The sequence below is a fragment of the Pipra filicauda genome, unplaced genomic scaffold, assembly GCF_003945595.2.
Source record: "Pipra filicauda isolate LSUMZ 115617 unplaced genomic scaffold, ASM394559v2 scaffold11_size5308982_pilon, whole genome shotgun sequence".
Lineage (NCBI taxonomy): Eukaryota > Metazoa > Chordata > Aves > Passeriformes > Pipridae > Pipra > Pipra filicauda.
This window is the reverse complement of record NW_024103652.1, coordinates 9,778-81,866: the sequence shown is the minus strand read 5'-3', so window position 1 is coordinate 81,866 and position 72,089 is coordinate 9,778. Positions and strand designations below refer to the sequence as shown.

The 72,089-nt window shown below is 36.1% G+C and overlaps 1 long non-coding RNA gene across 3 annotated transcripts; it reads right to left on the bottom strand.

The window, feature by feature from the left end:
- Positions 1 to 43,401: 43,401 nt before the first annotated feature.
- On the bottom strand, positions 43,402 to 66,824 carry LOC120324283. Of its 3 annotated transcripts, XR_005565454.1 has the most exons (6): positions 66,673 to 66,824; positions 65,945 to 66,024; positions 61,956 to 62,024; positions 56,097 to 56,236; positions 51,480 to 51,778; positions 43,402 to 45,606 (listed from the first exon to the last, which is right to left on the bottom strand). It is a non-coding gene; the product is annotated as an uncharacterized LOC120324283 (long non-coding RNA). The 3 variants fall into 3 exon arrangements; XR_005565450.1 differs by lacking the exon at positions 43,402 to 45,606 and having other exon boundaries at positions 50,710 to 51,778; XR_005565451.1 differs by lacking the exons at positions 43,402 to 45,606; positions 61,956 to 62,024 and having other exon boundaries at positions 50,710 to 51,778.
- Positions 66,825 to 72,089: the final 5,265 nt, after the last annotated feature.

The following is a 72,089-nucleotide window of genomic DNA, read 5'->3' as shown; positions in this document are numbered from 1 at the left end:
AGTTTGTGAGGGTACACAACCAGAAAGATAACCCAAACAAACCAAAGAGGTGTTACTTGCCATATAACGTCATTCTCACCAATAAAAAGGAAGAAGAGGGGGTTTTAGAAGGGTTAACCATCTTTTGATTGGGAACTGGCAGAGCATTAGTCTACCCATGAGAGGTGGTGACTCCCTTTGCATGACTGGTTTTGTTTTCTTTTCTTTCTTCCTTCTTCCACTTCCTTTCTTATTACATAATTTTTGGCTGGACACACAAGTTTATTTGTTTTCACTTTTCTATTCCTCTTATACTGTCCTGCTGGGAGTGGGGGAGCAAGTGAGCAGCTGCATGGTGCTGAGTTGCCTCAGCAACTGTTGTAGGCTAAACCTACAACAGCTTAGTTATTAATCAATACTTTTATTTTGGATATTGTTACTTTTAGAAAAAGTCTCTCATGCCTTATTAATTATATTAAATGTAATTTCAGGACATTTTTTCTTCTGGTCCACATTGTGTTCAACTCACAACTAGGTATGGCTACAGTCAAAAAACTGGCCACCATTTAGGAATAGAGATAGGAACTTCCAAAACAAAAAGATGGTCCAATATAATCAAAATTTCTCTTCTCTACCTTTCACTGGAGAAGAATCATGGTACTAGATGGTTAAGGTTTATGATACCAGAGCTGGCATGAGATTTCCTAGCAATTTCACATTAAGCAGCAGCAAAGTATTTATGGAGGTAGGTGGAGCAAAGGAATTGGGAAGGTACACAGAAGTTCTGTGGAGATGGACGGGAAAAAAGCAGTGAAGCTTTGAGACAAGGACAAATCTTGGATTTAAGAGAAAGAAGAGTCCATAGGATTTCAAGCAACTGCATAAACACTCAGAGGACTACAATGGTTTCCTCTAATAAGTCTAATGCCTTGATATGAGTCCATTTTATCTTGCACCTTATCACATGATGTAAGCTGTCATTGCTCTACTGATTTCACAGTAAATGTTACTCCCAGAAGGAAGTAGATCTTCAATTGCATACTTTTCTGAGGTCAATATATGTACTGAAGGTAGTGACTGTAGAGTTAATACTTTAAAAATATAGTTTCAACTTTTTCTGATGAAATACAAGTGACATTTAAGTATTTCAAACCAGCATTTTGGTTTGAACAGTGTCATAGTTTGAAATTGGCCCCCCTGTGAGGCTGGGGGGGGCTCAGAGGTGATTGGGTGCCAGGACAGTGTTCCCTGGAGAGCCAGCCACCACTCATGTTGTTCGCTTCTGCTCAAAATCATATATCACAGTACCGGAAGCTGTTGGCAGTTCAGTCTTGGTTGTTTTGCTGTTGGTGTCTGCTGCATGTAGGTGGACAAGGCCAGGGGGTGGCTGGGTTCCCTCCGGGGGGAAGAGGGGAGCCCTGTGGCCCCCAACTCTGCCCGAGCCAGAGTTGGAGGCAGCATTCGGAATGTGTGCTGTGAAGGAAGAGATTCACAGCACCTGAGGTAAGAGGAGAGAGGCAGGCTTTGCAGCCAAGCCCTCTTCCCTCTTCTTTTCTGCAGTGAAGCTGCAGTGAAGCCCTCTTCCCCCCTCCTTTTCTTTCCCTCCACTGTAAGTGGAGGAGAGGCTCAACACTGAAGCTGAGCCAAGAGACGGGCCGTGGAAGTAGGCTCAGTGCTCGGGAGAAGAATCCCAGGCTAAATTAGAGGCGAGCCAAGAGCTCGGGAGTTGCCTGCCGAAGCTGACCAGGGGCAACCGAGAACTGACGTGGAGGAATGAAGATTCCAGGATGCAGACACTTGATAAGCTACACTGCAGCAGCCTACGAACCGAGGTGAGACACCGAGAGGGAGAAATCACCAGCAGCAGAAGAGCAAGGACTCAGAGCTATCTTCTTGGACTTTGTGAGGAGAGAAACTGCAACAAACAACTGGAACTTGGTGAGGGGGGAGCGTTCAGGAGCCCAGAACACTCCCACAGCAAAAGACTGTGTTATGTATCAGCCTTGAAAAGCTACTCCTGGACTAAAGTTAAAGGAGGGGCTTGAAAGGACTGACTGATAGAAATGTAATATATATATATAGTTGCCTTTAGTTTGTATAGTATTTATTTGTGTAAATAAATGTATATACTTCCCCCTTCCCCTACAGAAGCCTCTGGCCTGAAAGTTTCTCTCCGGTGTTAGGATAAATTGTGGGAAGGGGTGGGGAGAAGCCTGAAAATTGGATTTTAGATTTCTAATGTGGCTCAAACTGCCACAAACAGGAAGAACAGATTTAGATTATCTTCAAATTTTTTTCAAAATCACACCATGTTTCAGATCCTCTTTCTCATTTATTTGTACAGTTGTTTGAATTTGTTGGTAATACAGTAGATATTCTTCACTTTAAACAAAGTAACTGCTGAACAAACACACCAGAGAGTCACAAACTTCAATGCTCATACTAGGTTTTCACTTATTCTTCCAATCATTGCAGCTGGATATTGATGCATATGCTCTTAAATCTTTGAAATACAGAACCTGTATTCATGAGCAATGAATGGTCTGAGTTTATGCAGATGGAAATAATTCAACTCTTTTCAAGAATATTTCACAGTAAAGATTAATTTATAAATCGATTTGTGTTGAGTTTGGATTCTTGTATTTCTTGTCATAATATAAAATGCTTCTGAACTAGAGGTTTATAACTGCAGTTCACTTGAAAGTCTTATGAAACACTAATTTAATGTTAATGATGCAAGATATTTACATATTCACACACATGTAAGCATTAAGGCTATATACAGAATTTTTTTACAGGCCTAAATATCCAAATGTAAATTTTGAATAGTTGGCAGAGATATTTTCCTATGTCTGGTATTTCCAATGCCAGTTAAATAGAAACATTTCATTTGAAAAAGCAGAAATATTGGTAGTAATTCCTTTTCCAAAACAAAATTAAATTGTATTTCTTTTGAATATTAAGCATTATTTTGTTATGTTTATGCAAGTAGATAATTATGCAATAATTCCATACTAATTTCTAAGTATATGTATATATAAATTACTGTCAACATCAAGAGAAGTGAAATATGTACGTTAGTGTAAGTAACAGGATAAAGTGGAAGGTTAATTGAATCTATCACTTCAGTCAACAGTCTCATATTTTAGAGAAAAAAGACAGGAAAGACAGATTGGTATTGCCATTCTGTTTTCATCCCTGCACTTACTACTCTTCTTCTCTGCTGTCCTTATTCATTTTTGATGATCTGGATATTAGTCCTTTTTATCTATTTGTACTTTTTCCCCCCTTCTTTCCCTGGCACTACTGTTAGAAGAACCAAACCCCCTCACAATTTATTTTCCCTTTGTATTACCATTTACCAACAGGGAAGGTAAGAAGAAGGCACCTTAAGTCCAGTCTAGATTTAAGAAGCACTTAAGTCAGCCTGGCAAGTATGAGAGAATGTTTATAGTTCTTGCATACCAGAAAAAAAGACTGTATGCCATTCTGTTTACAGTGGATAATCTTCAAAATACCTTTCAAATGTGATTACTTCTCCATTGCTAGACATCCCAGCTTGGGGTTCTCTCTTGGATCAGTGACAAAAAAGACTGTGAAAGTTTCCCTTGACATTAATTTTCCTCTTTTTGATTACATTATTTTTTCAGATCCATTCAGATCATTTATGTACTTAATAATGCTGCAGACTTTTTTTCAGTGGAGTAGGACTAGGACTGTAAAACCTATAAAGTTGCCTAATAAAGCCGTGTAAAAGTTTCCAAACTTCTTTCCTGATATTTCTGAGTAGCTATTCAACTGGGTTTGAATTGTTTCATAATGAGGTAAAAGTCTGTTTTCAGGAAATATTTTCACAAGATTTCCTTGTAAAAGATGATATAATGTTTGATTAGGTCTTGGATGATTACAGCTTATAATTCTTTCTTGCTTTTTCTCTCCTTCCTCTTCCTCCAAGCCTATGTCTTTTGTGTTGTCCATATCCACCACCCATCTCCCTACCTTCCCATTATGCCTTTCCTTGCCAAGTACATGAAAGACTTGGAGATGAACTGTAAGAGCTGAACCCACCAGTAGAGAATGACTTGCTGCAATGTTTACTTCACCCTTCCTGCTGGCTTTATTTATACCTCAAGTTACATAAAGGAATAGCATGGAATACTTCCATGATCACCTTCCTAGTTCCTTCCTGGTTACAAGCTGGTCTCCAGGAAGGCCTGAGTGAAACCATCACAGTTGTCCAAACAGATGAAAATCATCAGTAACCAAAAAATCACAGGTTACACAGGACACTTTGATGCTATAGGAAGGAATATACTCAACCTAAAATATAGACACACCAAAAAATCAACCAACCAAAAAAAAAAAACAAAAAAACCAACCAAGCAAACAAAAAAAACCCCCAACCCCCCCCCCAACCAAACAAAAAAAAAACCAAACACTAAAATATATTGGAACTGTACACTTTGGGAGGGGAAAATAGTTAATTAGTGTCACAGCCTCATTTTTGCTATATCACAGAGGCTGACATTCAGAAGGCATTTAAAAGTCCTGATAATTCAAAAATAAATACTCTCTCTGAAGGCTTCTATTATGTTGACATATAAAGGCATTTATACCATACGGTGCAAGTCAAAGCATTTTGGGAAGTACTGTGTAAATTACATATCTGGATAGAGTGACTTTGACAGTCATACAAAGCCACTAATATTATATATGCTTTGAATTATGTGTCATTCAAGCATGACCACTGGTCCTTTGCCACTTAATGTATGACATTAGTTTTATATCTCCTCTCAGTAACTGACCTCCAGTGATGCAGCATCTTCCAGTAATGAAATTTACCAGCTATTTTAGTCTGAATCTAAATTATACTTTTGAACATTTAACCTGCAGGAATTTGGTCTGGAACTGTACAGCTGCACCACATCTATAAATAGCTCAAATATACCTAAAAGCAGTGGAACAAAAGACCGAATGTGTTTGAATACAGCAATTCTAATAGAACAGCTGGTGAAACTCAGTGTTTTTGGGACTCAGTCCAAAGCCTACAGAGCCTAGTGGAAAGACTCTGAAATGTCTCAAAGATCTAATCTCATTGACCTGATTTCTACCATAATTGTATAAGCTGCTCATGATTCACTCAGAATTCGTTACAGGTTTACTTGAAATCTGACCTCGACTTACATGGATCCTTTCAGGAAAATTGACCAGTCTTGAGTTAGGCAGGGTATCTGTGTCATGCTGTATAGACTTGTTTTGTTCCTCTATATGGGTCTACATAACACCCAGGGCCAGAGCACAACTATCAGAGGCAGCCAGTAGATATAGCAGTTTGCAAAGCAGTTTCTGGGTGCCACATCTATGACGTGTTCTTGAGTTTCTGTGCACTTTGTCAGAAAGATGGGAACTCCTGAGAACCTTCAGAAGATACTAACCTGCAAAGAGAAAGAAAGGAATGAGTCCTCACCACAATGTTCCTTTCCTCAAGGTTGTTCCCAGCTGTCCTGAGGGGATTTCTTTTAATATTTTATATTTATTTTTTTTATTGAGAGATAAGTTTGAGACCATATAATGATAATTTGGCATCTGTTCTCATGATTTTCATATGTGATATCTAAGAGCCATGTAGCGAAGCAAAAAATAAAAACCAATAAAATAAAATAAACAATAATAAATAAAAAAAAGGTGAAGAAATAGTGAATTACTTAAAGCCATTGCTCTGGTGTACAGATTTTTGCAGTGATAAAACTAGAAGAATAAAACTTAAATTCTCATTTCCCAATCTCATACCTTAGCTTTACAAAAATCAGATTTTATAAGACAAAATATTTCAAGTGTCATGAGAATGAAGGAGTAGATAATTCCACATGCTGAGGAATGTAGTTTTGAATTTCTAAAAAATACTTACAAATTTCTTTTTGAACATGGACCCTGCTCTATCCACAAGACTCCTGTAGCTTCTGCAGTTTTCAGCATAACTTTGTCAAGAGAGTTCTTGTTTGACTTTTTTAATCTGTTTAGCTTCTTTTCCTTAGTTGTGTTACTAACAAACTCTTTTATTAGGGACATTGCCTACTTTTGGCTGTTACAGGGATGCTGAACATTCTACATCATGACTTCAATAAAAGAATAAGTAGGAGGATGAAATACACTATAAAGGCAAAAAACCCAAACAAACAAAAAACCCAAACCAAACTAAAACCAAAAGAAAATAACATCCCAAAAACAAATGAGCAGCAACAACAACAAAAATAAAACAACACAAAAATTTAAATCCTCAAGTAATTTGGTGACACTCCTGGACAGATTCACAGAGAATGTTTGTTTTTTAACTATCATGTTCTTCAGGACAAAATAGAACAACCTTTCCTCTAGTTCATTATGTCCTTCCTTTCCATGATAAATTCTGTCTAATTTTTGAATCTGCAGATCCTACCACAAATTTAATTGTAAATATTCATAAATAAAAATTAAATCTTCTCCTCAGCATTGGTTCTTTCCTTTCAGTAGGCAAGAGAGAGAGAAGGTGGAGAATGCACTCTCAAATATGACAGGATGGAAATTCAAATTATAGAGAGAAAAAAGAACAATATGAAGGAAGAGGATACCTTTTGCATCTTTTTATTATTTCGTTTATATTTTCACTTGAACAGTAACTTTGTATTTTACTTTTTCTACCTTTTATCTGAATTGAATATGTGATAGCAGCAAAGCTAAATGAGTTACGCTCTTATCAAGAATATAAGGATAACAGAGAATTAGAAGAATAGAATAAAATAAAACGCTGATAAAATAGAAGATTGTGAGTTTGGAAACGAGAGTGGTTTCTCTCCTTACAGATAGGGTGCTGTCTAAAATAACATTCAAAGAACTAGTATTTTCTTGAATTAGTGCAAATTAGCATCCTTGACTACCAACATGCTTGTTGGGGTTTTTTTTGTGTTTTGGTTTTGGTTTTTTTTACAATGGAGGCATGAAAAATATAGATGAGAAATTGCCTAATTGAAGCATGTGTGGGGAAGGTCTGGGAAAGGTCTGTTAATAAGCCTGATACGGGTATGCATCGTTTATGAGTCTGTCCTTAAAGAAGTATGACACTAAAAATATTAGGGGTGATGACAGTTTGAGAAGTGTCAGATGATAAAATGGAGATAAAAAAAAAGATAGCAAAGCTAATTGCCACCAGCAAATCTACAGTGGCTATACCTCCTTGTGCAGGAGTTCATTAAGGCTGCAAACTGCCATTTTGAGACTCTCAATGTATTTAGTGTACCGTAGACTTTAATGAGCATGTTAAAACTATGGTGAAAATAAAACCTGATTTTTTTTTGTTTTTCTAAATGGATGTTTTCTCCTGAACAGCAGCTAAAGGAGCATAAACGGAGGAGAGATGGATAAAAAAGACATCTGCAAAGTCACTAAAACGGAGCTCTGTGTTGCAGTCTCTCAGTAGTTCAATAAAAACCTGTTCTCCACTATGCTTCATTTAAGATAGGTAAACTGAAAATGTTGCCTACTGAATGAGCTACGTTGTTTGGACTGGTTAAATAAAAAATTATATATGATAAAAAAGCAAAGATATCTTTTTGACAGGCAAATGCATATGAGAAACCATATGTGATTATATAACTTAGGTAGGCTCCTTTGAGCTTGTTTGCTAATGAAAATTCTAATTATTTTTTTCACATTCAAGCAGGGAATATCCATTCTGGTCTAATTTTCCTTCTTTGAGTTGCAAACCCCTGGAGTATTCTAGCTTTAACACAGACTTAATTCATTCCAAAGTGCATATTTTATTTGGATATTGTGTATTTAATCAACTTCTGCAGTAGCCTGTATTTGAACAGATTGCAGGGGGGGAAAAAGCAAATCTCCTCGTAATTTTTTAAGTCTCTGAAATGGTTTTTGTTCAGTGTCTGACCTATACAACACATCAAAACTGAATAATTTATGTAACAAAACAAAGACAACAAGGTCAGAAAAGATGTATGATTTTTACAATAGAGAACGTTCAGGGACATGATAGTATGTAAGACATGTTCCTGAATGTTAAGGAGGATTTTTTTTTTCCTTCTTATTTTTCTTTGCAAGTAAATGAACTCAAAGATGCAAGAAAAGGAATTAGATTCTAGAAAAAAATGAACTTTGAGTGCATGGTAAGTAGGCATTAACTGCTTTCTTTGCTTCTTAGGATTTTCTGTGTACCTCGGGGAAGGAATGTTCTAGGAGATTTCCTTAGCAACTCTGTAATTTAATAATTGCATTACCCAGAAACTGAAAAACCCTCGAAATACTACAGAAAATCACAGAGTGTCCACAGAAGCCAACTTTATCACCTGTAGAAAGGCCTCTTTTTACTACATCTTGGGTCTTCTACTCAAAGAGCCTTTGGTAGATGCCTATTACTTCTACAGAAGTTCCACAGCTGGGGAAGGTGGAGCATTCCCTATTAATACATCCTCTATCTGACCTCATTCTTGAGTAGATATGGCACAGAATTCAGGGACTAAGTTCTGTTTCTTCAGTCTTACCTCCATAGGTACTACAAGGAAAATGTGACAGCACAGTAGTGCAGAAATGGCTTTTTCGTTACTCATGGAAGAAGATAGGAATCCAAAGGGAAAAACAAACTCTGCTTGTGTAGAGGAAAGGGAATCAGAGGAACATTACAATCACCTTTAGACTCTGATATTTAAAATGTTCCCTTGAGATAGCATTAAAGAAAGATATCTCAGAAATATTGTCATGGTGACCCTCAGTTGATGATGCAGGTGTGTGATACCAGATTGACCTATGGGCTCAGGATAACTGACCCTGGAACGACGTCAGTAATTTTTTCACAGAAATCAGTGCAAGATATTAATTTTGGATGTTTCATTCCATGTAAATTGTATGCTCATATGTACACAACTATCACTTTCAGTTAAAAATATGGTTCATATGTGTCTATTACTTTGCTGCAAGATTAAGGTAGAATTAGAAATGTTTGCTTATAGATTTGATTTTTATTAGTCCAACCACACTGTCAACACTGAAAGCTTTCCCTCATTTCTTCTTTTCATTCTATCTTTTGGAATCTTTCCATGAAAAAGAAGCACAGCTTTTTATTCCACACTAGTTTTGTTGTCTTCCATTTTCCAAAATTGATTTTGTCATTCTCCTCTCTCTTTGTTGTGGAGCACGGACTGCAGGTAATGGAATATTTACTCACTGGCTTTGTAAAAGCATAATCAGTGATGTCAGCAATGATGAAAATTACACTCTGGAAACAGTTTGTTAGACTCCCCTTCACCATCAGCTACAAACCTTTCTTTTTCTCATTATAAAAAAGAAATAAAAATACTGCCATGCTGTATGTTTATTCAAGAATAGTTTAGAGCCTTGCTATTGTGGGCTAAGGCTGTGGTTATATAACACAGATTTTCATGAAATATAGATTATACTGATTGAAATTGTTTTTCAGGTGCTAGGATCAGAGGCTAAAATATTTGATAGCTAGTTTTGCTGGCCTTTTTGATTTGTTAAGAAGATAAATGTTATGACAGCTCAGGAAGATGTGTGAATATTAATATTCACAAGCAGGCAAGCAGCATAATTTTAAAATAAAAGCTTGGTTAAATGCTGCACATCAGTGTTTGTGAACATCCACTTGAATTTTCCATCCTAACAAATTACTACTCAATTTTAGTTTTTCTACTGACCAGTCATAAATATGTTTGTTTGTTCATTGTTATCTTCCAAAAATATCTGCTACACACACTGCAACATTTTACCTTCAAATATAACATATAAATTGTGTATATGTATATGAATAAGTGTTCATAGGTCAGAATCAAACAATTCTTTGTCATGCAAGGCAACATTAGGAGTTTAAGAAATAAAGACTTCTTGTAACTGCAGAAGATTTGGAATCAGGAATCCAGACAGGCTTAGAGAAAACAGCATTTGAATGTTTTCTAAAAGGTCATCTGTTTAATCCTGTTATTTCATGTATATTTAAATTTTATCTACTTCTTTATAAGAGTTACTTAAGATCTCCAGGTTATGTAAGAACCACAGGACAATAAAATCTAAAATATCTAAATGTATTAACTAAAAGTTATATTTTATATATAAAATAAAATTATATATCTTTTATATCAAAATATGATATAGGTGTTTTATTTATTTTTCCTCAGGTGGAGAACTACAAATAGAAATCCTTTTAATTTTATAAGTATTCACACATATTTGTTTTTTCTGAAGTAGGGATATCCTCACTATGGCATCTTCAGTTTTCAAATCCCACTTTTTTATCATCCAGAGAGAAACCATTTGAAGTCCTGCTTTACTGTTCCCTGAATTTTCCAGTGATATTGCCATTTATTCAAATAAAAGTAATCTAGAGAATCCCAGTCTAACTTTTCATTCTGAAAACCTGCATTGTCATTAGCATTGTAATCAATATACTAGCTCCTCTCTAGGGGAACTTTATAGAAAGAAATAATCTATGGGCATAGATATAATTATCCCAGTCTCTGCTGATACCCAGAATCCTTAACCTTAATCAGCACATATGGCAGGAGAACGGCAATGTTTTATTGCCTGCTTATCTCCTCTTGGCAATGGCAGTGAGTTAAGTCTTCAAACTGATTTGTCTGGATTTTGCAACTTCCTTTGATACAATTAGCCACGGAGCGTTACTGATACAGTTTTGTAAAATATACCAAGAACAGAAAAAATGGTGCTCTGTTTTTCCATTCTGAGACGATAAGTGAGAAGAGTTGACCAGAGAGACATCTACATTAACCTCACTCTTTAATGTGGAATGGTAATACCACTGTAGATCTGTACTTTTGGTATTTGTTTTCATCATATATCTGATGAAAAAAACAGTAAAACTAAGATCATATTTTATGGAATTGAATTGATATTGAGAAATGTTGATAAACAAGGTAGAACAAGTGTGAGATTATATTGGAGGTCTATCTGTCTGAACTGCCAGTTTCATGGGAGTTTTAGTTGTGGTGTCATATAACTTCTTTTTTTATTCTGAGTCTATGAATTTTGGTTCTTTGCTACACAGCTGACTACAGAGGTAAAAGAGGAAGATGAGCAACATAACATTGTATCAAAAGCTGCAGAACACTTTAGATTTGGTATCAAACTATCTTGAATGGAAATATTTCCATTTAATATACAGTAACATTTTAATTCTAGATTTTTCTGCTCTAGATAAAGAAAATTACCAAACACAAATATATCATGAATAATTAGAGTTTTGGTTCAACTGTATATATCCTTAAAAACAAATTAAAACAGAAAGGGGCAGGAAATTTCCAAATAGACACATTTTTATTACTTCAACTATGTGGCACATGTGCAAGAATATTGCAGAAGAAAACAAATGAATATGTAATAGGATATTTGCACTTTGTAGATGGTATTTGTCTCAGTTTCTTCATTTTATTTAGTTTTGTTTATGCTTGATTGACAGCATCTTACTGAAATTGGACGAATGAGATGACAGAATGACTTTAAAAGAATGGGCAAGTGCAAGAAAGAGCAGTGTAGCTCATTCACCTATTGGAAGATATTTTGTAGTGTGTAGGCACTAAGATTTCTATTTGGTCTTGTATGTCACACAGAAAGCAATGACAGTGTCTGATTTTTATTAATTAAGGTTGGCAATTTCCTTCTTTCTGTGAGGACCTTTCCCATAGTGCAGTCCTCAACTGCAATAAAACACCTTCTCCATAGAGCTAAGAGAAAATTCTGGAGTCCAAACACTTGGACTCTAATAAATACATTAGATCTGGTTACCTTAGGGGCTGCTGCTTTTCTCCAAGCAGATGAGATCATTTGAAACATTGAAGTTAAAACATGCTGATAAAATTCTAAAGAAATTAGAAGTGATAAAGTCAATACATTATTAAATGCATTTTGCAACATTCTCTAGAATAAAAACATAGAAATACAGAGTTAAAAATTATAGAAAACTCTTCTTTAAAAATCCTTAGAACATTTTATGTTGGGAAGTCATGTATCTGTATAGTTTTACAGAATTCCTATTAAGTAGGATGGCAGAAGGATATTTGCTGCATGAGGTCTTTGTTTCCTTTATCAACAAGCTTCTGATATTAAAAACAAATCACACTTAAATACCTAGTTTCTCAAGCTTATTTTATTTGGAAATAAGTGAAATGAATATAGGTGTTGACGTAGGATAATTCTGAGTTTAAAGGAATTTGGAAGACCCTTTTAAAAGGAGTGATTTTGAACATTTGTTTTAACAGTTGTTAACATATCGTGTAGAGAGTACACTTTGCAGCTCAGTAGCAGATTAATGAAAGAAGATCTTTCTGAGCTGATCTATGTTGGTATGAGTTTCCGAGACCAATACTATGTATCTATCAGAATTGCTAATTTGTGTTAACAAAAGAAAAAACTCTTTAGTCATAAATCAAAATCTATTAGATTGTCTCTAAGTTTCAAAATGGCATATCCTGTCTCAGGCTAACCAAATAAAACTTTACTGTGTTTGCTTTAAGTCTTTCTTCGAATGGCTACATTCTTTCTGTCTTTGTTTTCTTTGACATTCGGAGTCTATTATATCATCACTGGAATGATAGACAGCAGGAGTATAGGTCTACAGAAAAGGTGGAAAATTGCTTAGCTGTTGGTCACAATAGGAAAAAAGAGTTTTTCAAGTCAATTCTGAGAACACCTTGCTTTTAAATGAGAAAGACATTGATTAAAAGGAGAGCAAATACCAACAGAGCAACACAGACATACTGGGATGGATTCAAAAGAGTTAGCAGTCAAATGGAGGAAACAAAGGAAACTACAGCTGGGAACCTGTTGGACTAGAGATAATAGAAACAGCAGGAGAAGAGAAGGAAAACATATAAGAAGAAAATAAACATTAAAAAGGAGAAACATAAAAGCAAATATGAAACCAATAGATGATGTCAGAATATCTGACACTGAGGGGCAGGATCTGAAAGGACTTCTGAAAGGTTAGGCTTTATTCCCTTCCAAGACTCAGTTTGCTATGGCAAGATACTAAACAAGAGGGATGTCTAGGCAACTCCAAATCCAAATGAAAAACAAATAAACAAACACAACAAAAAATAGACTAGAACTGAAATGTAGTGCTTCTAGAAGCTTCTTATCACATGGAAGATGTAGGGGATACAAGCTTCCTGTTTGACCAGTTATGCATCATTCACTACTTGTGAATTCACTCCCTGACTATCTTGTCAGGGAGCTTGTGAGTCAAACACCTATTTAAAAAGGAGGCAGACAATTTAATTTCAACAAGAAAGTGAAAAAATAAACAAGCAAAATATCCAAACAAATATTAATGCCAAATTTGCATACAGGCACAGTTTGTAATAAACTTACTAAATTATGCTGCAATGGCAAAAAGTTGACACTACTGTGGGACTATATATTCTGTAGGAAAATAGACTTTTCCATGTCAAAAGGTATGAGCAGCAGCAAGTAAATCAAATAAACCCCCTTCTCTCCATCAGTACAAACAACAGTAAAGAGTGTCTTCTCAGACAGTGTTTTCAAGTGTTTTTCAGTAAAGCCTTAGAGCTTCTGCATTTCACTATTTGCACAGAGATAGTGGTGGCTATGAATGTTTTAAAGGTAGTTTGCTTGCTACAGCTTAATTCCACTTTGAGAAAAGTGCACAGTCTGAGATTATACATATTTCTTCTCCTATCACTAACTTGCACCTTTATAATCCAACATTGTAAGAAAATTTCAATTCCCCTTTTGTTAGTTTTAAAAGTTCTTGTTTATAATAGTAGTTACACTCTACTACATATATATATATTTGAAACCTAAAAAGACACATAGCTTTCCATGTTAAATTGATTAGAGTGTATTGATTTAAATATAATAATTCTTTACAGATTATAAATCTTTCATTTTGAAATGTGCTTCTCTGTATGAGATGCAGTATTTCTCACTTTATATGACCTAAACCCAGGAAGCATCAAGCACTTCAAACACAGTACTTTGCTTTGCTGTGTTCTCTGAGTGTTAGCTATGCTTATAATTTTGGAAGAAAACTATATAGGCAGCAAAGCCAGGAGTACTGAAACAGAAGAAAATATAAGCTTATATCTGTGCAAATTAAAACTGCCAAGTCAAGATTTAGGAAGGATCTTTTCTACCTTACTGCTTACTCATTGATTTTTTTTTACCATTAATCTTTTTAGTTATTAGGCAAAATTACGTGCTTAAACTGAGTGTCAAAAGTCCGGTTTCCTCTCTTAATTTCAGTCATTCTAATCTGTCAGGTTTACAGGTTACAGACTAATAGACACTCCTCAGAAGAATGTTGCTTTTCCCTTCTTATCTGGAGAAAAGAGAGGTCTCTGTCTCAGTTTCCATATTTCCAGGTTTTCAAAAATCTCTGTTCATTCTGAGATAATCTAACTAATCTAACATTTTCAGAAATCTAACTTTTTGATTAATTTGAAGGATACGGTCTTATAGGTGCTACTCCATTACAGTGCCTGTCATTTCTTGCTTTACACCAAATCTAAACTAAAGATGTAATGGTGGCTAAAGTAAATTAGCTTGTGAGAGGTAATGGTTTGATTGGGGCTGCTTCTGAGAGTGTACTTTGCCTATGTCTATCCTCTTTGGCTATCCTCTACTAGATAGTCAAAATTTTAGCTTTATAGAAAGCTCTGTGAAATGACAGAAGTTGGTCAAAGTGGTAAAGATGAGAACCACCTCCAACAAATGAAGAAAAGCCTTACAAGTGTCTTAGCAATGAAACAGCAAATAAAGTTCATTGTAGAGAAGTATAAAGTGATACCAAGGGAACCAATTCACCTGTAAAGTAGGTGGATCTGAGTTCATCACAAAAGATATAAAACTTAGGGATTATGACACATATTTCATGGAAGTATAGCCTTAGTACTTGGTAGTGGACCCAAACCGAACTCAAACGTTTAAAAATATTAGGAAGTACAGGGAGAGAAAGAAAAATAGTGAAATCACTGTATAAATCTGTAGTTTTCCCAAATCTTGATACTATGTGCAGGTATGGTCTTATTCCCAAAAAGTATTCAATAGAATTGAGAAAGATTCAGACAAAGAAAAAGCACGTTTAAAAGCATGGGACATTTTACATATAAATGAGAAAACATTCTCTGTAGCCTGGAGAGGAGACCACATAAAGGAAATGCCAGAAGACTTCAAAGTGATCATGGGCAGTGTGAATAGGAAATTATTGTTCACTGTCTCTCCTGTTACAAAAATAAGAGATTGTTAAATGGAGGTAATAAGAGCCAAGCTCAAACCAAATAAAATGACCTAATTTTCTTAACAGGAAAAATAACAGACCTTTTGAATTTCTGACCTTCAGTTATTCTGCATGTAAAAGCATCTGTGACCATAAAAAAAAGAGATACAAAGAGGTTATAGAAGTCGCATTAGATTTAGGAAAAAGCAGAGTATAATTTCATAACAGGACAGTGACAGAGGGAGCAATAATTTGTTTGACTTGTTCTTATTCTTCCCTCATTGTTTGTGACCACTGCCTAAGACAGGGTTTTGGTCTGAGCCACTACATCTTTCCTATTGAAATCCTGCAGAACCACACTCATCAAGTTTATGCACTTGCTACAGATCTGGTTTAGTCACTTTGATTCTCCTTTTATCTTCAACAGATGCAATTCCTCCCATTGCACATTTCACATACACTTGTTTTATTCGGTGTAGGGAATGGAAGCTGTGTACAACAATGAACACTGAAGGCTGAAGTGAAAACTCAAGATAAAAGTCTGAGTAAAGTTTTAATTTTAATTGTTTGTTTCTGAATGTAGAATCCTACTTTCCAGTTGTATCAGTACATAATAAATACAATTTAATCCTGATAAGCTGGAAAATATTTAAGAACCTCTACATCTCAGCTTCATGCTAGACTATCGCTCTCTAGCACATTGAGGACATTTTAATCTCATTTAACTACTTTTACTGTATCCAGTTATTTAGCAAATACCTAGACCTGAGTTTTCTTATTTACCATCTACAGAATTACCAGCCATTTACAGCCTTCCATACGTCTCTCTGGAAGTTTCTTCCCTTCATTGCTGGTCTATGAGACAGTCATGTCTCGGCATTTTTAGTTTCTTTCCACAGACTTGCAGAAAATCTTTGCCCTCCCATCCTGGATGGATGACACAAAAAAATTTTCTTGTGTTTTCAAACCAAGAATCTCCACTGCACCTCGTATTCATCCAGAAGTCCTTACTGCATGTTCTCTGATATGCACTGATCTATTGAAAAGAAAATTTATTGATGTAAGCACATAGAGGAGTATTGTTTTTACTTAAAATGAATAAATAAGTGCATTTTTATAAATCTGTCTATGTATACCAATAGGTGATTAATTTTTGTGGATATATTAAAGAATAAGCTACTCTGCACACTTGTGACTATTTGCCCAGCAGGTACAACAGACTGACATCCTCATCAGTGATGATGATTGATATTGCTGACAGAAAGAGTGGATGTTTTCAATATGCCTTGCTTCTTTCTCTTAAATGAAAGATTTTTGGGAGCTTAGCTTTCTGGAAACTTGAAAGGAAGCTTGTGGCAGAAATCTGGAATACTATAGATACAGGTGGAATTCTGCAAATTATTTCCTTTAAAAAGTCTACAGACTGGAGTTGAAGGGAAAACGCTGGCAGATCCATCTCAAAATTATTCATACCAAATTTTAAGTTACAAAGCACTTAACACTTTAGTTGATTCTTTTCTATGTGTAGCTGAATGCCAGGTACCCATTAAAGCCACTCTCTCACACTGAACAGCTCTGTAACTGAACAGAGGAGAAAAAAAAAACAGATAAGGATTCATGAGTTGAGATAAGAGTTGGGAGAGGTCAGTTACTGATTATCTTCACGGGCAAAATAGACTCAAAGTGGGGATATTATTTAAATTTATTACTAACAGGATAAGAGCCAAAGAGTGAGAAATAAAACAGTCTTAAAAACACCTTCCCCTCACCCTTCCTTCCTTCCATGTTCTCCCTCGTCTCCCAAAGTGGTGCAGGGGGATGGGGAATGGGAGTTACGGTCAATTGCTGTTTCTGCCACTGCTCAGAGAGAGGAGTCCTTCCCCTGCTCCCATGGGAGACAATACATCCCTCGGGCAGCAGTTCTTCCCAAACTGCTGTCCTGTGGGTCACTCCTCCATGGGGTGCAGCGCTTCATGAATGAGCTGTACCGGCATGGGTCCTCCACAGAGGCCACAAGTCCTACCTGGGGAAAATCAACTCCAGCGTGGGCTTCCCTCTCCATGGGCTGCAGGTCTCCTCCAGGACCATGCTCCATCCTGGGCCTCCCAGGGGGTCACAGCCTCCTTCATGCATCCACCTGCTCCAGCATGGGCTCCTCCATGGGCTGCAGGGGCACAGATGCTCCGCCATGGTCTTTACCATGGGCTGCAGGGGCCTCAGCTCCGATGCCTTGAGCACCTCCTGCCCTTCCTTCTGCACTGACCTTGGTGTCTATCTTCTTGTTCCCATGTTCTCACTCCACTCTTCCCTGTCTGGAATTCTTTCTGTGCCACAACCTTCTGTTCTTAAATATGTTATCACAGAGGTGTTACTATTGCTCCTTATTGGCTTGGCCTTGGCCAGCGGCAGGAAGGCCGTCCTGGAGCCGGCTGGGATTGGCTCCACGGTACAGGGGAACCTTCTGGCAGCTTCTGAGAGAAGCTGTCCTGTAGTCCCCCCCACCCCTACCAAAACCCAGCCACAGAAAACCACTACACTATGGCACTGTTCATTTACTTCCACACAAGAAATTATTAACTCTTAAGTGAATAGGCAAATGTTTTTTTTCAGACTGGCTATGTTGCCCCTTTTGAAGCTCTTAATCAGCAAAGCTTCTGTACAATATATGTGCCTGTGCTCATTCATTCCATAGTCCTCAGAACTCAGAAAAGAATTCTGGAATCATTCCACAATACAGAAGAATAACTTCACTTCTACCCCTTTTCCATCTTTATTCATTGTGTATGATATTTTAAAAATATCTTTTAGAATAATGCTTCAGTACAAGGTGAATATTTTGATATTAAAAAACACATACAGTCTTGTATAATTTATTTTTAATAAAGAAGACTAAGACAAACCCTGAAACTCTACAAGGAGTTTGCTGTGAAGGAAAGATCAATCTGCTTCCAAGCAGAGCAAGAAAATAGCTATCTGCTTTTCTATTATTTTTTTTTCAATTCCCCCCCTCAGGTCTACATAACATGAAAAGAATCTTAAAACCTTTTGAGAGAATTTTCTTGCCAAGCTCAAAAATTAAATTAGTAATAATTATAAAATTAGTATGAGAACACATTATTAAAAAAGGAGTTATTTCTGTTCATAATGAAAATACGGAAGATTTCACGAACATATATTTGGTTGCATTTTAAACTGAATGAGCACTAGTTTAAACAAAATATTTTCTCTCTCCTTCAATGTGTCAATTGCTAGTAATGTTCTATCAATAGACATTTCAAATTATTCTCATTATGTGCTCTAATCTAGATGGATCTTGATAGCTCCAGGGATGAGATGTCTTCAAAAAAGGAACTACTATGGGGGTCAATGAATGAAATATTTTTGAGAGGTGGTACTTACAAGGCATTGGTAATTTTAATATTGAATTCTTTTTGGCATCCAGGATAATTTACAGCAACTTAGTTACTTTGCTTGCAAACTTTCAAACAATTGCCATGCAAGAAGTAAAGCACAATAGGAATCTATCTATCTCTTCTTGACCAGAAAAGCCTTTGGGAGAGACATAAAGAATTAACAAGTACAGGATTAAATAAGGCCTTTATACAGAGAAGGAAATCTATATTTTCTTTTCCCGTGGATTATGAAATGTCAATAGTCCTCGCCAAAACTCACTATCCAGTCTTGAACTCTATTTGCATTAGAATTACAAAATTCAAATATATTTATGGTGTTTAATTATTATACCATACGTGAAAGATATAGCATGTTAGAAACTCTGTATATTTAAAAGCTAATGAGGAAAAAATAATGAGGAAAAATTATTGAAATTCTGAAGAGGACACCTGAGATTTATCCCATCTGGTATGGACAATTTTATACAGATGCAATAAGAATTCCAATGTTAAATACAACCTGTCCTAATCACGAAAAATAAATCTTCTAGAAGAATGATGTTACATAATATAACATAAATACTGTAGAAGAAAATTACTTGCTTATTATACTTATGTGTAATGGTTATAAAAGAGAATATTTAAAAACAAGAATATTTGAAAAAACAGATAATATTGTCAATTGGTGGCACACTAGCCAAGCGACCTAAGCAACCCAGGAAAACAATTACCTTCTAATCAAATGAAGTGAGATTTTTTTTTTTTTCTGTGATTTTAAGATGGTTTTAAAAACAGAACTAATTAGAAATATGGTTTTAAAGCTTATGTTTCTTAGGGCAAATCCTACCCACTATCTGTATAAAATACTGACAAGTACTGTACAAGTAGGATGGAGGTGGGAAGAATGTATGAATGAACTAATAAGGGAGCAATAACTGTTTTCACAGAATCCAGACTGGGTGTTTTGTTCTGTGTTCATGGTGTTGATTACCTCTTCTTTTCCTTTCATTTATGGACAAATAATAATTAACAATTTGAAGCAGTCTTTTAGCATAACAACATTAAGTCCTTTCCACAGATTCATTTTTAATTTTTGGGGGGGGATTTTTGTTTGTTTTTTAGCCAGAACTGTTTAAAAATAATGTTTAAGAGTTTTCCTCACAGTTAAATGCATCAACAAACTTGTGCACCTCTTTAATTTTAACCCAAATGTCTCAACAGATGCTGCTCTTCCAGTCTCAATAGGGAGCAGATTCCACAACCAGGGAGTATAATTACTGAAAGCTCTAGCTCCTGCTGTCTCAAAGTTACACTTAAGGCACTCTGAATTGTCTGCCAGTTTCAGTCTTCAATGGCTGAGGCCTTTGGTAATAAAAGATCAGTCAAGAGTGCATTATGATACTTCACAAAATGCTAACAGCTTTGTGGAATTTATAATCTGGAGAGACATATGCCAGCTTTGTACACTGCTGAACAGTTAAAAACAAATACAATAAGAGTAAGAAATAAATATAGTATGAGTTTGTAACAGGAAAAGTGTGTAATTGCTATCACACAAGCAAGGTAATACATTTGCCATAAAGTAAAAATTGACGAACAATGAAATTCAGTGTGTCTAATTCAACATTTTTTGTTGGAACCTAATCATAACTAGGAAGAGTCTTCAGTTAAAAAATGGGATGTCAAGTAATATTTTTCTTTCATGAGAGATATGATATTTAAAAACAAAAAAAATAAACCAAAACTAACTGCTGTAGTGAGAGTTTCTTTTTGTATTAATTTTTTCAGAAAAACGCAAATTTTTACTATAAGTAAAATTAAAGTAGGTGCAGAAGAATGAGTAATAAAATTAATTAAAGAAATTAATAACCCTTTCTGATCAGAGAACACTTTATGTTCTTTTCTTTTGCTGAATTCAAGACATTTGGACTCATAGTTATCTGCAACAATTTAGAAGAATCATTCATACATCAAAGTAACACAAAACAATGGAGACAGGATACCTTTAAAATAGAATTATTAGAAATTGGAAATTTTGAAAGAATCCTTTTTTTTAGTGTATGCCCCTTCTGTCCATAACCTCAACTTCATGATTCTTTTTCCAAAGAGCCAATAATTTCAACTATATCTGTGGAGAACAATTAATTTGTCTGGAATGTGTGGTAATTCATGGAATTAAGAGAATACATATTTAATTTACATAAGCCAGACAAGAGGCAACTAAATTATAATTATGGGGTCAGTCATGTGAAAAACAAATGTTTTCAAATTTCAGTACACTACAGCAAGAACTGTAACCAATTTTTCAGCTTTTGTAGTCCTCTTCTCAGCTCAATTACAGTATTTTAGAATGTTTGCTTCAGAGACAGAACAAATCATTGAGCAACATCTGAAAAGACTTCTCTAGACATTATTTACAGTACGAATTAAACATTTCCCTAATATGGGAATAATTTATGGAAGGAAAATTCATAGGGGAATAATAATTATATTCCATTTGGTTTCACTTTGTTCATTCTTCAATTAATTCACTTTATTTCTTGCCAGTTCATTCCTTGTGAAGAAGGTTTTGTGATTTAAAGCACATTAGACAACATCATGGGCCTCAGGGCACTCACAGCCCTGGCAAATACAATTATACAATAAGCTCTTAATGAAGTCTCCACAAGTGTCACGAAGGGAGGTGGCAGCTAGAAAGGTGAGTGGGTAGAGAGATAATGAAGAAATAGTGTAGGAAACAGGCACTAAAACCAGAAGTTACAAACATTAGCATTTCAGGATATATTTGGCATTATATATAGCCAATTAATGTTATATCTCCAGAAGTGTAACATGTTTATGAATACCACTGGATTTATTGGATTCTACACATACAAGAAAAAGTGTTTAGAGGACTGCGCTGACCTTACCCAACAGATAAAGCTACATAAACCTGCAGGATTGCATTATGTCCCAAATGCAGGGTTTAGAGCACAGAGGAACTACATGGAGGGTATCAAAAAAAATAGCACATTGATTCCCTAGGAAGAAATTGGCTGGTAGCATCAAGCAGAGCTAGCAAAAGGCAAATGTATATTTTCTAAGCACATAATCACCTTTTGTTTTAAAGTGTTCCCCAGGATTTACCACTCATTTTCAAATTCTTCACTGAGATGAAACTTTCTTCCCACTCATTTTCACTGTTGGAATAGGTGAATGCACTACTTTCCAAGATGTATTGTCCCTGCACAGAACAATTCCCCTATGAAGATCTGTCCTCTCCTTGCAATTCCTTTTGAAGTCTCAGAAGTGTATCAATTGTTTTCCAAAATTTTAGATTCTTATGGAAATTCCCCCTTGCATAAATACTTACAAAAATGGGGACTTGATCTTCAACTGGATCTTCAGCTGAGAGCAAGAAACTATCACAGAAATATATTTGCTGGGGCCGTTCTCTAGATACATTTCACAGATGGTGGCCACTCTATCACAGGCACCTGCTCCAAAATAGGCTGTTCCAACAAATAAACATCACTGGGAGACAAACATAGATAGTAGCATTGCTAGTTTTACTATCTGCTTATACATCACTGCTTTAAACAAAAGCAATATTATAGAAGTCTTCTAGGGTAATAAGTGTCATGTGCGGTCAGCCACAAGAAGAAAAAGTATTATTCCAATTAATCAAGTGTGACATTTTAGCTATCTAAGTCACATACTTGTGAATTAAGTAAAAATATATTTAAAATTCACATCTCTCAAGAAATTGATATTACCAGGTGAAAAATTTCCAGAACTACCAAATTATCTTGCATTTTGGGAATGAGTCTTTTGGGATTTTGGCTTTGCTCTTTTTTTTTTTTTTTAAATGTACTGGTTTTCTTCTAAATTTTTTTAACCAATTAATCAAGAGTGGAAAATAGAAACCTGCCTGGATGGTAATACCTTCCAACTAATATCATGTTGCCCATTATCAATACTATCTGGAAGTATGCAAGCAATCAGATGAATTTCCCATATTTTCCTGTAATCATTAATGGAAAAAAACCTTTTTTTGTGTCTTTTAATGCTTTAAAGGATTGAAGTTTCTGTTTTAACATAGGAAAGTTCTGAACACATATATGCATGTGTCTGTGTGGTCATGTTTATCATTCATATAGAACCTCACTCTACATAAAATTGTAAATAATTGTCTATCTATCCTTTCTCAATAACAACCGAGACTTCTTCAACACTTCTAGATGGAACGAAAAAGATTATATTAGCTAGCTTGAGCTGTTTAACTGCAATATAAACGTGTATATGTTAGGTCAGTTAAAGGAAATTATGTAAGATACCTCTTACTCATAAAGTCTTTCTAGTGAGGAATGTAGAAGCAATTTTGAAATAGTAACAGAATTTATAGTTGGTGAAAGCTACTTTAGGTTACCCTTCTTTGAGCAGTGGGATTGGAATAGAGGATCTCTAGAGGTCTCTTTGAACCTCAGCTATTCTGTGTTTCTGTGATACAGCGCTGTCAAGGTTAAGGTCTGATTGTTAGGATGGTCTTGAGACTCCAGGTGTGGCCTTCTCAGTGCCGAAGAATGGGGAACAATCACCTCTTTTGGTCTGCTGACAACACTCTTCCTTACACAACCAGGATGTTGTTGGCCTTTTTTGCTGTGAAGGTGTACTTGTGGCTCATGGTCAACCAGTTGTCTGACAGGATCCCAAGACCCTTTTCTGCAAAGCTGCTTCCCAGCTCATTGTCCCCCATTGTGTAGAGGTGCCTGAGGTTATTCCTTCTGAGAGGTAGGACTTTGCCTCCTTTTGTTGAGCTTCATGAGATTTCCCATCTGCCACCTTCTCTAGTCTTTCGAGTCTTTCAAGGTGTTTCTGAATGGTAGTGCAACCATCTGGTATATCACATTATATGTTTATATAAATGCTCACTATCATGAAAAATCCTTATGGTTCATGAAGGTAGAATATAAAGAATAATTCCAGAAACAGACTGTTAATTTTACTGGAATCTAAATTTGTGTCATTTACAAAGCCATATATGAAAAGTGCTTGAGCTGAAGTAAATGGTATATTCAGATATAGTCATCTGCATAATCAAAGATTTAGTTTAACCAGACAATGAAAAAAAAAATTGAGGTTTTAAATACATTCCATAATGTCTGATTTTCTAATGAACACTGGATAATCATTAATTCATGTACCCACTTTCAAGAGATGGCTTCATTGCATTAACAGAACAAAGATTTTCATTCACTGGCAAGAAAATACTTGTGGAAAACATGTATTTAATAGACACATTGTGTAAATGTGCAAACTAATCCATGCTAGCCAAAGTTGCTATCAATATTCAAAACAGTCCAAACAGAGACTTTTGAGCTGAAATACATGAGTTCTAAATTTTAAGGACACTACAGGGTCTTCCAAAGAGGAAATAAGATTTAGCTTCACTTGTGAGCTCCTCAGGACGGATATTAACTGATAAATTTCACAGCACATGGGACTCTCTTTTCCATAGCAAACATAAAGTTCTCTTTCTTCTACACAGGTAAATGAAGTTAAAGATTCATTCTTACTGAGGTAGGGACACTTTTTTTCTACAGCTTTGAAACTAATATATGCATACTGTTTGCTTATACAGTCAGAATATCCCAATTACCCATTACTATTTCCTCCTCATACACATTCTCAAATGGTCTTATTAATCTAGGTGGCTTTTAGCTTCCTTTGTTGGCAGATGTTTTAAGTGATTTATTGTTTACTGCCTGCTACCTTTTTCCCTTCTCAAACTCAGTAAAAACAGATTGAGATTTTTCATGAACACTTGTTTTATAATAGGAGCTTTCTCTTGGCTCCTTGCAAGAGAATTCCTTAGAAATAGTGAGTGAAACTCTCATCACTGAAAAATTATCCTTGCCTTTGTTTTACAGTTGCTTTTCTACATTTTTCAATTAGATTTAGTACTGGCTTCATTGCACTTAGTTTTTTCCAGTTAACCCATCCAAAAATAAAATCATGACACCACTCATCACCACCAGCTCACTCCCTCATCTAAAACAGTTTCCTGTGAACGTGCATTTTTGGCATCCATATATACCCAGGAGAAACTTATGCTAGTTTTACTGCTGGTATATATTTTCTACCTAAGCTCATTTGCAATTCACATAACTCTTCAAATCTCTAAACCAGCTGAGAGTAAGAAAAATGAGGTATTGTAGGACAGAGAGGTATATTGAAAAGAAGGCATTCTTGATTAGTTATTTCAAGTTTTAAGCCATGACTAAGAGAGATGGTATGGTGACAGCAAAGTTCAAAATAATGTGGGCAGCAGGATGTGCAAAGGCTCACGAGGGTTTTGGAGGATCCAGTCTGAAAGAAGAACACTTGTTGGGAGTGAAGTCACAGCCTGAAGGCATCAGAAATCAAGGTCACTGTTCAAACCACAGGCTAGCCACGGATATGTTTGTATGCTTGAAGAATTGACCTGTGGAAGAAGACTGTTAGTAAAAGAAAGCACCATGATACTAAGTATGCAAGAATATTTGTCCTAAGTGGAAAGCAATATGGAGTGACAAAAATTTAGTAGCTTTTGTAAGGAAAACACAAGGTGTTCAATTACACCTTTTACATTGCCTGATCCTGCAGGAAACTTGTAAAAAGAGTGTTTTTTCTGTTTCCAACAATCTTTTACATTGTGAATGTACTGGTCATATCTGGTTTGGTACCCAGAGGTACTTCTGGGTCTGTTATTCTAGTATATTTTTGTTGTTTTGAGCTGACCAAAATAGTGGCCAGTATGAACCAGTTACTTTGCCTAAAGTGTGGGAAATTATACTAATTAATAATTGGAGGTAGTATGCCTAAGTATGCAAAATTACAGCTAATGAGTTTACCTAACTATAGATTTTAAAATGAAACAAGAAAACAGTTTTTTCCATTGCCTATGAAAAGAAATTTGGCATACTACCTTGACAGCAAAAATATTCCTCGTAAGATGGAGTATATACTTTAGATGGGACCACATTTCATTTAGCTACAGACATGTAGATGTCATCTCTGGATCTGTATCCTTCCTGGCTGTTGTACTACTCGGGAAGGATTTTGGTCATTATTGCTTGCCCTGTTGCATAACATGTTGCTGAAAGAAGAAAGTTACCTACTCCAGTAAGAAATACCATTATCTATTTTTCACTAAATTCCACTTTCTCTGACAATTAAAATGTTTCCCATTTTTTCACTTTAAAATATAAGTAAAAGGTACAGTTCAAGGTAAACTACTGTGGCCTAAAACACATGGCCAAATTTCATGATTCACACAGAACTTTCATCAGCAGTTTTAACAAGACCTCCTAAAAGGATGCATTGTGATTACAGGAGGTGTTTAATTTGATGAGCTATTTTTAAATAGCTTTGCAGTAGGCATAGGTAGCATATTTCTAACACACAGTCATAATGGATTTTACTTCTTCAAGAAGAATGTCTTGATACTGAATTCCTGATAAAACTTTTCAGTGTAACAGGACTGTAATGCTGAGGAAATTATCCATCTTATTGGATGTCTATGATATCTGAAGTTTTCAGAAAATTTCCAAATACCATATGAATATTTTATAATGATGTTTAGCATTGAGCACCCGACCCAACCTTAATAAATGACTCTTCTGTATAATTAGCACATTAGTCACTCTGCAAGATTTAGTCTGATGAATTATTCAAACAGAGTTTCTGCAGAGCTGCTGGTTGAGGGTCCTCTGTAAGGGCACTTTAAAACTCTCCTGTTAAACTTTGAAATAGTAAGGAGGGAAAGAAATGCAATGGAAAGTGGAGAGAAACAATGATTTTTATTGCTGCATGAAGAGCGCTTTGAAGTTAAAGGGAAGATACATGCAGGAAAGGGACACCAAAACAAAATAAAATATCTCTTTAAGTCATTAATTTAAAAAGCTTTATGAAGACACAGCCACTTTCTTTGTAGCCTCCAGTGGAGTCTGGTAAAGGCAGTTTAAAGAGGTCCATGTATGAAAAAATACTATGTACCCAAATGGGTGAATTCTGTTATTACTTTAATTTACATGTTTCTACCTCTCTCTTTGTAGTCTCTTTGTGAGATTACTCTGATTTTTCAGAAATTTAGAATTTTTTTGAAACAAATTTTAGCATTTAGTTTGCTTGTAGTCTTTTGTTTGATACTTCAACCTGCCTTTAGTTCTCGTTATCACTTAAATAACTGGTCAGATCCATAAAATTATATTGTTTGTTTACTATTGGTAGCTGGTAAAGAGAGGGTGAGTTGAATAAAGTCACATAAGAGATTGGCATATGGCTGTATAGTAAGTAATTTTACAGGCATTCTAAAACCTGTTATTGAAACAGGTTTAAGGGAAACATGGTATTCACTTTGAGTGAATACCCATCACCAATATACAGGTCAAATTTATTAGTTGCATCTATATGATGTCTCCATTTGGGGGTCTTTTAAAGACCTTTCTCTCCTAGATTACCTCTAAAGCAATTTCAAAGGAAGGGAATCACCTCAACTTCTTTAGACATCCCCATAGGCATCTGCATTGGGTCCAAGAGCTGTAAGCAGATGAGGACAGAAGGAGTACACTAAGCAACCATTTCAAGTCAAAGACGAGAGGATGTCTTGCAGCTGTCAGACCTAACCAGTAGAAATCATACTGAAACCAGTGTGAAGGAGCTCTAATAAACTCTAATAAGAACATATCTTAGTTACAGGGAAGACCAGAAAACTGGAAGTTTTCTTATAAAATTAATATAAGGTGTTGGTGGTAGAAAGCTATGGTTCTACTCAAAGTTTTCTCTAGAACTTAGGAAAAAAGGCTGTCTACCCCTTCAAAATACAAACAAAATAGTTGGATTTTATCAACAAGGTTGTCCCATTTCATTAAGGTCTTTGCATGTGCTGCTATGTATTAGGTTTTCAATTTTTGGTTTCATTAAGCATACACCTCTTTATTATATTGTTTATGATATTTTGTAAGTATGAACAACACTGATGAGGCCCTGTCTGAAGTGGCACATCCAGTTCTGGGCTCCCCAGTGCATGAGATACATTAATATACTGGAGAGAGTGCAGTGGAAGAGTAGGAAAGTGATTAAGTGACTGGAGTGCCTTCCCTGTGAGGGAAGTCTGAGAGTGCTGGGACTGTTTAGCCTGGAGATGAGAACGCTCAGGGGATCTTGTTGATGTACCTACCTATAGGAAGTATGTAAACAAGACTGAGCCAGACTCTTTTCAGTGATATCCAGTGACCGGACAGGAGACAATGACTGTAAACTGAAAGAGAGGAGATTCTGTCTAAACATAAGAAGAAGCATTATTTCACTGAAAGGTGGACTGAGCACTGGCTTAGGTTGCCCAGAGAGGTTATGGAGTTTCCATCCTTAAAAGACCCTGTGTAGAACTTCCCCCAAAAGCTCTTTGGATTACTTATGAAATGGGTAAATTCTGCTAAAGTAACTCCTTTAATACTTGTTTCAAAAAATTGTCTTAGTCCTTTTCTTTAGAAAACAAACGAGAAGTTTCCACAGGTGACTGTTGTATATGTATATGGCACAAATTTCATACTCTGAACCCAGATTTCTGCTCAGTAGCATTTATGAAATGCACCAATGTGGTTTGTGTGGTCATGACTCCCTCTAGTGATGTCTACACAGTCTACCATGTTCTCATGCCAAACAGATTCTTGAAATAAAGGTCCCATGCCTTTTTTCTACTCATTGAATTCCATAATGACTTTAAATCATGCTTTATTCACATATAGGTTTTAGCAGCAGAGGGTCTTAGTTCACAGCAGGTCAGATTTGATGGTTTTGACACATGCTAGAAAATTTGAAAATAAACTCTGGAAGAAAATTATCCAAAAAGAAGGAAATACTATCAAAATTCCTGTAAATTTTAGTGCTTTTAATGAACAGGTTAATTGAAAATAACAGTCATGGTAGAAGTAAAATTAAAATGCCAGAATACATTGCATATAGATTAGAGATATCAATTTAACTGAGCTCTAATATTAGGCAATGCTCAATCACTGAAAATTTCTCTAAATCTTTGTTCTAATAATAATGTCCTCTATTTTATGGATGGGTATTTTTCTGTGAATCTGATTTTCCACTGCCTAGTGGAGTGCAACGACAGCTACTTTGTTTATTGTCAAGACCGTGGGGTGTTTGTAACCTACAAACCAATTTCTACCCTCAGGGAGGAAAAATAAGAAATTAATTCCTTTATCCCTGACTCCTCATACCAGATGTGGGATCCTTAATTGCATTTGCAGGATCTTATTCAGAATAAATAGATAAAATCTAGACTGCAGATGTGTCAATGGAATACGAGTTTTGTTGTTGAAGTGAAATATGGTTGTGTTTATCTTTTCACCAAAACAATGTGCATGAGAATAAGGTCACTTGGTCAGTTTGACTTCAATTTCAGATTTGTATGAAACCGTAACAATGCTTTCTATAATCTCACTTGTAAGACTTTATTAATCTGTACTAAATTGAAGTAGGAGTCTAAAACAACCAAATAGTCTCCAGTGAATTACAATACAACACCCCTACGTGACAGTTCAGGACAAAAGAACATGTCCACTGAGAATAATGTTCTAAATACGGACAGTAGATAAGTGATTAAGATTAGAATGTTAAGTAGTCTTATTGTACCGGTGTAACATTCTCCTTATCTCCACCTTGAGGATGGTATTACATGCACTAAATTTGCTTAATGAAAGATCAATATTCTTCCATTTCTAAACCAGAATGAGTCACAGGAACTCTTACAGGTGAGAGACATTACATATTCTTTAGAAACCACATTTGTGAAATGAGATCACTGCGAAATAATGTATTCAGCACCCAAAATTAGTGCAAAATGCCTTAAAGAAATAAATCTGTAAGTTCTCATATAGTAGGGAAACACCTCTGTCAGAAAACGTTCTGTAACTTTCTTTGGAGAGATGCAAACACGCCTCTAAAAACACAAATTCATAGGTTAAAGTTTGCCTGAGGCAACTTATTTCATATGCTAAACCTGGATTTGCAGTTTGAAAATTGGTATACATATATGGAATTGAAACAGCAATAGATGTTGAATGTATGTAGAATTTTATTGTGTTATATAAAATATATAGTGTTTTATGCTCTACCTACTAGTATTTCTTTCTTTGTGCAATTTACACAAAGTAGGAAAGGATCCTAGTCTTTTTCTTTTGGTTACCTTGTTATCATGGCTGGGCTTCTCGAACAAAGATTTGGGAAGGGCTCTACCCACGTTTGTTGCAAGTGCGTTGGTGGCTAAAAAGGCCAATACGAGATAGGCATGTCTGGTTGCAAAAGGCACAACAGAAAGACTCCCTAGATGGTATATTCTGCAAGGCACGATTCTTTCTGCATTGTCTTTTCTCCTCAAGAGTGATCCTGCGTGCTTTCTCAAAAGCATCAGCAGTGTTATAGATGGTGTGTCTCCAGGCCTCCCGATTGGAGGCCAGAGTAGACCAGTTATGTTGATCAATATGGCCAAGGTTGAGATGTTGTTTCAGGGAGTCCTTGTATTTCTTCTTCGGGGCTCCTCTCTTGCAGCAGTCGGTGGCAAGTTTACCATAAAGCAGGATCTTAGGGAGGCGGTGGTCCTTCATCCTGGAGACGTGCCCTGCCCAACGCAACTGTGTTCTCAACAACATGGCCTCAATACTTGTGACTGCTGCTTGTTCTAGAACAGATGTATTGGTCACATAATCTGAACAGTGGATATTTAGGATTGAACGGAGGCAGCGTTGATGGAAGCTTTCTATGATAGAAACGTTCTAGCCTTGTTATACTTTAAAATAAAAGAAACATGATTTTTTCTCCCTTATAATTAGAGTATATAATCCTCCTGAATCTGAAACAGAAGCAACCTCAGTCATCTCTATTCTATTTGTGACCACCCCTGAAACTCTCTCTTATTTTCAGATAATGAGATAATGTTGTTTTCAGATATGTGAATTCCAAAGCATGCAATAATCTTCATCATGTTGGGGAAGAAGCTGAATAACATTCCCAAGCCACTTGACCTCCTCACAAAAAACATCTTCCAGGAATTCTCTCTTTATTCAGTAGCAAAACATTAGTGTGGTAGTTTATGTATTGTGTGAATAGCATATAGGAACTGTACTTTTGTTTCTTTTTTACTTTATTCAGAGATTTTTGAATCCTTACAATCTTGGAAGCTGTTATCAGATGAGATGCAACTTTTCCGTCACAAGTAAGTGTGGCATATCTTTAAATTTACTGTAGGATCAAGAGAAATCTTCGTTAAGTTTTCAACACATGAGAGTGAGGGTGAAGGGGAAGACCCAAAAAGATGTAACTAGGGACAGATCTGCAAACCTGCAAAGTTTGGCTTGATTAAGACAAAGGAATAGAGGATTGGAAAGTTTTAAGGTATTTTGAATGTCTTGTGTCTTTCAAGTCAGAAAAAACCCCTTGCGTTTATGAATTAGTGCCATGAGAAGTCACCTAAGAAAGGAGGATAGAACAAGGTAAGTTGTTTGCAATTTATTCTGGTTTTGATTTCTCACTTCTTACTATTGCTCTTAATTTAAGTTTTTGAGATGAAATGGGTAATGTTCAAAGACAAGGTAGGTCCAATGCCAGTGATGAAGATTTTAATTCTTCAGACATACTTCATAAATGAGCAAGTGAAGCTACTTTAGAATTTAAATTTGTAAATTCATCCTGTAAAAATGAAGAGAAACATTTGTACTATAACTTTGTCTGAGAGGGTAATACATAGGTTGCTGAACTACAAGTCTCTGCACATACCTAACAAAAGACTCCAAGGGGTGAGCAAAAGGCTGAAGACATCAGAAATCTGTGCTGTATATCCTAACCCTGTTGCATATCTAGCAGGTTACATTTTTTCTGGTCAGATTCTAGTTCTTCATTATTAAAAAAATTTGGCTTATCAGGAGGGTTACTAAGAGCAGCACAACAGTCTTTTTGCTTTTTATCATTCAGTCAAAGTTTTAAAATAATCACAATTCTCCTCTCATCTTCTTTTCATTAAAATTATGACCTAAATCCCCTCTGTCCATCATTAATTTTTAATTTTTAATTCAGATGTTGGTTTAAAGATTATAATATTGTTGTTATTTGCTTTATATTTATTTGCCCAAAATTTTTAGATTCATTATGACATGTTGTTGGATAGTAGAATTGCTTGTGACATTATCATAAGTCAACAAAACAGGCCACCTTTTAAAAAAGTTAAAATATATATGTAAAATATTTCTTCCACTAAAACAAAACCCCATCCAATGAGATCATGAACACCTCCAGGGATGGGACATCCACATCATCTCTGGGCAATCTGTTCCAGTGCTTCACCACCCTCATGGTAAAGAATTTCTTCCTAATATCTAATCCAAACCTACTCTCTTTCTGTTTGAGGTCATTCCTCCTTGTACTCTCACTCTATGCCCTTGTAAAAAGTACCTCCTTAGTTTTGTTGTAGGCTCTGTTTAAGTACTGGAAGGCCGTTTTAAGCCTTCCTTGCAGGAACCTTCTCCTCTCCAGGCAGAACAACCCCAACTCTCAACCTGTTTTCTAAGGAGAGATGCTCCAACTCTTCTTATGTTGGGGGCCCCAGAGCTGTATGCAGCAGTCCAGGTGGGGGTCTCACAAAAGTAGAATGGAAGGGAAGAATCATCTCCCATGACGTACTGGCCACATTTCCTTTGACACAGCCAAGGATATGGTTGCCTTCCTGCACTGCTAGAGCACACTGTTGCATCATGTTGAACTTCACGTAAATCACTAAGTCTTTCTTCTTAGGACTTCTTTCAATCTATTCTCTGCCCAGCCTCTGTCCATGTTTGGGATTGCCCTGACCCAGCTCCAGGACCTTGCACTTGACCTCGTTGAACTTTATGAGGTTCTCATGGGCCCATCTCTCAAACCTGTCAAGGTTCCTCTGGATGGCACCCCTTCCCTCCAGCATGTCAACCTCACCACTCAGTTGGTATCATTGGCAAACTTGCTGAAACTGAGCTCAATCCCACTGTCCATATCACCAACAGAAGTTTAATAAGCACCAACACCAATATCAACCCTGAGGAACACCAGTCATTACAGCTCTCCACTCACTCAATCATTACAGCTCTTCCACATTGAGATGTTGAACCCAGTGCTTTGAGTTCAACCATCCAGCCAATTCCTCACCCACCTGGTGGTCCACCCATCATGTCTATTCCTCACCAGTGTAGAGACAAGAATGTTGTGCGGGACAGTGTCAAATGCTTTGCACATATCTGGGTAGATGACATCAGTCTCTCTTTCTTTATCTACCAACATATAAACCTGCTGTAGAAGGCTACCAAATTTATCAGTGGTGTTTCATTCTTAATTGAGCGTCTCTGTGCCCTTGGTTACACAAAAATTCTGGTATCCATCTTTTCTTTTATCTTTTCTACAAATACACCTTTTTGGCTTTTTGGTGTTTTGCCTTTTTTAAAGAGACTGAACTGCTGTGATTAATGACTCAAATGTTCGACCACCTGCACTGACAATCCAGGTGCTGTAAGAGACTGTACTATTGGTGCTCATGGCTCAGTCAGCAGTGTGCTTTGCTAACAATGTGCAGAGTGGCCACCCAGGCCAGGGGCTGAAGGCGTGCACATCCAACACTTCAGGCTACAAGTTGGGTGTTAAACAAGATAAGGAAAGAGGCAAACTCTGTGATGTGGGGTAGTGTTTCTTTTTCCTTACACAGCTGACTCAGCTGTGATAACTCCCTGGAACACTCATGCTTAACCTGACGGAATTCATCTCTTGTCAATGAGCCATAATGGGCCATAACAGACTCAGCTGCACTGATGTAAGAGACAGATACAACATCTTAAAAGGTGTCGAAGACTCTCGAAATATCCCATAACTCATGGTATTACATCATTCCCACCTGAACCTGATTGTATATAAATCTGAATTTTAGGGCTTCCCCCATAACTCAAGGCTTCCACCACCTCAATGAATCTGGACTGCAACCACTCGAGAGGACTGCAACCACCACGTCAACCAACAAAGACCAAAATTGCAACAACCAAGTCTCATTGCTGGATCCAACAGGTGTCTTGCAGGTCCTTCTGGTCCCCTGGGGGGTCCGCAACCCTGCTCCGACTGCCTGTACCAGCACCACAGCCTCACTCCAGCACCACACAAGCATCTGCTGGTATCAAATCCCCTCTTATCGCTCATTTCCTGCCATCGCTGACTTTCCAATAGCTCCTGTCAGGTTTTCTGGGCATGGGGAAGGTGAACCACATGGAAGGGCATCCATCTTGTATCTGTCCTGTGACCACATGTGTTTTTTCTGTGTGGGGGAGGCCAGCTGCTATCTCAATTTGGCCCACTGGATGGGTCTTGGAAAGTTTCTTCTCATCTTAACACACTTTTATCAGTATTGTTATTAGAATGTTTCTTGGTAAAGAGTTATTTTCACTTACATCCAGGCCTCTTTGGTCCCTCTCTCTGTATTGAGAAGCCAGGGGGCTTGAATTGAATCTGAGGGAAGAGAGTTCTGTCCAAGGTCTCCACCCCTCAAACTGAGCCACTGTGACAGCCTATGTTGGCTGTCACCAATCACCTCCTTATTTTCCATGTGTCTTAATATAATTTCCACTAAATTATTCCATTGTAACGAGAAAAATTTTTTTCATTGCTTCAGTTAACCAAGTCTGTCAGGTGTGCATAAAAGACCACCTTGTATCTTCAGTCTGTCTTGTGCTTTCTGCCTTACCACTGACTGCCTTCTCGATGCCTTCTAGGATTGTCCCTAAAGAACATAGTGATTGTTTCCATTACTTGATTACAGAATCCTGTAATTCACTGGTAACTTCCATTCAGTATAGTATGCAGCTTCTCTGTATATATTACCCATTCCCAAATAAGTGCAAGGATGAAAAAACATAGTAGGAAATGAGCATATTTAAATTTTTTTTCCAATGCCTCTTTTTGGAATCAATGGCATTCTGCAGAACAATGCATACATTCTGCAATGTACATTGTTCTGTGTATTGACTTTATACTTTGTCTTTTTGATATATACTTTAAAGTAAGCTAAAGTAAGCAATGCTAAACTGAATTTTCTAAGACTTGCACTGTAGCTGCACTGTGTTGAAAGTTTTAAAGTTGTTCTAAGAGGCTTACCGGTCTCATTATCCTTTTGGTGAAAGAAAGTCTCCTACATTAGTGCTACTGAAGAGAAAGTATTTTTGTTTCAATTACACACATCTCAGAGCACAGAAAAAACAGTGAAAATGTGATTCAGCTAAGTATAGGTTTTGTTTTAGGTATTGGTGCACTAATCAACTGCATAGATAATATTATTGTGCTAAAGAGGATTATTTGGCTTCTTGTAGTGATGTTACACAATATACACACAGATGCCCTCTTTGTGGCAGTCTATTTCACTCTTTCTGCCATCAGCTTGGATTGCTATACAGTTCATTGAAAAGATGTTGTTTATTCTCACAGAGGCTGTGTCGGTCTTACAGAGAGTGGTATTTGATCTTGCTATGTGTTATGGCTAGCAGCCAGTAGTGCTTTATTATGTCAGATTCTAGTGAGGTTCTCCAAACATGATATCCTCTCCACCATTGTGATGGTTATCATCAAATCAGTACAGTTTCTCTATCCAAACTCAGCTTGTTTCTCAATTAAGTGTTATAGCAAATGCTGATAGGTGGTTTAAATTGTCACTAAAATTTTTATAGAAGACGGAATAAAAAATGATCCTGATTGTTTTTTCTGTGGGAAAAGAGTATCAAACATCTGATTGCATTTCATATACTGATCTGCACTGAAGTAGTAGGATGAAAGTGATCTTGCAGTTTTTAATGTATAGCTTCTGAGGACATGGTAACCATTTTTACCCTTGGAAACCTGCAGATATCAGCGAAGGACAGTAGTCTGAAGAACAAGAAGCAAGACAAGATACAGTGCTTAAATCAAGAGTTACTTAATACAAACCACATACTGGACAACCAGTTCATAGGAGTTTTAGCTGAGCAGTACCTCTACTTTTTTGCTTTGTCAACAGAAAAAAATCAAATCTATATGCGTTTTTATCATGTATTTTGTGGAGGGCATGTACAGCAGCTGTAGAGCATCTGCAAACAGCTGAGGCCAGGGAGAAGGGGGATGGTTTGGTGAGAACAATTGAACAGTGTTCAACTCTCTCTCTGATTTATGGATTTCATAGTATTTACTAAAGTTTCATTTTTATTTTCTTTCTTTAAAATTTCTATTACTACGGGCTCCTGTGGCCATGTTTACGCTATCACTGTCCTCCTCGGTCACCTAGTATGTATGTTTTACATGCATACATAATTTTTGTTACATCTGTAACTTTAGCTCATTCATTCATTTCCTGTAATTCCACTGATCCTATCAGACTAATTCCGTTCTCTGGTCAAGTGATTTATTTCCATTTCCCTTCCTATATCGTTGTGTCTCCTGTACTTTATCACTACAGGTGCACATTTTTTTCTATTGTTTTGTTATGACACCACAGAAGTACTGATTTTATTCTATATTTCCTGTTCCTCAATTCCTGCTAACTTACTGAATTACAAACACAGGATATATATATATTAGCAGACCTCATGTGTTTGCATGAATGGTTGATTCCTTATGTTACTTGCTAAATATTAATCAATTACTGATCAAAGAAAGTTATAAGTTGTGCAAATCCCATCTACACAGGAATATGGGCTTGGGAACAAGTTAAACCATCTATTCAGCTGATTAGAACCAAAGAGAGTGTTTCGGCCTTGGAGCTGAGAAAGAATGCTGTGTTCTCAAAGTAGAAAACTACTTAAAAAAGTATGTGTGATACTGACTCAAAACAGTCACAGGATGGGAGAAGAAGTGTGTGAATCAAAACAAGTTTGCAAAAAGTCCTGGGAATTCTGATCAACAGAATGACAACATGAGATGCTGTGTACCAAAGAATACAAATAAAAGGAGAACGCAGACAGAGCTCTGCGGAGAAATCCCAAAAACTGAATCGTGTGCGTGCAGTCCCATTCCTTCATCTCCAATTCTGGGAATTGCAACTCTAATTTTTGTGTTGAGTTGGGTCATCCACTGGTTCACATAAGATTTCCTTGAAGACTACCTAAGCTTCCTGTGAGACACTGAATTACTATATTAATTATTGTCTTGTACCGACCCAAGTGTGTGTTTAGGAGAAGAGACAGGCCAAATTTCACAAAGGTGGAGTAGTGTCCTGTTCCACACCCCAGCCCCCTGGAACCTCCTTAGGCAGCCCTGGAGCAGCTCCAAGTCACTGGCACAGGAGGAGCACTGCCCACACCCCACCCCCTGGAGCACCAACCCATCTCCAGATTGGTTGGCACACCAGAAGTTCTGCTTGGGGTGGGGGTGGACACAGGGGGCCAGAGCAGATAAAACCAGCACCATCTGGCCATCGTATAGTCTCCTGGACTCCTGGCAGTTGATTTTATGCTGGACCTGGGGTGGTAGCTATAGTTCTCTCTATTTCTCTCCCTTTCTTTACTTATTCTTCTCCTAATCTCCTTTCTTGATGTTTGGATAACTTTAAGTCGGATAGGTTGGATTTTGTTAAGTTGTACGCGTTAGCATGTGGTAAGTCAATGCTTTGTGAAATGCTTTATTTTGGTTAAATGCTGCCCTTTAAACTTTTGCCAGGATCCCTTATTTTCTAAAGTTTTCCAGTAAAAGTGTGTTAATCTCCTGAGAAGCATGTGCAGCTTCTTCTCCCATGCCATCTCTCAAAGTATAAAAGAACTGAAGGCACTTTTGACATATTTGGCAGGCAGATTTTTGGAGCCTTGTATATTTTTAAAGTAAAATTGCTTCAGTGACCTCGTAGCTCAAACCTGGGTCTTACACTTCTAGTACTGTTGTAAATGGTGTCTCTTCATCACCGTAGGGATGCAAAACTGTAAGGACATAAGAACACTGGGGCAACATGTCTTCCTCTCCACAGTCTTGTCCTAGAATTCAGCCATAACAATGTCCTTTTTAAAGCAGATCAAATACATTTGTACTCCTGAATCCTGATGCTGATAAATTCTCCCAAGGATTGTTTATACACCAAAGTTGCTATTATAAATAATTTTTTGTTCACAGGATTACAAACTGAGAGATGGAAAGTAATGTTTATCTTTTGAAGTCACATGATTTTCTTAAAATTCATTGAATAATTACAAGATAACAACTGGTTACATTTACAACTCTTAAATACTTAACTTTTCATCTTAAATTCTGTCATCTTGTCTGATGGCAGAAGTGATACGTGGAGTTGATGGAAATTATCAAGGAGGTCTGGACAATGTACTTTTCCCCTACATAATCCATTGAATTTTACATTAGCAATGTAAAACTCTCTATGTTTGAGTGGTACTTTCTCACCATTCTTGTCACTGTGAAGACTCTAAAAGATGAAATCAGTTCAGTAATCTGGAAAATGAGGCGTTAGGAGAAAGAATGCAAAAAGGCAACTGCATAGTCATTTGGAGTTTACCATAATGTATCAAGTACAAGATTACTAGGGAACAAATTAGGTAACGCAAGCATCTAATACTATTTTAGAAGACCTAATGTCTGCTATTCAGCTGACTTTCCAGAAGAGTGCAAGGCTGATTTGTGTCATGCACCATATCTACACAATCGAATGTGATTGAATACATTAAGGCTCCTGAAATACCACTGGATACCTACTTTTTGACACTAAATAGCTCTACAGAGACCATGATGAATTCTGTGCTTTTCAAGAAGAAATTTTATTTCCTTGCTTTGCCAGACACTTTTCATAAAAAGAAGTATAGCTTTACACATCATGTTGAAAATACAAAATGTAAACACATACACACACTTAGGGATACTTTTAAAATGTTTAACCCTTTTTTATATCCTATACTTTCATTCAGAACTGTACAAAGAATATTGCTGAGATTTTTGACTTACCAAAATCAGGGCAAAACAATAAATAAAAGGAATTTCATTCCTGTTATTTCTGAAACCTACTTTCTCAGCTGAGGAGATCTATTCAAATTGGAACATGCCCAGGTATTTTTCAGTTTTTCACTTAATGAATTCTTGTCAATATTCTACATTTTTTCTTTAATACTAATTGTGACACTTTCTTTTAAAGACCTCTTTTGAATCAGTTGTCTTTTCTACTACACATACAAAAAGATAGAAAAAATAAATAGAAGAAATAAAGAAATACAAGAAATACAAGAAAAAAAAGAAATAAAACCCAAAATCTGACTTTGACATTTAGATCAAAATGTTTATTAACATGTGCTGATAACCACCTTTTCAAGAGAGAAAGATATATTGTACTACAGAAGTTGAACTTCAAGTCCCAGTAAAATGGAAAAAGGACTTTGTACCATATTCTTATATGCTTCCTGTATACCTGTATCTTTGTGATACAAAATAAAAGGACATGAAAGTTTTTCACAACTTTTCAGAGTAGTTATTGAGAAGAGTGGAAATATTTACCTTTCATCTCCCTTTACAGGGTGAGTTCTATCTTATCTTTGTCTATATGTCTGGTTATTTTTGAATGCAGTTTATAAAGCAACATATTCTGCTCTAAGATGACTATATTAAAATGTGTCCCTCCAGAGCAATACACTTTACTGACACAACTGGTTTACTTGGCAACCTAGGGAGCTGAAAGGTGATGTTTGTTTGAAATTAATGTTTGTCTGGTTTTATAGTACTCTATAAAATATGTAATTCAGCATATGAAATTTTGAGAGCAACATGTATGGTTGCATAAAAAAAGGCAACAAATATTTTCAGAGCTAAGTTCATCACTTCTTTTTTTTTTTTTCTTCTGTTCTACAGAGGTAAAAGTGATCTTAGTTCTTCCAGTATACCTCTGGGGCATTGCAAAAAAAAATAAACAAACCAAGTCTCACACAACCTGACATACACCTCTGAGACAGAAAGGGAAGAAAATTATTGTTGTTTACGTCTAAAAAATTTGAAGTTCTCCAAATAGCAAGAGATAGAACAGAACCAAACGTCCTCCAGTTGCACCAGGGGAGGTTTAGAGTGGATATTAGGAAAAACTTCTTCAGTGAAAACCTGTAAAGCATTGGAACAGGTTGTTCAGGGAAGCGGTTGAGTCACCATTCCTGTAAGTGTTCAAAACACATATAAATGTGATACTTAGAGACATAGTTTAGTGATGGACTTGATAGTGTTAGGTTAATGGTTGGACTCAGTGATCTCAGAGGTCTTTCCCAATCTATACAATTCTATGATTCGGTGATCCTGGTGCTAAAAGCTGAAATCTGCAGTGTGCATAGTCTAAGTATACATTAGATGGAGGGTAATTCTGTGCTGATAACTTCCCTCTACTCAGTTCATGAACCTATTAGCTACAATTTCTAGAAACAATTTTTTGAGATGATATTCATTTTGATGTCCAGTGAAGATTCAAATGCTGATTTTTTCAAGGTACCAGAAAGGTCTAGTTATGTAAGTGACACGACTAGTATTGAAGAACCAAGTTACATGAATACATTTTTGAAGTGTTGAATTCAAGGAAAACTCTCTACTTCTGTGCGCTTTGTTTTTTCAGAAGCTATGTGTGTCTAAGAAATCCTAAATATCCTTAAAATTCTGCAGCAGTTTCTGAGTAGAGTTGGATTCTGACACTCTACATAAGCATAATTGAATTAGTCTATATCAGGTTGGATTCTGACTCTCTACGAAAGCATAATTGAATTAGTCTACATCAAGTGGCTATCAATGGTAAAAACAATACATTAAAAAAAGTCACCTAAAATAATGTTTTTCAACCAGCTGTTAAAACAAGTAATTTATTTGTTTTATTGCACATTTGCATAATAGGGCAAACCAGAAACTCTCTGTAACAGATGTGCTGGTGGCAGGGAGATTTGATTACTGGCATCTATTATTAATCACTGCACAAATCTTAAATGATTTGTTTCAACAGTTTGATCAATTTATGTCAGAGTACTTGCATTTATGCACAAAATGTGAAGATAAAACATCTGTCTACACCTTTACCAGCAGCACTGATTTTTTAATAGGGTTGAAGTTTGTGTTGAGGAAAACACAAGAGACTGACAACTTTTGAAAAGAAGATTCCACTGTTTCAGAGAATAATTCATAGCTGAAGGCATTTTGTGTTGGCAATAATATCTGTATGGTGCTTTTTTGACTTGAAAAAATGTGAAAGTAATTTTCCAAGGTTATAAAAACTTTCTCAAAACTTTTGCCATTTAAATTGGAGATATTTTTATTATGTTATGGGATATATTTTCAAATTGTTGAGACTCTTTGGGAAATTATAATGAATATTTTCATCATTAAAGATCTTGAATTTTGTACCATGTTTCTCCTAACTTAAAAAATTACTTGTAAATATCTAATGATTGGATAAAAACCCTATATTTTATGATATTATTTTATTATTTTATTATTTTAATGATTCCACAGGAGGCAAAAGGATTCATGTGCAACACAACTGAAGTACAGACTAAACATGGTAGCATCTGTGTACTTTAATACGTTTCAGACAAGATATGCAATCTTTCTAGATAAGGGTCAGAACTTTAAATTTTTTATATTTGTCTCATTAATACATCTGAATTACTGCACTGACTATCATTATTCTTTGAGGAACTAAGGGACACTTCCAAATCAACTGCCCTTGTCCTTATGGGGGACTTCAACTTGGCAGAAATTACCAGAGAGCATCACACAGTTGACTCAACCCAGGCCAGAAAATTTCTAAAAATCTTGGATGACAACCTTATGGAGTCTAAAATCTCTGTTGACAGGAGGAACAATGCCAGCAAATCTCAGCTCTGGACATGAGGAGAGAGAATTAGTAAACAAGGTCCCCTGGGAATGTTTTTGCAGGGGTCTACCAGTGCTGGTCACTTTTCAAACATCACCTCCTAAGGGCACAGGAGCAGGCAATTCCTAGATACTGGAAGTCAAACAGACGAGGTAGAAGGTTGTCTTGGCTGAACAGGAATCTTCTCTTGGAAATAAGGCTAAAAAGGAAGATGTATACTCAATGGGAGCAAGGCCAAGTTAAACAGGCAAAATTCAGACATCCTGCTTGCCGCTGTAGGGAGAAAATCTGCGCAGCCAAAACTCAACTGGAGTTGAAGCTTCCAGAAATCTGGGGGACAACAAAAAGAATTTTTTCAAGTATGCTAAGAGCAATAGGCAGTACAGAAATATCATCGGCCCATTACAGGATAAGGGATGGTCACCTCACAAACAGGGACAGAGAGAAGACAGAGGTGTTTAATGTGCTTTCTTTGCCTCTGTCTTCAATATAGATGATGGACCAAGGGGGTCTCAGTGTCCTGAGCTGGAGGACTGTAACTGCAATAATGATCAACTCCCAGTCAACCCTGAAATTGTGTGGGATCTGCTGCTCTGGCTGGATCCTTACAAATCTGTGCAGCCTGTTGGGATTAATCCGAAAATCCTCAAAAAGCTGGCTGATGTTATTGCACAACCTCTCTCAATGATTTTTGGGCAGTCTTGGGAATCCAGAGAGGTTCCCTCTGACTGGAAGCTGGCCCAATTTTCAAGAGGGGCAAGATGGAGGACCGCAGAAACCACAGGCCTGTCAGTGTCATTTCAGTGCCTAGTAAAGTTATGGAGAAGGTTATCCTAGGACATGTTGAAAAACACCTCAGAAAGAACACAATCATTGGTCACAGCCAGCACAGCTTCACGAGAGGAAAGTCTTGCTTATAAAACCTGATTTCCTTTTATGACTAGGTAACCCACCTAGTTGATCAAGGGAAACCTATTGATGTAATCTTTTGGGATTTCAGTAGAGCTTTCAATACTGTCTCCCACAGGATGCTGCCGGACAAACTGTCCAGCACACACCTGGATAAACATACCATGTGGTGGGTGAACAATTGACTCACGGGTTGAGGACAGAGGGGAATTGTGAATGGGGTGACATCAGACTGGTGACCCGTCACTAGTGGGGTTTCATAGGGCTCCATCTGGGGCCCTGTGCTCTTCAACATCTTCATAAATGACTTGGACCCAGGACTGGAAGGGATACTAAGCAAGTTTGCAGACTGGGGAATGAGTTGCTGGAAAGCAGTTCAAAGGAAAGGGACCCAGGAGTCCTGGTCAGTGGCAAGTTGAATATGAGTCAGCAGTGCCCTGGCAGCCAGGAGGGCCAACCATGTCCTGGGGCACATCAGGCAAAGCATTGGCAGCCTGTTGAGGGAGGTGTTTGTCCTGCCCTGCTCTGCACCTTGAATATTGTGTGCAGTTTTGGGCATCACCATATAAGAAAGATATTAAGCCATTGGAAAGGATGCAAACAAGGGCAGTGAAGATGGTGAGGGGCCTTGAGGGAAAGCTCCTTCAGGAGTGGCTGAGGTCACTTAGTCTGTTCAGCCTGGAGAAGAGGAGACTGAGGGGAGACCTCATTGAAATCTACAGCTTCCTCATGAGCGGAAGAAGACATGCAGGCACTAATCTCTTCTCTTTGGTGACCAGTGACAGGACCCAAGGGAATGGCCTGGAGTTGTGTCAGGGGAGGTTTAGGTTAGATATCAGAAAAAGGTTCTTCATTCAGAAGGTGGTTGGGTGCTGGAACAGGCTTCCCAGAGAAATGGTGACAGCACCAAGCCTGCCAGAGACCAAGAACCATTTGAATGATACTCTGAGGCAAATGGTGTGACTCTTGGGGATGGTGCTGTGCAGGGCTAAGGGCTGGACTTGATGATCCCTGTGGATGCCTTCCAACTCAGCATATTCTGTTGTGCTGTGATCTCTGCTAGCTATTTTCTTGGTGAAGGTGAAATCCTAGAGAGTGTAAGTCTTAAGGTAACAAGAAAGCTGCATTACCAGTTGTATAATATGTCACTTCTCCCCCGATAAAATAGAATTTTCATGTTCATAAATTAAAATGGCTGAAGCACAGTGCTATCATATAATTTCTAGAAGATATAATCTGGGGGCAGATTGCTTTTTAGCTTCATAGTGCTTCTTAGATCGAAAGAAAGACATTTAGCTATCTCTTCGTGGTCCTGTGTCTTAGTTATCACACTGTGTCTGTTGCTATCTGTCTGCATAGGTGCTGTGCTGTGCCTCTTTCTACAAAGTTCAGGTTTCTGAAGGTCAATCACCTCATAAACAGTACAGAAGATGGTACTGTTGCCTAGGGGTTGTACCTGCTGACTACATTTGAAACATTAGTTGTATATGGGCAAGGAAAGTTAAAGAATTTAAATTTCAGAATGGCTGTAAATACGAAATTAGTTGTCTCTTATGCCATATAGATGATTCTCATACACTAAGAAGATCTGTCCAAGGTATCTACAATTCTTCTCCAGGAAATAAATGCATCCAGTCAGTGTTTCTAGGTTTTATACATGACGTGGATCAGTCAGCTACAATGAAACCTAAGAGAGTTAAAAAGTGATTTTATTTCAAAATACAGGATTTCAGATATCTTCTAACTGACATTTAATAGATCACACAGATTTTACTATATACCTCAAAAAAGTGAAGACAGTACATTTTCCATTCATTCCCTATTAATTTGGCAAATATTTTGACCTAAAAACATTCAAGAATGTTTCAGCTCCAAGTTAAAAATACTGTGTGCTATGCTTGCTGTATTCATACTTAATTAGATGCTGCTATTTTTCGGTTTGTGGTTGGTCCAGCCACCTGTAAGAGTTTATTCTTTTCCTGCCAAGTTAGAGGAAAACAAGTACTGATAAACGAGAACTTTTGTCCTTGAAGGGAGTATTTTGTATAAACTATATTTAATTGGTACCTTCCTGCTGGCTGATGGCCTTTCAAGGGCATTTGTAGAAGAAAGTGAAGAGGAGGAGGATGAAGTAAGCCCCCAGACTCTTTTAGGAAAGACCCCCTGAGGTGCAGCATGCAGATGCGGGGACATTCCAGAGTACCCACGCATGCTCAGGAGAGATACCACTTACATAATGGGGGGAAGCACTGAAGGCCTCTATCTGGGCAGTGCTGGCCATACCTACCCAGGTAGATGTCAGCAATTAATTGCATAATAAGCAGATAGCTCGTGCTGGGAGTGACCACAAGCTTCACATCAAAGGACAACGTTGCCTCTTGTGGGGACGCCCGCTATCTTGTGAGCCTGCCGACACTCCAAGAATGCAGCTTCTGCTATGGGTAATTCTAGGCATTCTGGAGTCAGTAAAAAAACTTCATAAGCAATGTCTGGGTGAGATGGGGAGCTGTACTGAGGGCTAATTTTCCTCCTCCTTCCTCTCTCTCGGGTTTTCGTTTTGTTGGTCACCTCTTCATAATAAATATTGTTTTCGTTGAACTCTCAACAGTGTATGGTTTCAGTTTCAGCATCCTTCCCTGCTACACTTGCCCTTATACTTTCATACACACTCATCTTACAAGAAATATTTATTTTTTCTTTTTTAACTTTTATAATTAGAATCGTTGTTTCATACAAATGAGTTTGAGGTGCAGTTCTCAATTCTAAGCATTCAGTAGGTATGCACTTCCTTTATAGCACCTTTTCTTAAGAAGCAGTAAGTGTTGTCTAAAATCTTCAGTTTTATCAAGCATTAAAAATACAATTCCAGTTGACAAAATCTTCCTTTTGAAGTTTTTGCAAAGTATGCTTACGGCTTCCTGGGAGGGGGGCAAACCCAAACAGCAAAACCAACACACAGTAGCAGATTGAAACACAAGAAAACACTTGTAAGTCAGGGTTATGAGTGGTTCAGTAATTCCAATATGAGCTATAGGACAAAATGTCTTAGAGAGTAAGAGGTTAATACAATCCAGACAAAAAACTCTATTACAGATACACAGCCATCTCCAAAGTCATTACTGCAGTTGCCTGAGGTGTCTGCCAAGGAGCCAGATGTCAGTCCTCCAGAACTTAGTGTGTTATGATTGTCATTTTATCTGAAGAAGAAAGAAACGTGTTTAGATGCAACAAATTTAAAGCCTAACCTTAACAATATTCCCAGTTTGCTTTATAAAATCATAAAATGTGAATTTCCAAGGCCATCTTTAATGCTTAGGGTATCTGGTTTCATTGAATTCAGGAGATAGCATTATTTTTTAGCAAATAGCAGAACATTTACATTAGTTTTGGTTCTCTTGGATGTATAGACTTGTATGCATAGAAACTCCCTCATATTTTCATACTACATCCCAGGAGAATGTAACATACACTCTTGAAGTCATGCTATAGCAATGCCAAACTGACAGGCTGTGGCAAAGCCATTATGTTATTAATTTAGTAAGCAAGGACTCAGATTATTTATATCTTAAGTTACCAGACCTCTTTATAATTGTGCAGGGCTTGGGGATAGTGAAAGGAAATACGGATCTTGATGCTTTGGTTTCTAAAACTGGAAGTTAAACTCCAAACAAACCCTAACATTAATCCAACAGGAGAAACCAACTCCAACTGAAAAAAAAACCCAAACAACAAAATTGACCACATTATCACCAGCTTTTTTCTCAGTGCTGCAGGCTCTGTAGCATTCAGGAATGTGTGTCTTACAACACTTTTCATTTAAAAAGGTGTTTTCTGTTTGCCATATCTTTGAGGTCATGGCAGCATCCAGAATAAACTGGTAAACTGGTCATTTGAAGTTCTGGATTTCCAATCCATACTGTAGCACCAAACCTAATCCTAACACATAGATAAAATTAAAAGCCTCTTTTACACAAAATAAATGAGAAAAGATATTAGCTTATATCAGAAAGAATGCTGTTGTCAGCTGAAGCCAAGGACTTACATTTTCTATTGTTCTACTAATGAGTTTTCTAACTATAAAACAAGGTTGGGGTTTGGGATTAGTGTTTGGAATTTATATCTGTCTGCCTATTTTACTGCTTCATGCTATACATCCCCAAATAAGGAAGAGATCAGATATTGATTGGCACCAAGAACTTCTGTTATTGTTTTTAATGGTGTTATATTTCTTCTAGTTATAGCTAAAGTTAAGACAAGGGCAAACAGACAAGAGTGTGCATACTACTTAAAGCCAAGGATTTCTTTTCTTCTTTCAATTGGTCTTCTGGGCCTAGTTCAGTCTGGGAAAAAAAGAAGTCTCAGGAACACAAATTTTTAAAATCAATTTTTTGTGGACTCATAAAACAAGAAAGAGAATTAGAGGTCCTTTTGCTGTGTTTTTTTTTTTAATAAGACTTGATGCAAACATTTGGATATAAACAGACTTGGTCTTATTTTAAAAATGCCATAGAGTGAAAATCACATTATGACATGTTTTAAACGTTTTATTTGTTACCCCATCACATCTTGTGGTTTTGTGTCATATATTTTCTTTGAAAATACTGAAAGTCAAATGTGTGAAGAAGAGGGAGATGCATGTTCTGTGAAAATGAGATTTGCTACTGAAAAGAAAGAGATTGAGTGGTATGGAATGCTCTGAACCTTGATGTTTGTTCAAGCTGTATTTCTCGGCAGACCAGAATTTACTGATATGATAGAGCTGCCTTATGCAAAGGGATCATGAACCTATATTCTATTCTGAATGAACACAGCAGGATTTAAACATGCACATAAATCATGATGACTAAATATCAGTGACTAAACTGTGCCTGTGAAATATATGCACTTATGTAAAAAGGTAATTGTGCTGAATCCATGCATATGCATGAACAACTGAATAATTGTATGTGCAGGCTACCACCAGTGTGTGAAATTACCTGTTTTGCAAGTGTAAATTAGTGTTTTGCATGCCCATTTACCTGTTTGCTGTCCTTATATTTGTTGTGTTCAAGTTAACTGACTGTCTGATAATTTGTGTCTTAGGATACAAACAAAAGAATGAAAGAAAAAAAATAATCTTAGGAAGAAATAAAAATGTAAATCTTTGTCATTCTTATACCAGAGATGTAATATTCATGTCATTGAATATTTGCAAGATAGATTTGCAAGACATATTATAATCATATAGTGTTAATGCTACCCTCCATAATAGCCAGTGCTTCAGAACATATACATGAAGATTGATGCAGTAGTTGCACAGTTCAAATAACTGAAGATTTCAACAAGGACATGACTGTCTTTTTAATGCTAAATTTTAAAAATATACTTCATGTAGAACAAAGAGAACTCAAAATAACTAAGATACTTGAGGTAAAAAAACTCCATGAAAACTAAAAAAGATAGGTATAGAATACATTTGTCTCTGAAATACTCTACAATTGAAAAATATTCTATAACCCCTAAATCTGCTTTTTATTGACTCTGCAATTTATCTATTACATGTAAGTCACGATAGCACTCATGCGTTTAAGTTCCATTCTCCCTGGCATTACAGCAGTTGGCATTTCCAGAGCAGAACAAAATGTTAATTTCTAGTTGCATTCACTTTTCTTAGTAAGATATTGATGCATTAATGCTATCACCTGATCTGCAAGTAACTATACATTACTATTCCAAGGATCGCAGCACTGCCATTTCTAGTTCTCCCAGTACTCTTTGAAACTATTACAAAATGTGTAACTAATTTTCTTTAGATGTGACTGTTAGAGTTCTCCTCTGAAGACAGTGCAAACTACAGCAAGCTACGAATATAAATAATAATTTGGAAATTAATAACATTCACCTTATGTTCTTCCTGTTGAACTCTGTGGCAGCATTCTTACTTGCAAATCCTTGTTGTATTTATTCAGGACAATGAATTAATTGATGTTGAAACAGTCTCTTATTTATTTCTCTTACAATCTTATATCCTCTTTAAAGATTGAGGTATCAATATGTCTGACATAGCTCTTCCCTCTCCCCACAAAACAGGATTAAATGGTATGATGAGCAATGCTCAATTACCAGTACCAGGCAAAAAAGAAACTTCTTAATTTGTTCAAATTTCCACAAAAACAGACCCTTGAGCAAAACTTTATGGACCTATCTCTTAAAGAATATAATACACTGGAAAAAGCATCCTAAATTTTTCCTGGGTGTAGTAGCTTTGCCAGTGCTTCCCAGCTTTCCCAATTGCTTTTTCCAGCACTTCTGTGTTTTTCCTGAACCTATGTAGAAGGCAGTTTTGGAGACAGTTTAGCACAGGCCGTCTATGAGAATATCAGTGCTGAATACAAAGAGTACCCTGGGGAGACCGTAATCGTTTGCATGGAACTCATTCAAGGTGGAAGTATTGAGCCCTGAAATATTCTGTAGGTCCAGGGTTCCTCGTTCCCTGTGTTTGAAAAGTCCAAATCAATGAGGAAGATTAATTTTAGGTGGATGAAAGGAAATAACTTCTTTCTCTAGCAGAGAAAAAGAGAAGTTGGAGTCAGGCTAATTGTCTATAAACCTAATAATGGTGTCTAAAATGCTGGTGGTGGTTTGTAAACTGTTGCCTTTGTTCATAGCTTGTCCAGTAGTTACGTGTGTATCCAACATAATTGTGAGAGTGCCAAAGACAAACCAAGACCTGGCAAACTACATGAAAAGCTCTGTGGATGGCATGTTCATGTTTTCTGTCATTGAGATGACCCTTTTACCTAGACATGGCACTGACTGAGCCATCCATTTATGTTTCTTTAAATAATCCAAGTATTCCTGTTCCTTCCTAAAGCCAGGAGTGGTTCTTACAAGACACTTAAAACTCTCACTTTATAAGCTTAGAAAAATAGTGCAGAAGACATTTATAAACCTTAGCTGGGTATTGCCAAAGATATCCCTGGGAAGTCCAGAGCACGGATGGTCCATCTGGCACAACTCAGACATTCACTGTTGATATGGAATTCAAGGGAAAGTATTTCCATTTGAGATAACTAACAAGTGTCTTCCCAGTTGCTAATTCTCTAGACCCATAGAGTACTCTGTTAAATCTGCTTACTGCTTCACTGTCTGTTAAATAATAAAGTAAAATTGATCATAGTTTAGCTATAAAATAAATTATACAGTAAATCTCTGTTCTGATAATGTGAAATTAAAGAATTAGTTTGTTTATGATTTATTTTTATCATGCTTTTAATTTGTTGGTCTATAAAATTGTTGATAACAGTATCCTGTTTACTGAAAAGTATAGAATAGAGAAACCCACACAAATGATGATAGCATCTTATTACCATTCAATTTAGTTTAATGAAAAGTCCTGCATCAAAGGGTCTAACCCCAGAGGATTTTCCAAAGTAAGATTTATTCTTTTCTACTTTAGTCTTCTCTTTTTCCCTGAAGCAGAAGAGGTTTTGGATGTTTTTAGCTCTGCTGTTGTTTCACTTGTATAATGTATATTATACCTTTGAATGACCTCAGCATTGTCAAGGTTTCACAAATCTTGATTTGAGCTAACTCAGCCACAAAAGTATCTGAAAAAATAAATTTTTAAGGTTGTAACAAACATTACATTTAATGAGTACAGTGCATATGTAATGATGCACTGAATCAGTGTGAAGCCTCAAAAAATTATTTCTGTTGGCACTATAAAAGGAATGCTATTTTTCTTGTTGAAATACCATTTTTCAGTTACTGCATGACTGATGTGGTAATTATCCCCTACACCTGGGATTTAAATCCAATCCTACAAGCCCATTTTCTGTTTGCAAGCTGTCAGACTGATGCATAGTCTTTGTTCTTATCTGGCAATAGGCGAGGAATCAGTAATTCAGAAACAACAAAGCCACTGATGGGTCATCATGTAATCTGCACTGAAAATTGCAATCTGTAATGAGATTGGAAACACAGATGAGGAGACTGAAACTGATTACCTGCTCTATCTAAAATTTTCAATTTTATTGCACAAATATGATCAAACTAGCTCATAAATTTGGGGATTAGTTGAGAAAGAGTAAAGATTACTTTTAAATTAGGTGAAAAGGAGATAAGTTATTTAAATGTAAATTATTTGTTTTACAGTGATATGATCTATCTCCAAGGTGATTCAGATCTTTACATTATTTTATTCTCCATTTCAGAATATGGTATATCTGAAATTGATGAGTTGATCAGTCAGAACTAGTGTAAGATACTCTTTTCCCTTAAAACAACTATAGGCTCAATAAGGAAAAGAAGAGAAATACTGAAGTCAGTCAAATTTTTTATTATAGTCTTGGAAGGCATGAGCTGCTTCTCAGCAAAATAAACTTCTCAACTTGTTAAAAATATAATGTTCCTGATGTTCCTGACTTCTTTAGCTCCCTGACAGCAACTTACGGGTAGGTGTTAAATTGTTGTTTTCAACTCAATACCACAAATCGCCGTTTTCTGCACTGATGCGATTATGACTAGTTTGGTGAAGAGAAATAAATTACCATAGATATTTCCAATAGGATTCTGACCAAGTACGTGGCTGAACAAAGGAAAAAATGCATGATTTTTCTAGTTATACAGGACATTGACTGAGACATTCTTTTGTTCATACTTTCTTGAAGGAATCTTGTCCTTTTCTAATGAAAGTGTATTTTTCTTTTTTCGAAATGCAATCTTTGGCCCCAGAAGATACTGTGAGTTCTGCACTAGTGTTCAACACGTACAATTCCATTTAATCTAGAAAAGATAGATCTGCCTAATAAAAGAGAAGCCAATCTATTATTTTTTGTGACAGAATTGGATAATCAGTCCAGAAAACAGTTTAGAGGCACAAGAGCCATTCAGAATACATATTTACTACAATATATGACATGAATAGGTCCATACCAACTGTTTAATTTATCTTATTCATGTAGATATCTTCAATCATGGTCTGAAACTAATTTCAGCTTTATTTTATTTTGTTACTTTGTTTCATTATTAACTTTTGTCTTTCTTGCATTAGGTTTATAGCCAGTAATTCCCTTTGGAATATATTTACCAGCAGCCAGAGTTCTTTAATGGAGGCCATATCTTTGCGTGAAAATGGTTGTTGATGCTCTTCAGTTCCTTGCCCATAAAAACAAGGTCCGAACACCTCTAGCGATAAAAGTCCTTAAAGGGTTTAAGTACAGAGACATTTAGTTCATAAGTCTCTAACTTGTTTGGGAAGATGCCAAGATGACCAGTTCAGCTGTGGTGGCCATATATTCTAGCAGGGGATAAGGAGACCATAGATCAGGTTTCAGTTTTCTTCTGGTTTCCTTTCAAGCGAACTCTTGGCCTTCCTGTCTTCTCCAGCTGCAGAATGAGATAAGTCCAAGGTGATACAATATATGGAAATCAGAAGAGGAAATAAATTATTATAATAAATAATTGAACCATTGTAAAAATATATCCAGAATATTTGCTCATATGCTTCCTGCCAAATGGGAACTTTTGGAGTCCTTTATTTTTACCTGCTGTTATGTCAAGGACTGAAAAGACATACTGTCCTGATTCATTCCAGTTCTTCAAATTAATCCAGAGACTCTTACTATAATAGAAAATATAATAGTAAGTTGTAGATACAAATGTTATAATAAGCAGCTATATTTTCTCCTTTAAATCTACACACCTGATATGCACTGAAAATACTTAACAGTGGTCATTCTTGAAGTGCAGAATTACTAAACTTTAACTGTGAAGTCTTTAGTCTTAAAATTTTCATGCAATCCAGAGGCTGATTTGAGGAGTGTAGCATTTGACTGACATGTGTACAGTGTTCCCAGTAATGAGTTTACAGAAATATTCCACAAATTGCCAACACCTACAAAAATGTATACATGCATATGTATACAATAATGCATACAATAAGTGTACTAATCTGAATAGGTAGAGTGTATGTGATAAATTACTGATTTGAGAAAACTATCAGATAGTTTCTATGATGAGACATATTGACTTTGCATTAGTGCAATCAAAATGTCAAAAGGGCAGACAGAGATTTAAATATATTCCACAGATCCTTACTTTGAGACTTATGAAGTACCAAGTGGATAGAACTGCCATAATTCCAAAATAACACTAAAAATTAAGGTTTTATTTACAAACTAAATTATTCTACCAAATCAAAGAGCCATAGAAAACATAAACACAGTGAAAATAAATGTGTAACTCATGCATGCAAACACTTGAAAAATTCCATTAACATATCAGCTGTCATTTTATAATTTTAATGTTTGTAACTAATTCATTACTGTTCATGCTGAAAGAGTGATAAAAGGATCATCTAAATGACTGTGTCCTAATTAACTGTTGTTTATCCTTATGCTACAGCCCTGCATATTAGGAATTATTCTTTTCAGTAACCATGTGTATTTTTAACTGAAAACTGTAGAAATAAAGAAGAAAATTTGATGTCAAAAGAAGGAAAAATGTTGGGACTAACTAAAATTGATCTAACAAAGTCTATAACTGCTATATAAAGACAAAGTATTTGATAGATACTGGAGAACAACTGAGAGCACACTTAAAAATCAGTGGCAGGAAAAAGGAATAAAATATACTAAATTAGGAATATTTCTATCTACTAAATGCTATAAGCATATAAAAGAAATATAGAAATGAATCGTCAGTAACCGATACATTCTTGACTGTTTCAGAAAATCAAGGTGATTTAATTTTGTGTCTGTCATGCATAAACAGAAACACACTATTTTTCTTTCAAAGACAGTTTTGAACTTGAGCTACCCACAGACTTCCATTACGTGTTCATGTGCACTATTATGTAGTAACAGTTAAGTGGGACACATATATGTCAGTCATTTTCTATGTAGGTATTAATGGTGGACTTGGTAGTGTTAGGTTTACTGTATGAGTTAACCATAAGGATCTTTTTCAACCTAAATGATTCTATGAATCTATGATAAGTTTTACACTCCCCTGCCTTAGCATCTGGAAATTTTACCACAATGCCCTGAAATATTGAGTCCTTTCAGGACCCTATATTTTATGCAATTACTTTCAATACTGCTTTTGTTTTGTTTTTCTTCACGACAGAAACACATACTGAGTAGGTTGTTTTATCTCACAGTATTTTGTTTCATTTATCCCTTGCCCAGTATTTTCATTATCCATTCAAACAGTTCATAGGCTTGCCAAAATTCTCAGCACATATCTGGTTTGGCAAAAGAATTCAAATTCTTCTACCCATCTGTTGTTTGTAGATCTTATAATTGCCACTTAATCCTAAAGACCAAATATGGTCAGTATGCAATCGGATTTGATGCTTAAGATTGTCTGTCATTAATGTAAAGAATGCAAAATTTAAGACACAACAAACATAACGGGCAAGTTGTACTGATCTGCACTTATGATTCGGGAAGATAAGAAACAAGATGGAAAGAAACGCGAATGTTTCCATCCAAAGAAAATTAATTATAGATCAAGACAGAAAAAAATTGACTTTTACTGAAGAGGGAAATCTTAGGTGATAATATCAAGAACATAGAGTAAGATCTTAAATTCATATTTATTTTCAGACCTTAGTTTTCAGAAAACCTATGTGTTGTAAACGCTGCTGAAGGATGTATCCCACTGCACTCTTCTGTTTTGAAAAGATGCTGTTAATGGTGTTTTATGCCAAATTAAAAGGTATTTTAGTTTTTATACCTCTTACCACTAAATGTCCATGAAAGCCTTTTCACAGTCTTTCACAGTCGCTTAAACTTCTGCTTTAGTAATGGTGTTGAAAGCTAATAGGTAGGTTTGTGTATAAACATACACCAACTTATTTTTAATATTGGAAGAAAAAAAGATTAAAATAAGTTTCAGTGATCACTGATTATAATTCATCATCCAAATGTTAATAATACATATTTTTGTGTCGAATCAGATTTTGTAGATTATTCAAGATTTATCCATGTTTCAGATGGACAACAACATCTAATGTTGTTCTCCTCTTGAAGAAATATGAATAATCCCAAACAAAATTTTACAACTTAACTTCTTAGCTAATTTTACGATTTAACTAATGTGATAGTGCAGAAAGAAAAGCCAGCAGAGGTCTAGATGCTGTCCTTGTCATTTTGACCATGTAAGTACTTCTTTATTCCAGAATATCTGCTATTGAAAATATGGCCCAGATTAAAAAATGTGTTTGCTTTTTCTAGAATATTTGACATACCTTTGCGTACGTTTCTCATTTTAATATAATCTTGTTACAAAGCATCAAGTCTTAATTCCTAAAAAGCATATCTGTTTTGTAATCTGTTTGGATATAATTTGTCGGAGAATGATTGTAGTTTGAAGGACAAGAGACAGCAACTTGTCAGTATTGCATTGTGAAACTTTGAAGAAGAAAGGGAAAGTCAGAGTTCAGAAAGGGCTTTTTGCTTATTTGTTTTACAGACATAAAGAAACATTTTGCAATCCAAAAACACATTGTAGAAATGGGAAAGGGAGTTGATTATTTTGTCACTTAGTAATGTCATGGTATAATTATATTTTTCATTATTGCAACAGGAAGTCATGTTTTTGGAGTTCATTAGTGATGAGTCTAGCCTTCATTTTAGAGAAAGAAAAATAAAAAATTGGGTATGTAACAAAAGAGATGAGAAGAACTTGGCAGTTTCCTTGCACTAAGAATACCTTTAAATAACTTACTGGGAATTTTATTAAGAAATACATCTTGCAATTTGTCACAGAAATGTTACCTACAATGACAACAAGACATACCCTTCTCCCCAGCAAGCTTCATTTCTCTATCAAGGAATAACAATGCCTGCAAGGTATGAACAGAGCATTCCTTCCATTTCTCAACTCTGTCACACTCTTTTATGTTTTGTTCATAATGGCAGCTGTCTTACTTGATGTATCGTATAGATGTTCTCACCTGCTTGTTGTGATTCAGCTGCTAAATGAGAAGAATGAATATGTATAATTCTTTCAAAATTGCATTATAATGACACAGTCTGGCATATTTTATTATATATCCCACTAGACCCTGATTACTTTATGAAGTTGGCATTCAAGTTACACTACTTGATTTTTGATAGCTCTTGCCAACTTCCTCAATGTAAATGATAAAAGATGATAGCAATGGGAAAAGTTTCTAAGTATAGACTTAATAGAGGGGTAAGGAATGGTAACATTTCATTCTTTGTCATTCATTAAGACACAATAAAAGTTTGCTTTAACATGTGAGAGTTTTTCTAAACATTTTTTTTTAATGCCTGAGTAAATGACAGGAATAGTTTTGTCTTAAATATGTGGGAAATCAAGCACTTCAGTTTTTATTTCTTCACAGGGATTTCTTCTGTTTTCCAGTACTTAATTGTCTACTTCGGTGCCATGAAAGTATATTGTGTTAGTAACTCTAGTTTGTGATTGTTGTACCTTAACACAAGTTAGCAACCAAGCACCATGCAGCCGCTCACTCACTCCCCCAACAGTGGAATCAGAGAGAATAAGAAGTGTAAAATCTAGAAAACTTTGAGATAACGACAGTCTAATAGATAAAGCAAAAACCACCATTGCAAGCAAGGCAAAACAGAGAGTTAATTCATTGCTTTCCATGGGCCATCAGGTGCTCAGTCATCTCCAGGAGAGCAGAGCCCCACACGTAAAGGTTACTTACGAAGACAAACGTCGTCACTCCAAACTTCTCCCACTTTTTCTCCCCAGTCTGATATGCTGAGCATGATGTCATATGGTGTGGAATGTTCCTTTGGTCAGTTGGGGTCAGCTCTCCTGGTTGTGTCTCCTCCCATCTTCCTACTGCTCAGCAATAACAAAAGGATCTCAGTATTATTATCACTTCTCATTATTATCACTGTGTTCAGCGCAAATCCTAAACATGGACCCATACTAGTCACTGTGAAGAAAATTAACTCTACCCCACCAAAAGCAGGACAGTGATGTTTAACTTTTTAATGATTCTTGATGAAGCCATTATCTCTTCTATCCATCTTTTTTTTTAACTCTAGTTTTATTTATTGTAACAGGAAAGTGGAGTACTTCATGAGATGTTTACAGCAGCATTTTAAAAACAACCCTTCTGAAAAACAATCATTAGGGGTTTAGTGGTAGTAATAGTAGCTGGTTTGAGTATTTTTAAATTTCATTTGTTTTAAATCATACAGAGGTTCTCAAAATGCTAACTCGATGTACTGGTTTGGGCTGGGATACAGTTAATTTTCTTCACAGTAGCTGGTATGATGATGTGATTTGGATTTCTGATGAATATGGCGTTGATAAGACACTGGTGTGTTATCTGTTGCTGAACAGTACTTGCACAAGGTCAAGGCCTTTTCTATTTCTCATACTGCCCCACCGCTGAGCAGGCTGGGAGATGAAAGGGGACACAGACAGGACAGCTGACCCTAACTGTCCAGAGGGATGTCCCAGACCATATGAGATTGTGCTCAGCAATAAAAGCCATGGGAAAGAAAGAAAGGAAGAATGCTCAGAGCTATGGTGTTTTTCTTCCTAAGTAATCATTATGCGTGATGAAGCCTGAATTAGTGAATGGATTTCTTGGTTTGTTTTTTTTGTGTGTATGTGTTAGCACTGCTTTTTCTTTACCTATTAAACTGTCCTTGTCTCATTCCGTGAGTTCTCTCACTTCCAGTTGTCTCTCCAAGCACAATATACAGAGTTTAGCTGGCTTCAAATCCAGAGCACTGCTTTGAAAGAAGTAGCTAACATATTACAGTCTCTTATTACAACTGTAATGTACAAATATATTAAGAGAGGCTATTTCTGAGTAAAATAAGAGTTTTACGTTGTTTATATATTTGGCCTGTGACCTATCTTATGTATCTTACTGCCATACAATTATTAAAGAAATTATGCATTTAGGTCCCCAGAGTGCATGTGCTGTCTCTCAGTAACTGTTGTTTGACTTCTGGTTCAAAAACTGCACATTTTGTACCTTGAGTATGAACTAACACGCTTTCTATTAAAAGTTTTCATTTCCACACTGTATTATACCTCAAGGGAAAAAAATATGTTGAGTGTTAGCTTTACAGCTCCCTGTCCAACACCGGAAAGGTAAAGGGCTATTTAAGTTAATAGACAACACTTACATAACTATATATATTCATAAACACAACATGAAGTAATGTAGTCTATGATTTGGAAGAAACTTTCTATTTACCTAAAGAATAAGAACTATGAAATAGCCTTCTAGAGTGCAAAAGTGGCCATGAACCTACATCACTGCAAGGATCACTTCTGATGTTTTGACCTTCTTTTCCTATCGTTCATTAATCATTTACTATTATCTTTTCTTATTTTTAAGCTGAGTCAATGTCCTTTATTTCCCTGGTAAACCACTTTAATTCTAATTTCAAACTCATTGCTGATCTGTAAGAATATCTGACAAACCTATTCAATGGTGCCAGACTTTATGGATAGGGATTTGGGTAAAGAAGTCTGTTGGCTTTATAGGGTAGCTGAATCTGACCTGCAGTAATGGGAAAACAACTAGCAGAAAGCATATGATGGTGTAAATCCACTGAGGATGACGTAAATCCATCAAGGTATAAATAATGCTGGGATTGTATATTGTAAATATGCGGTGCCACTAAAGAGAAGAATTATCAGACAATAAAGTGACTCTGAACTGATTTGGCTGAATAAATTTTTATGTTTTAAAAATATGGCATCAAAAAAGAATTTCAAAAATATGCTGGGGATTTGTTGGGTTGTGAGGGGGTTTTTTGTTTTTAGAAATTGCGGGTGGGCGGGTATCACAGCTGTTTAGAACTGTCAGCACTCTTCACTTCAGGAGTCTGTACATTATGACTGAATCAATACATCAAGGAGAGAGATATAATGTGCTCCTGAATTCAAAGCAAATTTTAAAAATCTCTGATTTTTAGTGCACATTAGAATACTTAAATAGGAGATGGAGTGAAGATCTTAAGGTGCAGTTTATTTTCATTGGCATTTAGGCAACACCTCATTTCTGCCAAGATTTATGCATTCTAAAATTTCACTTTTAATCTTCATAGTAGCAACTATTGTATCACTTTGTCTTTTGTCTGATTTTATAAGTAAACCATTTAGAATCTAGTCTGATACAAAATTCATCATCAACAGACTCTTATTCTTTCAAGAATAATGACAACATTTGTCATCTGCTAGAAGAACTTTGAGCAAAATCAATCACATCAAAGACAATCCTAAAACTTCTTCAGAAATTAAAGCCTTTGGGAAGCTTTTTTGTGATTTCAAAGTAACAACTCCATGATTTGGTATTTTTCCATAATATGCTTTCAATTGTCCATCCATTTGCCCTAAACTCTCCCTTTCCTATATAGTTTACAAAGAACAACGTTTGTTGATGAAAAGTAAAGAACTCTTCATTTTACCGGAGTCAGAAACAAGATATGTTGTAAAAATTAATTCAAACATCTGTACCAGCACTTTGAGATTAGTATTAACTTTATTTTACACAGAAATTAATTAGAACAATAGATGGGTAAGAGTCTGTTTCAGCCCACTCAGATTAAGAATGGACGTTGACCAAGATCACATAAAAGTCACTGTCAGCAATGGGAAGAACACTGTTTCATGTGTATACTACTACAAAATAAACCAAGCAATTTTTATTTTATAGTGTTTTTGGAATGTACCTCACTCTTACTTTGTAAAACTATTACAAGTGTCAGAAAAAATCCAATTCTTTAACTTTGTCTTAGGAAAGAAAATGTAACAATAAAAATGTGTTCAGATTTGTAATTCTGATGCCAGTAATGGCTAAATGTGCTGCTAAAGCTCAATATCCCAGGGTCTAGAAGTAACTTTTGAAAACTGTGACTCAAAATCAGATCTTCTGCTTCACATTCATATGGGAGAAGGCTACAAAAATAATTTATTTCCTAGTTTTCCTTTCCTAAGTACAATCATTATTTCTGCAGTTGTATACACCCAGATTGAGATGTAAAGAAAACCAACTGTATTGCATTCTTTCTATATCACAGCACCTCCTATCCAAGTCAAAAATACACATTTCTTATGAACATTATTTTATGTGACTGTTCTTTTGCCACTGAAGTCAAGAGGTCTTAATGTCATCGATTTTTATGTGACAGGATACAGTTCAAGGATCTGATCCTACTAATCACCTGCCCTTTGTATACATGTGACTAAATCTGCTTCTTTGAGTAGTTTTACTATAAACTTATTTCTGTTACATGCTGTGGTGGTTTGGAGCTGGCTCCTTGCCAAGTCCCCAGCACCACAGCAGAAGCTTCCCCCCAAAAAACCCAGGGAAAAGAGGAAAAAAATACTAAGAGAACCAAAATAAGAGAACTAAAGCAATATATAAATATATTTACACTTATATTACATTTATACACAATTACAAAGACTATATACGCATAAGAAAGAAACCCCCAACACCCAAAACCAGAAAAAACTCCCAGATATACCCAACTAATAACGGATTAACAAACGAAATCTCAATACTTTCCTTGAGAGAACAGAAATGTCTCGGTCCACTCCACAATCACCACATCTCCCTCTGAACTCAGAAAGAAGGCAGTGGCCTTTCGACCAACCACAGACCCAACACCCCCCACAGCTGCAGGAGCCACCGCGAGCTGCTTTCTTCAAGTCCATCGGAAGAGAAGAAGATAGATCCTCATCTCTCCTTCTTATTTATACCCTGGCTTCTGTAAAAAATCGTATGGAATACTGGGAACACAGGGTACTTCCCTGGTTACAAGCTGGCCTCCGGGAAGGCCTAAACTGAAACTATCATGCTTTTGTAAATTTTCAAGGTTTTTTTCCCCAGTGCTTCATACTGAGCATGCATATTTACTCTGTACTAACTATTTTGGTTTCTCTAAAAAAACCTCTGACTCTCATTTCACTATGTTTCTCTGTCCTCAATTTATCATCAGGTTATGATGTAATTAGTTCATGTATTTCCTCTTCAACATCATTAATCCATTAAATCCATTAAAGAAAGGCCTAATTTAACTATCTACTGTATCCCAATAAATGTAGCCTTGCAATTTAATAGTGATTTTTTTCTACATGTTCACTTTTTACCCGTTATAATGTTCTTTGTAATATTTTACATAAAAAATGAGAGAAAATTGGTATCACAAATCCAGATATGTGTCTAGATCTTCACTTAACTATCTGAAACTGCTTTCTGTCATATACTCTCTCTTTTATTCAATTTAAAATGCTGAGTGACTGACAAGATCTTTCCATGAGTCCATTTTACTTGCTTTTTTTGTTTCTTCTCCTAGATAGGTATACTAGCATAGACAAGCTACTGTAAACTCAACATAAATCAATGAAAAAATTTCCTCTGTTTTTTTATTAGGTCTTCATGGTTTAGTATTTGTTCTATTATTTCAATAGTAAAAGTAAAAGTTTACTAAAGAGACCATTGTGCAATATTTCGTGTGAAAAGACTGGAGTGTTTGCTCCCCCAGCCCCTTTTAATAGCTCCTCAGTAATTCTAAAGTCTTCAGGAAAAAATATTGCTTATATAGTTGAGCAAATTCATTAACTAATACTTATAATTCTTTGAAACATGTCATGCTTAATGGCTAATCTGATGCTTAAAGACAAATTTTCTGATGGAAAATGAACTAAACCCTTCCAATTAAGAAAACATTGCAGAAAAGATCTTAGGTTTTAAACCTAGGAGAGAAGCTTACAGAAAACTGAAATAGCATGCAATAAAATAAACTCAGGCAGGTTGTTAATCTTGAGTAAAAAATGAAAAAAGAAAAGCATGTTAAATTTGAATGTAAAATATTAATGTGCTGAGCATACAGAAAACTTAATTTATGCCATTTGGTGATACCATTCAGTGCTAAGGGTGATAAAAGACTGTTTTGTAAATGACTATTTTGTGAAGGCTGAAAAATATAAACCCCCTACCCAAAAGAAGCCCAAGTAAACCTATTCTGTTGGTACTTCATGAAATTCAATATCTAATGAAAATACAAGACACTTCTTTTTGTATTTATCAAGTACATATATGTCAAAGAACAGTTTCATTTCATCCCCACCCTCTTTTGAACCTTGTTGACATTATCATCTATAAAAGCAAACATAGCTGCTCTTTTTCAGCCTGTTGTCAAATCAGCAGTTTGTGTAACACCCTGAAGTGCCACAGGTATGTTCACACTCAGTCCTTACCTCCATAGGTTATTCCCCTCCTTTCTTCTGAGGAATACCACCTTCAGTTTCACCACATCACAGCCCTGTATCATCCCTTCTTTGACAAGGAGATTACCTATTAGCTGACCTACTGCTTAAACAAATTATTTTTTGCAATATTAAACATGAATGGAGAAATGCACCAGCTATTTCTGTCGATTGAAACCAGGTAGACATAACCATGTAAGCCTATCATACCAAAGAATGCTTTACCTGTAACATTGGATTGACTTTTTCTTTCCCCACAAACATGAACCTCAAATAAGATTTACAGATGAAGCAAGAAATTGTGCTGGCTTACTTTCTTTTTCTTTTACTGTCAGGGTATCAAATTCATCCAGGCAAACTCAGGTTTAAACCACATCTTTACCTGAAATTTAATTGCACAAAATTAACCTCAAAAATGCATCTTTTCAAAGTGCTCCATTATAAATGTACACATATCTCTCCTCTCTAAAAATACACAGTTTCTAACAAGGAGAAAATTCTGTGATTGAAATGGCTTAATTTTTTCCAGCCTTATGACTACCTGACATGTTACAGTAACACAATCATAGTATGTTGATATTTTCTGAACTCCATTTTCATCAGAAATTCTGTCACAGAAGGAGCAATTCAGAACAAATGTTATAATACTGTTGAGGTTTCCAGGACTGAACGTATTTCAGTTTCTTTCATACCCAGAAGAGACCAGTGGCTCACCAATAATTGAAATACCAGTGATACTCATCTGTTTGCCAATCTGCAAACTAAACAGAAGCTTAATCGACTTCTGTTATGCCAGTCTGTTGATGTTTTTGCAGCAATGCAAAACATGATGTGAACTGGCAGTGATTCACCCATTGGAAAGAGGTTGAGCCAAACGTCACTTTCTGCTTCTGGCAGCAAACCAGGCTGTTAATATGCTTAGCTTCAGGACAGACTAGGGAAAAAAAAAGAGAAAATTCTCAGCTCTCAGCAGCATTTTACCAAAATAAAGTGTACCTTCAATAAAAATTAAATGTGTTTGTCCATTGATGTGCATGACTCAGCACATTCCTTTCTCAGATGCAGGTGGAACCAACATCCTAAGACTTGGAATGCATATGTGTGTTCTGTTAACCTTCCAGGATGTGTTATCACTCTTCAATGGGAAGAGTTTTCACTTCTAATGATGCCACACCATTATCATTATCAGAAAACAGAACAAAAGACAATTATTCTGCAGATAGTTTTTCAGGGTTGAAGGAAAAAGTACTGTTTTGAAAAGTGATAGTAAGCCAATGATGCCTATTTCTACTTCTAAATAACCACTGTTTCTGAATGCAGCTTTTCACCTGAGTTCAACTATTTCACCCAGATGATAATATTGTTTCGTCATTTCTGTGGCTCTGCTATCAATATCTGTGTTACACATATCATGAACATTCCAATATATATTTCTTTTATCTGGACTTACCACGTCTGCTTATCTTTTTAAACAATAAAGAATAAAGCTTTAAAGATTGTTTGCTCTCATTATCTGTTATGTACTTTAAAAAAAAAAGGGGGGAAGTCCAATTTCAAGTGTTTTCCCAAATGTTACTCTGAGTTAACACTTGTGTTTGATTTTAGGCAAAGCAACAGATACTTAAACAGAGTCAAAATGCATCTGAATCAAGGCCTTATCTAGATACAGGTACTATACAATTATCTGCATACAAACTGTGTTGAGACAGAAAAGTAAGCTTCTCACAGACACCATTCCATGATTCTTTTGAGTATCATCTCTCCACAGCTCAAATCTTGCAAAATTAGTCCTGCCACAACAAATTTAATTTCAGTTAGATAATTAGATTTCATGCATCAAAGCATTATTAATTACTTTTTAAGCTGTAGTGTGGACAACTCCCTAGATCCAGTAGCTGATCACACTGATCAGGTATTGACTGAAACAGCTCAGAGCAGACTGACTCAGCATAGCATTGAAGGATAATGTTAAACTGGAAAACTGACCCAGGTTACTATACAGCTGTGATAAAATAGGTTATTAACCTGGTTATAATTGATAAGGAGTATTTACTAGCATAGCCAACCTGATTTTTCCAAACCAGTTGAGTCACTGCCCTTTCTAAAAATGCTCTCAATGGATATATGGATTGAGACGGTCTTTCTTGAGTATAGGCATTCTACTTATACAGAAGGGTTTTGATACATATAGAGTCACAGAGACATGTTGCTCTTAAAGTAGGTAATAAATATATTTCAAGAATCTAGTCCTGAGATCAAATATGCCATTTTTACATTTGTACATTATGTGTTTACAAGTACCACAGTGGATAAACCCCTTTCAATAAAAAACAGGGAGAAATAGAAATATCTTGCAGACTGCTAGATAGTTAGCTATCTCTTCTAACACACTGTGAAACATAAACATTGTATATTTTGAATTAATTTTTCAATACATACAAATGTCTGCTCTATCCAAATATTCAATCCTTTCATAAAGTAGGTGTTGTTTTTATCAACTTATGATTTCATAATTATAATCATACACATCTGTTTTAGGCCCTGTGCTCTTCAAAATCTTCGTAAATTACTTGGACCCAAGGACTAGAAAGGATATTAAGCAAGTTTGCAGATGACACAAAACTCAGAGCAGTTGTTGACTCCCTCGAAGGCAAGGAAGCCCTGCAGGGAGACTTTGAGAAATTAGAGGGCTGGGCAATCACCAACCATATGACATTCAACAACGAGAAGTGCCAAATTCTGCACCTGGGAGGGAGTAACCCTGGATGTACGTACAGACTGGGGAATGAGATGCTGGAAAGCAGTGCCACAGAAAGGGACTTGAGGGTCCTGGTTGACCCCCAGCAAGCTGAACAGGAGTCAGCAGTTCCCTGGCATTCAGGGGGGCCAACCATGTACTGGGGGGCATCAGGCAGTAACTGTCCCACTCTGCTCTGCGCTGGTGTGGCCTAACCTTGAATATTGTGTGCAGTTTTGGGCACCACAATATAAGAAAGATATTAAGTTATTAGAGAGAGTCCAAAGTAGAGCAACAAAGATAGTGAAGGACCTTGAGGGGAAGCCATGTGAGGAATGGCTGAGGTCATTTAGTGTGTTCAGCCTGGAGAAGAGGAGACTGAGGGGAGACCTCATTGTAGTCTACAACTTCTTCGTGATGGGAAGAGGAGAGCTAGACATTGATCTCTTCTCTGTGGTGACAAGTGGCAGGACCCAAGGGAATGGCCTGAGGTTGTGTCAGGGAGGTTTAGGTTGGATATTAGGAAAAGATTCTTCATCCAGAAGCTGGTTGGGCACTGGAACAGACTCCCCTGGTAAGTGGTAAGTGGTCACAGCACCAAGCCTGACAGAATTCAAGAAGTGTTTGGTTGATACTCTCGACCACATGGTGTGACTCTTGGGGATGGTCCTGTGCAGAATCAGGAGTTTGATTCGATGATCCTTGTGGGTGCCTTCCAACTCAACATATTTGGTGATTCCGTGGTCATAGAATTTTATAAGTAATAAACCTTTTTATTATATTATGTATTTATATTTTATTACAATCTTATTAAAAATCAAATTAATATATATTGGAAATCTCTAAAAATATGTAGTGGATTTGAATTTACTGCTTATCTTCTTTTGATACTTGAATTTTTTCTAAGTAACTTGTTTCCTAGGAGCTCAACTCATTCCTGAAATCTCACTATTTATTCATTACTGAAAAAGTGAATTAAAAAGTCATTAAGAATCATGTTGTCTATCTTAATTCAAAGCCTTAAAAAACACATTTGGTCAGACAAAATACAAACATTTAATCCTTTTAGCACAATTTGACATTTATGTTGTTCTAAACAGAAAAAAATCATTTTTACCTACTGTCTGTAAATATTATGTTAGTTAGAATTAAACTTTCTAAGTTATGCCTGTACTAGTATAAACTACATTTTCAAATAGACCTAGTCAAAATTTCTTTTACAGGGAAGGAAATTAGACATGTAAGGCACACCAAATGAGCTGAACTTTGTTCTCAGAGAAAATTGGTTTTTCCTTTTCAATTTCATTTCAAAGAGATCTGACAACTGTCACTTTGAACAAACTTTAACAGCACAATATCCTTTGTGCAAGTTTCCCCCTGTCAGGTTTTCCATTCCAGCAGGAACTTAGAACAAAGTGTAGGCTGCCCTTTGAGCTGCAAACTTCGTCAGTTGAATGAACATTGGTAGAGTGCAGTGAAATTGAGGGCATACTCTCTCTGTGAATCTGAACAGTGTACTCACTCAACAAATATCACTTCTCTATCTTTTACAAGAATAAACTTACCATCCGTCCCTTCTCGCATTTCTCCTGTTCTCCTGTGTTTACCGAAAATAAAAATCATTTGAAAATCCCCTTGGTCAAACCTAGGCGGGGTAGAAAACAGTCTTGATTGCAAACACATCTCTCTCTTTTACAGTTCCTATACAGAATGTATAGAATAAATCTGAATTAACTCGTCAACATTTCTAAAATCTATCTATGGTCAAAACGTTATTTTTCTTTTAATTATTTTCTTAAGAAAGTTCTTAAGGTAATTGACAAATAAAATTAAAAAAAATATATATTTAGAAAATTTAAAATTCTCTCAGAAGTGACTAAAATTAACCAATTCAAGAGATGAATCACATTCATGTGGAAAAATTGTGTCATCTGTACCTGACTAAGACCAATCCTGTTACATATTCTTAGACAGCTGCACTCCCTTTCTCAGGAATGCTTATTAATGACCAGGTTTGAGAATGCTGTTTGGCATTGTGCATGGTCAACACACTGTGACATCTTTAAGTGAGACACAGGAAGCAATTCTACAACATCTCTTCCAGCTTTCCTTCTATACCCAAATCTCAGATAATAGAGTCAGGATGTTGTTTGAAACGCTTCATTAGTAAAAGGGAAGCACACAAAGAAACACTATTTATGTGATCAGGTCCTCAGTGGATCTACATTCATGAGAACTCTCCACAAATAAAATACAGTGGGACATTAAAATAAAATAAGTTTAGGGCACTTACAGGTTTGGATCCTTGAGTTCATCCAGCACTTTCAAACACGATTTACAAGGCTCAATTGCTCACTAATTTCAGTCACCAGAACAGGTTGCCAAGTTGTGGAATCTTCATCCTTGGAGATTTCAAAAGTCATCTGGATATGGTCCTGGGCATCCTGCTCTATGTGGCCCTTTTTGAGCAGGGAAGTTGGACCAGATGACCTCCAGTGGTTCTTTCAAGCTTCATGAATTCTGTGATTTTGTGGAGAAAAAAAAATTTTAATCTGCTTTTTAACACAAAAAGCCAAATTAACAAAAAAGAAGAGTCTAGTTAGACTCTAATTAAAACTAAAATTAATAATGGTAGAAAATCTGCAAATCTAGTCACTGTAACTGAATGGGGTTCTGACATTGCAGAGCATATACCCAAGTGTTCTTAATTTTGTCATAACTGCCAAACTGAAACATGGAATTTGGTGTACTGTAATGACAATTTCCTGAAACACCTGTTTGTCTTAGTGGTATCTGTCATATACCAATAGCTAAGTATGGATCTGTTTGTGAAAATGCAGAGAGTTTGTGGCTCTGACTGCCCTTAGGAAGAAAGCGCATCTCAAAATCAACATTTTTAATTCTGACTTGGAGCTGTTCCCTCTCAAATTCTGGTTTGGAAGAAGTGAAAATTTTCTGTCAGGACCCAATTTCAGTTGTTATTTTATCCCTAAAGTTTCAGTAACATTTAGCTTTGAAATTTTATGCCAAGATTAACACTGCTATCAAAATTCTGTTCCTGATAGTTTTGTTTATGTTAAAAGATACACCTTTTCATCTTGGCAAAAATTTTTGTGAGAGGTAATTTAGTATGCTTGTTAGGCAATACTGACAAACTCAAATGTTCCAATAGTATAAGTGAAACCTCTTGAATCTTAGTAGTTGAAATAACATCACCACTCTAAATACCCTAAAGCAGGATCATTTCAGATTCTTAATCTGTATTTGCATTTAGAGGGACATGTTTGCGTATTTCAGAATGAACACAGAGGCAAGAGGATAAAAATAGTCAAATGTAAATTTACCTACATATTTCTTCTGATTTGGAGAGTCTCTTAACTTTGGTGGCCTGCATAATTTATATATTGTTATATTACATGCAGTATTATTTCTATATTATTTTCACTCTTCAGTGGTCCTCCATTTTCTTATACCCTCAGTTCCATCACCTATTTCCCACTTTCTGCTTTAAATTTTAAAAAGGCACTCTATTGTCCCTCAGACTAAGAATGAAAATCCACCCTGCAGTGGTTCCTTCACTTGGTGTCACTTGATTATTTTTTTTTTCTCTTCTGTGGGGTCAGAGGCCCCATACTCTTCAGGAATGTAGAAATGATGATACTGTACACAGACATTCATTCTTTGCCAAAGAAATGGACCAGCACAAACATTTTTAATCATAAGTTTCTTAAATGTATATAGGTCCTTAAAAATGTCCAAATACATTATAACCATGCAAACATCAGCATGTTTGTGCCCTATAATCTCTGGTTGCTTTAAAGTCTGAACATATAATGAAGACTGCAGAACAGCTACTGGTGTTTTGAGAAATTACGTTGGGAAAAGGTCATAAAAGTTACTGAAGAAGAAAGAAAAATGAGAGTATAGTGCCATTTCAAGCTTGTATAAAAGGCTAATAATTGTTTCTGTTCTTTTTGTGTGCTTTATAGAGAGATTCTATGAAGAAAAGAATGTTTACTCAGAGAGGGATAAGAAGGGGGATGGGTCTCATTTCTTTATTTTTGCTCATGTCTGTGTTCCATTTTGGTACTACATTCATGCAGTGGTCATTTATTAGCATTTATATAGCTTGCTGTTTCAAGACATCTTGTGGTCAGTCATTGTATTTGACAAGAGTAGAGCTATTCTGTGCTTTGAATTCTTCCATTAAATCTAGAGTTTTGTTTGAAACATTAAACAGTAAAAAACGCAGTCTGAAAATTAACGAAAGCATTTTCTTCATGTTTGTTATGTGCTTAAAAGAATGCATTAGCTGAGAATAAAAAAAGAGAAATACCTAAGATACTTACCTGAAATCTTGCCACTAAGAAAAGACCAAGAGGTGGTATGATATAAAACATTATAAAACCATACAGTGTAGTCAAATTCATTCCCAGAAAATTTTACTGAAGTAAAAGACAGATAGTAAAAAAGATTCAGTGATTTACCTGTTTCACAACCATCTGGCATTTTCTTTCTGCATCATATTATTGGTGCTGAGCCAATTATATTTCAATTTAGATGGCTTGTGTATTCTACTTATATTTACATTTACATTCCATACATTATATTTACATTATATTTACATTTTGTTATAGTTTGATTCTGTGCAACACTGATTATATTATGACTAAAGCTGTTCTATTTCTCGTCCATTACACATCATAACTTCCTCCATAGGTTTTGAAAACAAGTGTTAACATCTTAAAGAAAATGGAAGAGGTTTTTCAACAGGACAAATATTTTTTAATTATTATTATTTTATTCTGTTGACATAGCAAATATTCCTTCTGTTCAAACAGTGGTTATTTCTGACATTGAACCACATACAGATATCATCAGATGTTATGGCAATCTGCCTGCATGGGAAAAAGAAGAGTTAGAAGAGCAAGAAGGATAAGATCTGGCCTGTTTGCATCTTCAAAACTAAGACATCTCAAAGACTTTAATCTTATTCTCTACATACAGCAGACGCTGGTTTAGTTGTACTAAAGAAAATGTGTAGAAGAATCTCTTGATTTCTTCCAGAGCCATCCACTTAAGCAGCATTGCAAAGTTGTGGAGGAATTTATGGATGAAAAAAAAAATTGATTAAACTATCATCTCTTATTAGAAAAGAACATTCCTCCATTTTACCACTAGTTCCAAAAATACCCCTTCTCTAATTTTTTAGGAGAGAATTTGCTTTGAAAAATTATTTGAAAGTCTATGAACAGACTTTTTACAGAAGTTTTGAGAGAGAATTTATTTCCCTCTATAGATTATAGTTCTGTACATTGGCATATTGAAATAATACATGACAATACCACCAGAATAATTTTTAGAATGACAGGTTCATAGCTAAAAACTAAATTTGACCATGATTACAGAGAACCATAAGCCCACCAGATTTCTTCAAGAGATAGTTTTGGTGACAAGGAATTTCTTCATAATTTCCTCTTGAGTTATACAAGTTATATTCTACTTAAGACCTTTGGGTTGCCTATTCTGATGCAAAAGACAGAAACATAGAGTATACAGAAATATAACCTTCTGATAATACTCCACAATAAACTGCACTGAAGGGAATAACTGCAACTTCTTTCTGTACCAAAAGCCCCTTATTGTGAAAAGCTATGCGAACTTGTCTTCAGCGTCATTACTTGGGTCTCTGTTCTGGAAGTAATATTATTATGGATCAACCTCATTTCTTGACATGATGTATGAAACAGCAATGCCATGGAGCACTGAGATAAGAGTACATGAGAGTACAACAGAGAAAGATTTGAAAAGACTGTATTTATGCAAAACCCATTCAATATTTACCAAGGTTAGAACTGTGTCCATAGAATCCCAGAGCCATATATCTGAGCAGGAAAAAAAGTCAACATCAATGCTAGTTCGCTAAAGTATTTTGGTTTTTCTAAACAGTTACAACAATATACAAGGTAGAAAGAAGACAGGAATTTTAAACCTTAGTCAGTCACTTCATACTGTTGTCCTTTCTCATTAAATATGCTTTATTAGTTAATTTAAAACTCACTGTACAAAACTGACTAATAATGATATGTTTTGTATACACCACTTAAGAGAAAGTTTGGATGCACATAGTATTTTATGTTTATGATCAGATCTTTCAAAAACTGTTGAATGCTCATATCTTCAAAGATACTTAAGCTCTAATTAAACAATTTTTCAGTTAGAGTTCTCTGTAGAAATATTTTGGAAGGTCTGGCCATCAGTCTTGTAAAGGGTAATGGATTTTTTTTTTAGTACGCACATATCTAAGGTTAGATTTTACAGTTATTAGGCAATTAGTTGTCCTGATCAGCTACCACAAAGATTTTCATAACATGGCTATGTTGTTTAGATACTTCTGAAAATCAGCAGCTTTAGTACCAAATCACTTCAGAAGCAGGTTTTGTAATTAATAACTTTAGATTCTGAAAATTTCATCATAACTATGCCACACAATGCATACCTGAAACATTGGCCTGTAAAGCAGTGGAATATTTATCTGAGAAAATCTGACACTATTACAGAGAAGGTAGAATCCAATAGCATTGCCAAATTGTATTCTGGGCAGCATCAAAAGAAGAGTGGCCAGCAGGTTGAGAGAGGTGATTGTGCCCCCGGTCCTCTGTGGTGAGATCCTACTTTTAGTACTGCTCTGGAGTCCCCAGCACAGGAGGATAGGGACATGTTGGAGCAAGTGACACAGAGGAGTGTCACTAAGTTGATCAGAAGGATGGAGCAGCTCTCCTGTGAGGAAAGGCTGAGAGAACTGGGATTGTTCAGCCTGGAAAAGGGAAAGCTTCAGGGTGACCTAATTGTGGTCTTCTGTGACATGAGAGGAGCCTAAGGGAAAGATAGAGAGAGACTTGTTACAAGGGCATGTAGCAACAAGACAAGGGGGAGTGACTTCAAACTGAAAGTAGGTCTAGATTGGATATTAGGAAGAAATTATTGACTGTGAGGCTGATGAAGCACTTGAGCAGGTTGCTCAGAGAAGTTGTGGATGCCCCATCCCTGGAGGTATTCAAGGCCAGGTTGGACGGGGCTCTGAGCAGAAGGATTTTTAACTAGATGATTGTTAAGGTCCCTTCCAAGCCAAACCATTCTATGATTCTATGATTCAAATAACAGTTTTATTTTTCAAATCTGTAGTAAGTGTGGATTTTTCAGGAGGCTTTCTGTATGGATAACATTGAAAAGTTTAGAAATCTCACAAAATATTCAACTCTCGCTGAAGACAAAGTAGATTTAATGATATATTAAACAATTTTACTGTATTTTTTCATATTTTTTTATATTGTACATGAAATTCTCATTTTCCTTCTTATCAAATCTGGCAGTTTTTGATTTATGCCATTTCTGTCTGCTCTGCAAACATAGAGCAGCTAAAAATAAGGCTTATAATAGAAGAGGTTGCAGCTTTCACATTGAGCAAAACCAAAACTAAGGTTTACTGATCATAACACTAGAATAAATAGGGTGGGAAGGTGAAATTTATCACAAATATTTATCTACAAATGCCTACTATGTACATCAAAAGCATGAGTGGTTCATTCAAAAACAGATTAGTGAGTACTTTAGAAGGTTCTTTCTCCTTTAAGGACACAAATTATATCCATATATAGGATATCCTAAAGGATGTCCTCATGGTCTACTGAACCAGTATGTATTTCAGCT